Raw genomic sequence first — 72,089 nt, 5'->3', positions numbered from 1 at the left:
CCTAAGTATCTCAATAAGACATTTAAAGTTAATGATGTGAATCAATCCATAAGTTTTTTAGACTCACTAAGCCTACACAGTATTTCTCTATAAGACTCAAGAATAATGATTTATGCACATCCTGTGTCATGGAATATATTCTTAAAGGTTGAATGCTTTCCTAACAAGCTGATTTGAAGTTTATGGTACCTACATACAACTCACGATTAAAACTGCTATGAAAAAACGATAGAATTTTCATAGAGTTTCAGAAACATTAACAGCAATTGAAATACTATAAGCACTGCAAATATTAAAAGAACTAACGTTCTGTCATAGTTTTCAAATTGAGCCTAAAATAAAATTGTTGAACAGAAGCAGCTCTCAAGAACTACGATCATATCTGTGGACTAAGAGGTGGTTGTGTTTATTACAGATTTACGGATGAGAGACATTACCTCTGAAGGATTTCAGGCTTGTCACTTATTATGAGAAACCAAAGGTTTCTTCAGCATTTCTTTAATTAACATGGATTTATAAAAAAAAGCAACCAAATACAACTGCACTCAATTATCAGTTTAAGTATTTTTGAATTAATGTTTATCACTGAATATTTTAAAGAGGAATAGAAATGAGAATGAAATTGTGAGTTACTAAAATGACAACTTTTATGTAATAGCACTTGTTTATCAAAATATAAGTCTCTAGGATTTGGAAAACAAAAAAAACCCCACATTTTTATATATCACTCACTTTCTGGACCACTCTTATGGCATGAGCTCATGTTTGTATTCCAGGGTAAAAGATGATCACCTTTGGATCTCAAGATTTCCTGATGTTGAACCAGAGTCTTAAAAAAAGGAAGTCTACTTCTATTCTCATTTTCAAGGATAATCTGTATTTTCTTTTCAGATGTAGCTTAATCTACTGTACTGCTAGTGTCTTTCTTACTTTCTTTCTTTCTAGCTGTCAGATATGACCAGAAAGTTTAACCTTGGCATTGCAAACCATTATGTCTCATTATCTACAAGAAGATATTGGATTGAGAATTTAGTCAGATTGTAATTGCTTGCTTTCTGACTGTCTTTTTACAAGTTTAATCATTGTATAACTACCTTTAAAAAGAACTGCTGGAATGACCCATTTTTTATTAATGTTCAAGTTTTAGAGAATGGTACGATAATGAATTTCCTGACATTAACTTGTACACACTTTCAACCAATTTCTATAGTGCTTTTTAAAAAATCAACCCAAGGTCTATGAACTGTGTTTTCTTTGTATTCTAATAAAAATACAAAATCATTACAGCTGTGTTGAGGTTTTCTCTGCAAACTACATTTGTTTTGAGAAAGATCACTCTGTGCTCTTTTATCATACTTCATTACTTAGCTTTTGCTTACTTTTGTATACAAGCAATTTTTTCCTCTGTCTACAAGCTGGAAAGGAAAAGCTCTTTATTAAAACTTTCCTCTTTAGTACTAAAGTTATCTTAGCTTCTAGTAGGTATATATATTGATTTTTTTAAGGAAACGTATAATAATTTTTTAACAAAACTTTAAAACAAAAGGAAAGGAACAGTTGCTTGTTTGTACATAGGAAACGGATTTACAAATATAAGTAGGAGTTTGTAATAGGCAAAATTTTAAAAGGTTAAAGACTTTGATTTAAATTCACATAAATACACAGTGTTTATAACTCCAAGATTGTGGTTTTGATCCCTGCATAGGCTGTCCACTTAAGAGCTGGACTCGATGATCCTTGTGGGTTCTTTCCAACTCACAATATTCTGTGATTCTGTGACTAAGCTGAGTTATCTGAGCTGTCTAAATCTCTGAAGTCCACAAAAATTGAGTCTTGAAAACTTGAGAGGCCAGACTTTTCTTCTGATGCCAGCTGGTTTAAGACTCAATGAAAATAGGTTTTTTAATTTTTTTTTAGCACTAGTTCTCTTGGGCAGATTAGAAAGTGTAGAGGAAAGCCAAATGAATAACAATAGCAACAACAAAACAATTTATGGAGCTTGTAAAAAGATTTAGTTTGAGTCTAAAACTTGTTATCTTTCAATGCTTGATATATCCAGCCACAACTGTGTACATCCCTTCTAGGTCTATCTATAGTTATTTAAAAAAATATGGGATTTTCCAGTAATTTTTTAATCTGATGTCTGTGAAGACTTTTTCATTGACTGACAGGCAGACAGACTGAATTGTCAGAAAGTAATGTCATTTCATTTACATAATTTCATGTTTCTGACAGTTCATGTATGATCTCATTCTACAAAACAGTCAGGATTTCAATGCACAGGTATTATTGTAAATAAAAAGCATTCTCCATGATGTATTCTGTGCCAAAACACACAAGAAAGGTAACTGCCCCTTTTCAGTAACTCCACTGATTTCCTGTGTGAATAGGGAAAAACCCTGAGTATCAGATTTATTTCATTTAAGGTTATATACCTTATCCTTGGTATGTGCTTAGTCAATGATAAGGTACATGTGTCTCCAAAGCTAATCCTCTTCTTCAAATAACTAAAGCATGAGGACAAAAATCACCATTTGGATAATGATAATTGACAAAGTTAGGCTTTAGTTGAAACAAAACCTGATTTTAATTTCTCCATGTCTCAATGCCCTTTCTTTAGGGCCAGATTGTGCTCCTTTCTTCAGAAGTCCCTACTGGAAATTTTAAAGCTCTTTAGAATTCTAGTTGTATCATGACAGTTGTCATCTACTAGTTCCCATTATTACTGATGATTAATTCTAGCTTTTTAATTATACACCTTTCCTAAATATTTTTTAAAATATAAATATTTTATACATTAACACAGAAAAGTTGAAGAAGCTGTTGCATATAATAGGATCAAAAAAGAGAGAAAGCTAGAGGATAACAGCTGAGATCTGCTGCTGTGTTCCTTTGTGTGCTCGACTCAGCAAGATTATGTATCCTATTAATGCCATCTATTTTGGAATCAAACAGCATCCACATCCTTTTTGGTCAGTTTGACAAGATGTCACTATTAACTTACACCCTGTCAGATTTCACTCTATTTCCCAAATGGAAATACTTAAGATTTCTTCCCATTCTTTCCTTTCTCTTTTTTCTTTTGACCATGTTCCAATTTTGACTTCATGCTCAACTGCTTTAAACAGCTTTAACAGTCCATGTCAGTATCAGTAAATTAACTTTTTCTAAAGTCAGTTAGTTCCTCGTCTCTGTCCTACAAGTGATACTGTCAGTAAATGTAGCCCAGACCACAAAGATAACTTTTCTCTGAAAAATCTTCGCTCACTCATCATCTCCCCAGTCTAACTAAACTTCCCCCAAAAACAATAGGTCAAAAGACATTTTGTTAGGCACTCTTTGTAGACAAAACAAAATGAATTCTTGTTGAAGAAGTTCACAGTACAAGTCTGCAAACATACTTTTTCCCCCCAAGGAGTCACCTGACTTATTTTATTCAAAAACTTCTGAAGGCTTAAGGACAAGAAGTTGAGATTATGGACACAATTATGAAAATTATAAGTAAAAAAAAAAAAATACACATTTAACTCCCAGTTAATGGTTTCTAAGACTCCCTTTCTCAGTTAAAATTGATCACAGACCTCTGATCATAATCCTCTGAATTTTAACAAATCTTTTAAGAGCACATTATCTTTCTTTCATAAAAAACAAATTGTGCTTATCTCGGATCTTGGAGATTAGTCTTACAACCAGGGAGAAAGAAGAAAGATTAAATTATACATACACCTTATGTTTTATTTAGAATTTCTTGCATACTTTATTCTATGGAGATCATAGAGTACAATTGCAATTGTTTATCAACCTAAAATCACTTTCTATAGGTTTTGTCAAATTTATTAAGCATGGAAATGATCATATGTATTTTAACATTCATTTGTTGTGTAATAAGGGGATTCATATCAGTTTTATGCTTGGCTGGTGAAGAGTAATGATTCTTTTGACTTTCTCAGCTAGTTCAGGGTCTTCTGCCTTCAAAGTCTATCATAATTGAAGTAGTTTCTAACAAATAGTAGACTTGTCATCGTGCGTTAGCATTTTAAAGCTGATGTTAGGGCATTAATAAGATTTAACAGGCCTGATCAGCCTTACCTGAGGCTTCCAGCCACAGCTATGTTTCCAAAGGCTCCAGTTCAGGACCTCAATGGGCTCATCAGGCCCCTCCAGAGTTATGCTGGAAGAGCATTGAACCTCTGCTCAGACACAGGCATTCCCTTGCCTGTCCATGGAGCCCCATAATCAGCCCTCATCTGTTGCCACCATGAGGGTCTTGTGCTGAGCTAAGCCTCACTGCGCACTGCTAGGTAGGTGCTGGCTGACACTGTACTCATGTCCCCACATCGCCCTACCTGCTTAAACCAGAAACAACAGTCGGGGTTATGATGGCTCCATCCAGTTTGCTCTGGATTTTGGCGAACAGATGGCAACAGGGTAGCTGAGGGCTGTCAGGAATGATGACCCAGATGTCTTGCTAGTATGCTAATATGACTATAAATCAATCATTCTACTCCATAAATAGCAGACAGCCCAGAGCCCTTGAGCTCTCTGGCACAGCAGTGGGCTGCATGCCAGGATCTCCCCTTGGGAGGGCATCTTTGAAAGTTACTCCTCGAGGCTGAGATGTTCCTTGTTGCAACAGATCTTTGGTAATTATTAATAGTGTGCTAAACTTTGAAATATTAGCTGAATGGTACAAGGATTGATTGTGTGCATATAGTCATTTAGAAGTAAACCGTTGACCAAATGTAGGACTAGGACTGGATCCAGTTAACTTAAACTCCTCTCTGAGATGAAGTTAAGAACACAAGGAAGTCCCTTCTGGACATTGCGACTCAACAGGAGGCTCTTCCTACTTTATCCAACCCTGTCCTCTATGCAGATATCAATCCAGTCTATCTTGTCATGGAATCCTGTTAAAACACTGTCACATTTACCACTGAATTTTGATAGCTCACTGTTTTATATCTATAAAGTATATTGTTTTTCTATTAGGATTGATGCGCATCGCTCCATTCATGACACGAGGACCTGTTCTGCCAGTTCTCTTGGGCACCCTCAGGTCCTGGTGCTCTTAAGGAGCAGCAAGACATTTTTACTTCCTAACAATTAATTTTGAATGAAATATGCATTACTTTTGCACTAACATGTAGGTATATGTTCAGAATTAATACTGAAGTGCTCAGAATTTATACTGAAATAATGAAACAAGGATGGAGCTGTATCTTCAAACAATAAAGCAAATTGGTTTTTTTAGCATGTCTGAATTAAAACTTTCTTCTAATTTCTGTGTAATACCACTTCCTTCTTAGCCTAAACATATCTGAATGCAAGACTCAGGAAAATATTATAAAGTACTTTAGGCATGTTGTTCTCTTTTTAAATAAAAAAATAATAAATTAACTGTTTACTTCCATCCTGAAGTACTCAGATTTGGAAGTAAATGCATCTTGTTTATATTGGTAAATATTTTTAAAATATTTAAAATATTTTTCCTTTTCTTTTTTCCACCTTAGTGTATTTTAACTTCTAACAAATATGGTCCTGAAGTAGTCTGTATTTTAGAGAATCTAAATAAATTTTTGTCACAACCAATACAGAGAACATCATAAACTTCCATTAGAAATTGATACACTAGAATTTATATTTCTTTCCATTCTTGAGCAATATCAATATACAGGAAATTCTGCCCATTTCTTAGGGAAAACAAAAATCCAAAGAACAGTAGTTTTTCATTTGAAATCTATTATCCCTGTGGAGCTATTTGGGTTTTAAAATTTGATAAGAAAGAAATAATCTATATAAAGACTTTAGAAGTTCTTAGAACATCAAATCATCTGTTTGATAGCCATTCAGATAATTTCTTATTCCAGTGCTAATCAAAATAGGATACAGTGAATGCTATTAGATTTGGTCATAGTCTTTTGAATCAAATGTTTTTATCCTAGGAAATAGCAGTTTGTCAAAATTAAACACTATATCAGTAATGTTAAATTCTTTTCTTTAAAAAAACAAATAAAATGAGAAGGCAACAAAATAGATCCTTCACACTTATATGATGCATTTTTACAATGATTAAACATAGTCTGGGATGAAGCCAATTTTTGGGACTCATCGTATAATTCTGCAGTAGTAGCTGGAACATGGGAAATACTGATTAGATATTTAAGAAAAAAAAAACCTACTACAAGGAGGTCTTCAAATATTGGAACAGGTTACTTTGAGGAATTGTAGGATGCCTATTTTTAAAGGTATTCAAGATTCAACTACCACAGACCAGAATATTTTGATTTAATTAGGTATATTTTGAGCAGAGAGAGGGCTGAATACCTCCGAATTTTTTTCTAACCTAAGTTATTCTATGATGATTCAGTTCCAAGAGTGATGCAATTTTTGGCCAAAACCAGTGTTTCTCATCAATTACAGTAGAACTATCAGCTCTGTATTTAGGACTACTGCCTGGAACATCAAAATCAAAGTCTCTTCTCTGACTACTGAAGTTTGGCGGGTTTTTTGGAAAACTTGATTGACAATGTTTTACATCTTAATGCTGTCTAGTACCAGAATCTAGTTTTTTTGTCTGATACCATTTCATTTCATGAAGGATGGAAGCATTTTTCTAAACCTAAACATGAGATGTTTAGGTTCAGAAACATCCCAATGGTGTGATGAAACCACCATTTCTTGCTTCCATTTTTCTTTACTTTAGGAATTGTTGGCAAACGTGAAAACCAAAACATCCCCAGGGACTAATGTATTCTCAAGGTCTAAGGAAATAGGAAGCTATTTTTGTAAATCTAGTTGTAATAAATCTGTTCCATATAGTATTTTTAAACAATCATATTCTACAATTTCTCCCCCCTTTTACCTGGTAGGCTTACATTTATTGCCCTAGGGTTTGTTTTATATGCTTTAACTTCATTAAATTTATGTTTGTTCTTTCTTTAAGGATTATATTTTATCTTTGCTTCAACACTCTTTTTCTAATACCCTTTGTCCTTTTTTAATACAAAATCTGGAATTCTATCTTTGTCAACGCTCTGATCTTTCAGATAGCTTTAAATTTAACTCTTTTTTTTAAATGTTCCTAGTATATCTAATGATTCTGCAAAACTATTCTTATTTCTAGATATCACAGGCTGTCTCTCAACTACCAGATTCTTGTTAGACCAGGTTCACTGGGAGGAACTTCTCTTTTATTCTAGGATAAATATTATCAACAGACTGAAACAAAACAAGGTTTAGGAAGAAAAACAGCTCAGCTAGTTTCTTTCTGCATAGAAAAGCCCTCCCTGAGGGAACCTGCAATATGCAAACTGCTGCTGTGCTATCTCTGACTGGAAGAGCCTCAATGGATGCAAAAAAGACACCTGGGTTATCAGTTACCCATGAGTTCACTTTAAAATACAGATGGGTTTTAAAAGAAAAAAATAAAAACATTCAACTGTACAATAGAATACAGAGATCACTTTCTGATGGTAACCTTTAAAATAAGGTCAAAAAGAAATCAGAAAATACAGTCTTAACCCAATAAAATCAGAAAATGGCACTGAGACTTGACACTAATCACTTTACTGCTCATAAAAAATGCCCTGAGGTAGGAGGTAGCTCATCTTAAAAAGTTACTCAGCTGCATCTTGTCCTGACTATACTGTTATCCAGTGAGAACACCACTTACTCCTATTCTTGTTATACTGAAATCTGAGCTGTATTTTCAGAAAACTATAATTTGAAGCATATGTCCTAGGACGTCCAGTTTTCATTTCTCCTTGCCATGTGCTTGTATTTTTGATTATTCATGGTCTTTTCTGAAAATAAAAATAAAAGACTGATGAAACTTGTCTGGAACTGAAAAGCATACATTGCAATATATTATTATAATAATTTTTATTTCTAAGTTCACCTTCCTGAATATGGAATGGGTTGTATTGTATGCATTGTGAACTCTCAGGTCTTACTACAGACAGCAAGATTTTTCATAGGAATTTTTCCTTCTGGAGTGATTATCCAGTAATCCTGTGGCCACTGCTTGTAACTGGCTTGGCGATTCATTCTGCATGCAGCTTGAAGATTCCTCTGATTCTCACATCCTCTTCAATTCTAGTCAAATGATAACTTTAAAGATAATAGATCCATAGGCAATTGGTACAAATAGAGAGCTGAAGGCTCTATCAGCTATTTGTTAGTGAGAAGAAAATCAGTGCCAGTCAGTAGAGAAGTTATTGGGGAAGAGTATTTTTTCCTACCATAATATTTTAAAATTTGTCTTTAATATTTAAGATCTTGGGTCTTGGTTCATCTTTACTCAATGAAAAGTGAATTTTTAAAGGACAATGCATTTTATCACAAAATATGTGCCCAAGGACAGATGAATTTCTATTTTGATACACTTATTTCTCTTTCAAATAATAAAATAAAATTTATGTATCTAATTATAGATGATTCCCACTTACTCATGCAAGTCTATGCTTTCTCTCTGTCATACAAAGTAAAAAAAACACAGAAATAAGTCAAAAGTCTGTCTGTAGACAAAGTCTTATCAGAGAAGGATGGGGAAAAATAATATCTTGGAGCAGCTCATTCTTCCTCTTTCATTTTTCCTCCACAGATAAGGAACTACAGATGCTGCAGGATTCAAATCACTGCACGATCATAACTGTGGTAACAGTGGAAGTTTCCTAGTGAAATCAGCACAATGTAAAGAAAATTGTATGGCACTATTTGTCTTTGGAGTTTAAGACCTTCCTATACCACTGCAAGAAAATATAAAGTATTTCACGATCTGTTTAATTTAATCTCTAGACACAACCTGTGGCATACCGTCATAGCTTGTGGTATACAGGTTACCAGAGACAGTCTTGTCTACTGAACTGAAATTTCAGAAGTTTATTTATGTAAAAAAAAAAAAAATACCCTTGCTCACACATAAACACAAACTTGGACAAAAGACTGAAAATAGGATTTTTTTTTTTCCTGCAAAGCAAGATTACATAAACAGTCACACACTTTGATCCATAGCCTATTTGAGACTTATGTGAAGTGAAATGAAATGCCTATTGTTACACAAAGAAGCAAATGTTACATATTCTGCCAAACATATCCCAGCAAACATGTTTTCATGTTTCCAAAATGCCTCTCCAAGTGGCCATTCAGTCTGTTTACACAAGTATCACATCACAGTTAACATGGTCTCTTTTCTTTAAAGCACACTTTTGTCAGCTGGCATTCCAACAGTCCTTTACAGTTCCATATTCACATGTCCAGCCATCAGCTGGCACGTGAACAAAATATTAACTACAAAATATATACTTCTTAAAGTTTTATTTTTCAAGGTAATGGTTTTTGAAGGAACAAAAATACTCCAAATATTCTAAGACAAGCTTCAAACAAGCAACTGAAATGCTTTCCTCCCTTTGACAATCCACAAGTCTCCTTTATATTTTCTGTTCCTAAGGGTAAATTGAGTCACTTTAATGGAAAACATGTGTTCAGGCCCTTAGCTGAAATATCTAAGAATCTAATCAGCCTAAAGTCATTCTAAAAATGAATCAGGAAAAAAGAAAATTCTGTAATCCCTATGCTTCCATCAACTATACAGGAAGCTGTATGAGTGTTTGATATAGTTAAATAGATTTAATCTCAAAGTGTTTTAAACAGATTTAAATATTTTGGGATAAAATCAAGGCTCAATTGAAACCAATTGAAAATACCCACTAATTCCACTGTAGCACAATTTTCAGTCCTTGAGTTGCTTAGGAAAAAAAAATATTTGCTAAGAACCATATTTACCAGTGATTTAACAATATTACTTGTCCAGCTCCTCTCAGAAAAATCTACAACAAACAAAACAGAAAGAAAAAGAAAAAGAAAAAATAGCTCCAAAAGCCCAATATTGTAATTCTTCCTGACTGTGAATATTTTGTTGCTTGAGCACACTTTTTATTACAGTTTACATTAAAAATACAAACAAGAAAATCTACACTTTGACTCCATCTCCACATCTGCAGGCTTTGAAAATGAAGCATGACAATGAAAAAATGTGCAAAAGATCTTAAAACTGTTATTTTTCAAGTTCCTGCGCTTTTCCTTTTTTTTTTCAGTGCTATCATAAGTATATAAGACATCTCCACCTTAGAAAATTAAGATAATTTGCAATTTAAACTCTAAGGTATCAATCAAACCTTCAGTCTTTTAGACCATTTAATATATGAATAATATAAAAAGTCTTTAAAACTGGCTGCATTACAGGTTCCTGACTGGGATCTTTTCATTGCAGCCCTTGAGTAAGACTAAAACTCTAAAACCAAAATTATAAATCTGTGACAAATGATTGAGTGCAACTGCAAAAATCTGGTTCAGTTGCACTCATGAGTTTAATTAAAGCTATCTGGAAATTACCAAGTCCACACATATTTCAAATTTTGCATCCTGTATGGATGTGTGATTTACAATGCACAGCAAGCATTCCTTTTATGGTGGTCTTCATAGTCTTTTACTTGTGCTCAGATGCCTTCTGGGTTTCTCTGATGGTCGCAGCTAACAGGTCATAATTTCCTGCTCTCAAGAGTGTTGCTTGGCAGTGACCACTGAAATAAAATTAGTATCACTGAGAGACTGGAGGCTATATCACACAGCTAGGAGGCAATCCATACAGTGCTACCAGCTTACTTTGTGGTTTCAGACAAGTTCTTTTATTTTTCCATCTGTAAAATGAAAATAGAAGTGGTTCATCTTCTTTTCTTGGGTGCCAGAAAAAAATAGATCTGCTCTAGTTGAAGAAGTAAAGGTAAGGCAATGAATTATGTAAAGGCAGACTAAAGAATAGAAAAAAAAGATTACATATCAAACACAAGACAAAAGAGAAATGTTAAACTTGAAAACAGAATAGAATGGTGAAGTCAAGGTAATCAGTTCCATCAAGAAGAATGTGTAGCTGGGCACCGGGAATGGAACTCACCAGCCACAAGGTATATTGGTCTCACTGCTTAAAATTTAGACTCTGATTTAGTATCATACGCTGTAGTAGCACATTTCTCTCTCTCTCAGGATTTTTTTATAGACGTGTCAGAGAGAAAGAAAGACAAAACAATTTCTATTTCTGCTCCTAGTTTTTCCTACGTGGAATGTGTTTGGATAATTGTTTACCTGGGGTGATTTCTTGGTTGGGTCCTGCTGAGGATTGTTTGAGCCTGATGGCCAGTCAGATCCACCTGTTTCATAGAAGAAAAATGGTCAGCTTGACCAAATAACTCTTCACTTTGTTGTATTTCAGTGCATGTAAAAGTGGAGAGTGCTTTTAAAGGAAAGTGTTTTGCAAAGTATGTTTCTAGGTCACAGATATATAGCTTGATTCTTTTCCACCAGTTTTGTGTCTGGGTAATATAATAGAGTCAATCACAGTGAGAATTTCTGGTAAAAGGAATGGAGTATTAGTCCATGGCAACATATTTATTCTATATTGTAAATTTTTTAAAGGCTCAATTATTTTTTACAAGCTGGTACATTTGATAATTACAGCTGTTTCTAAAGGATAGAGTAGGAGCAATGGCTTAAGCATAGAAAAATCCTAACAGTATTTGTGACAAAAGATAAATATTTAAATAGTGTACTGTGTTCCTGTGTATGTATATGTACCCACCTGAAAAATACATATGTCTACACATGTCTCTGTCATAAGTAAAAGACTGCATAAAGTGAGTAGATTCCTTTAAAACAGAAAGAGATCACAAAGAAAGGCTACTTGTCTTCTGCAGGTCTTTAAATAATCCTGTGTTTCTTAGTAGACAGAAAGGCCAAACTGCCCTGCTCTGGCACTCTCTAACCTCTATCCCTGCTGTGAGAGGTCAGCACCCAGTAGAAAAGAGGATCTGCACCCTCCCTGATACCAAATCCTAGAATGTAAAATAAGTGCCATAAGTTTTTTGCTATTATACCCCTATCATTCTGGACTTCTTTACAGTCTTGACATTACTCCAGACATTCTGACTGGATAAGGAAAGAGGAAAATAACATCTCTTCCAACAATTATGATGTTTTAGATCCTCAAGGGCATCAAGGCATGATGTCAGAGGAGACCAGGGAAAGGTACATTGAATGGCAAAACAGGCTGATCTAGAAGGCAGCATCTCTAGAAAGGGTGAATGAAAAGCACAGTACCTGTCTTAGGTACTTTTATGATTTCTTCTTGAAAGCAGATGAATTCTCACAAAATGTTTCAGTTTTCAGGATACAGGCTACTTGTAAAAAGCATAAAGCCATTGAAAATTTGGTGATTAACATGAGGGGGAGCACAATTTTAACAGTCACATTTTATTGATGTTAATTCTCTTCACAAAGAAGGGGAAATGACTATCACTTGTACAGCTTTTGCTGCTGTTAAAACATTTCTTTATTGAAAATCACTCAAACAAGATCAAATTAGCTGGTGATAAAAATCTCAGAGAGCTAGTGTGCAAGAATTATACGATTTAAAGATAAGCAATATTAAATGCATTTTTCAATCAAGCCTTTTTTAAATTATCCTATCTTTGCTTTTACTTTTTCACTATTTATTTATTTATTTGTTTATATTTATTTTTACTTTTTCACTATATTTAAAGTACTTTTCTGAGTGTTTGAAATTCTGTACAATTTCTCTTGGGCAAATTAGAAGTAAAGAGGTTTTGCTGTTGTGCCTGAATCATGATTCAAAGGTAATTGCCTGATGATTTGCCATGTAGAGCAATTACATCTCAAATACGAGTTTGTCAGAAATTAGGTCAAGCCAGTTGTGTGAAGTAAATGCAGTGGAACATTACAAAAAACTTCATGTAATCTATTCAGTATATTCCAGTTTCTAAGCCTCATACAAATATATGAATTCTGGTATTTTCTTAGATTATATTAATTTATGGCAATAATGTTTAACATATCTGTTTATAATCCAATAGATTTTATTTGAAGATGTTTTCTCATCCAAGACATCAATACTAAGTTTTATACGTTGACAGGTATTTTAATTTAAGAAATTCAATAACTGAGCTTCAGATGTTCCTCAGAGACAGTAAACATATTATTTTACTTTGTACACTGTTGTAATAAGAATTTAAACAATAAATTTTGCAGTAGTTGGTATAAACTACATCCCTCCATTTCATTGTATTGTTATGTACCAAAAAGGATACCATATAGCTATAATTTCTATTCAAGACAAGTTATCTAATATTTGTTAATTTAATTTCTACTTTTGGAAAGTTGTATTAAATCATAGTTTTTTTTCTTTAAAATGCACTTTCAATCCACTTCTACAAAAAACCCAGCACAAACTTGACCATGTGATTCAGATATATTTATGATTTTCTCCAGAACCCTTGATCACTGTATTCCCTTCTGTACATAGGACCAACTTTGTGAAAGAAGTAGAAATGCTCCGTAGTTAAATTAGCTGGTAGTCTTACAGTAAATGCACCTGGTGAGATAATGTTGAAATGTTGGATCAGGAGCTGGTTTCTTTCTTCATGAATGAACACTTCATTTTCATGTAGTACATTCAAATGCCATTGTCTCCAGTGTTTACAAAGGGTGTTTATGGCTAGATCCCTTGCATCAGGTCCATTGGAAAAGCTAGGTAATACTCTTTTAGTTTCTGGAAATAGATGCTGAGTTCTTTTGGTTAGACTGACTTTGGCATGCATAGAAGATCCATGTGTATCTTGTAAACTCTCACACTGAAATAGTAAGATTCTGCTACTCACATGCTACACTGATGTTTTACACTCTTTTAATTTGGGATTTTGTTACAGATCAAATAACAGTTTATGGAATTTTCATATCTTCTGTTCAATATAACTGTGATTTAATAGGAAATATTTTCTGATTCTTCTATCCATATATTCTGTAATTAGAACAACTATTTTTAAAATAGTTTTTGTTTTTAAAAAGTTTTTGTTTTAAAAAACTCATCAGCTAAAAATATAGCTTTTTTTCCATCCAGAAATACACTACTGTACAAGAGAAGTTTTGGCTTTTTACTAGGCGGGTTTATTTTATTACTTCCCATGTGTCATTGCCATAGATTGTGTTGTTACCAAAACTGACCACAAACAAATCTCAACAAGAGTCTCTGTAAAAAGTGAATAGTTGAGAGTCATATGAGCCTGAATGATGATAGCAGTGTACAAATTTCTTTAGCTGATAAGTGCAAAATAATATATGACAATTTCAGGTGACAAAACATATTAATTAATTAAAGAAAAGGTATATCTCCTCCTTATTCATATTCCAGTTCTTTACCATAAAAAAGATAACTGAGAGGCAAAAGCTCTAGTTTATTTTCAGTGCTAAAGTCCAAGTGCAAAGTAAGGGTAATTGCAGAACTTCCTGTCAGAATGCATAATGTTTCCCATCTGAATAGATTTCAGGTCTAGATAAAAAACTGTGTTTCTGCTAGGCAACTAGAATAAAATGTAAAAAAACCCCAAACAAACCAAACCAAAACAATAAATAAACAAACAAACTCCAAAACAAACAACCCATCCCCCTAATGATTAAGGAAAGCAGTTCAAGGTTTCTGAATTGACAACAAGCAAGTTTGCTATAACCAAAATGCTTGTCATTATATGTCTGAGGTGAAACCATCTATTAAAATTGTGATTATATGTTAAGGGTTAAATTTTCATTTCCATACCCTTATGCTCCACACCATGCTCCTTAGAAGAGCCTGAAGGGAAGCCTTGCAATAGGTTAAATAAAACTTCCCTGGGGGCAGCATGTCTTCCAGAAAAAAGCCAGAGAGCTAGGACTTGCTAGATCTCCTGTCTTCAAACCTTGACACAGATGTAGTCTGTGCATGTAGTTTGACACAGAAACTGATTGCCATGATAGACCACATGGCATCTCAAAGAAACAGCTATGTTTAACAGAAATCCTTTGTCCCCTCTATCCAAAATATATGACAGGAGTGAGAAAAGAATAAGTTGCTTCAACTCACTGATCTTGCAATGATTTCTGTGCTGTGCTGTGCTGCTCTGTGTCCACAGGATCTCTGCTAGAGGATAGGCAAGGATTGCATGTTGAATAAGCAGTACATTTCAATATATAATAGGTTTTTTTTTCTTCAAATGCTTAACTTGGGACATGAGAAAACAAAGTTAATCCTTGTACCTTTACATAAAGGCTAGATAGCCTACAAGTGATGATGGAGATAGGGGGAGTAAGCAGCAGTAGCGGTCACATACAGCACTCCTGGAGTCAGGCTCTCACTCTTGGAGAAAGCAATTCTCTTCTGACCAAAGCATATAGAAGTTTTCTGTGCAAAACCAATGTAATGGACTAATTTTTTGGTAATCCATATTTATAAAGAGTTGTTCCTTAATTGAAAAACTCTAATTAGCTATGTTTGTTTTACACAGACAATATATTTTTGTTTCCTAAATCTTGGAGACAATAGTTTTCTCTTTCTTGAGGGAAGAAAGGAAAAGAGAGCAATATTTTAAAGCTGTCACACTAATTTATTTGTCTTTTTTAAAAATGTTTTCTCCTCATACAAGCTAATCTGAGCTTTACTATGAAATGCAGCTTTGAGTTGGCAGGCATGAAGTCTGATTGAACTGCTGAAGAAAAAATACAGCCCTTTATATCACAAATAATGCAAGAAAGCCAGTTTAATATTTCTGTGGTAGACTGGCATAAGGAATTATCTAACTAAAATAGGTTCCTGGATTCATTATTTCTTGACAAAGTCATCACTGCACTCAAAAGTCATTGAAATTTTATTCTTCTGTTTTATGTATTAAGCAACCAAATTACTTGCATGCCCTCATTTTCATAACTTCTAACATAATAGATGAAAGAAAGAGAGTCGTTGCAATGGTGTTGTTATTTTTCTGAAGTTGAGACAAGGTATATTATTACTCCCTTCAGGATACAGACGTGAACTTCTAAGGATTTTGACAGATGATTCATGACTTTTAAAAGACCTGTTCCCATTGTGTTTCAGAAATTAAGTATGAACAAACTTGAACAAACTGTATAAACATGTTTAGATCTCAAAGGGAATCTGAGGGATCTCTAGTACTGTGCTCAGAACTGAAGAAAAGTCTAAACATTTTCTCAGGAAACCTTTACATGTGAACACAAGGAATCAAATTATCCTGATGCTTAAGGAAACTGCATACAATGCAGCAAAACATTTTTCTCCCTAGGAAGGCAAGATAAACCTCATTTCAGTCAAGGAAGTAGAGCAGAACTTTAAGTTAAGAAACATAAATACAAGAACAGATTCAAAAAATAATTGTAAAATAAGATTTGGAGGGCTAAATCAATCTAGTATTTCTTAATGAAGTGTTAGCAAATATTTGAAGTTTTACTTACATACATAAGTAATACTTTTGTAGTTTTTGTAGTTTTTAGGAAATAACAGACTTAGTTACTGTGTGTAACTTTTCTTTTTTTGTTACTGGTAGAAGAAAAACATTGGGATTTGCATCTTACCTAGTCTTTCAAAAAATTGTATTAACCCATACAGGTAAGCCAACCTACTGGGCTAAAATCAGCCAATGAATTTAGGCAGCCAAGGAGCAATGCAAAACATTCTAGGCATGAAGGGAATAAGCTGCCAAGTAGACCAAAAGCTATGTAAAGGAGGAATGTCTTGTACATGGTAAAATCCATGTCTGTGATATGATTTTCATGCTATGGTTCAAAATCTGTCAGCACTGAGAATATGCAGAGGATTAACATTTCATTATGACTCTTCAATGGAGAACTGTCAGAGAAAGGAAATTTGATGTGGAATTTATCTAGGCAAGCATTAACTCTGTCTCTGTGGCACATATCTTAGTAATGGCATATATCAGAAGAGATGGCGACTCTTTCAGTGAAGAGCAAGAAAATGTCTAAAGCTATGATTATCTCTGTATGTGATGTCAGCTTGGATTTGAACTCAATCCAAACTTGAGTTCAAACCTCTTTGTTGTTCAAGTGATGATTTTTTCTGTGGTCTGATGCTGAACAAAGCATCTGGTTCCCAGCTGGGGAAACTCAGATCTGAGGCAAGGGGAGGAGCTGGGTTTTGTGTGACAGAATGGATGTGACTCCATGTCTTATATTCAGATTTTGGCATTGGTTTTCCAGACTCTTAGATTTACTGTGATTAATAATTAAATTAGATAAGATCCTGAATACTGTCCTCAAGCTCATTTCATGTGATACATGATACTGTGATCCCTCTGTAGTTGTGTTGTTGAGTTAATTTTGTCTATGCTTTCTTGCCTTGTTTTTTTTTTTTTTTTGTTTTTTTTTTTTTTTTTTTTTTTTGTTTTGTTTTGTTTTGTTTTTTTTTTTTTTTTTTGTTTAGGATGTGTATAGCTTTTTATTTTTGCTCTTTTATAATCATCAGGAACATTTCTTAGTAATCATGGGCCTTTGAATATAAAGAATAGTCCTGTCATGATTCTATTTACCTCCCTCAGTGTATTCAGATGCTTTGATATCTTCATAGTGACTCTAGTGTGTCAAAATTTGGTATGTGTGATTGTGATTTCTAAGTCAGTTTCTCTCTGCTGGGCTTAATTCCTACAGACTGCTGCCAGGTTTAGGGACCTGGTGAGCCTCAGAGCAGACCTTGTCAGTAAAACTGAGACAGAAGTGGCTTTAAGTCTTTTCTGCATCATTTATCACTAGATCTCTTGTCTACTGAAAAGTGAGATTACATTTTTGTCTGTCTTCCTTTTGCTGCATGTGTACCTACAGAAATCTCACTTGTTGCCTTTTGCATTCTTTTTTATTTCCAACTCCAGTTTCAACTTCTGGCTTTCACTTCAAACTTGAATACTTGAGCAATATTCTCTTTAGTTCTCTCAGGTCACTGCTTCCCACTTCTACCTTCTGTTGATTTCATTTTTGCATTTAAGCTCAGTCATATGTTCCCTGTTCATCTATGCTGGCCATCTCCCATGATTACTAGACTGTCTGCACATTGGAAAGGACTGTTGTCCTTGAAGATGAGCTAGCTTTCCTAGCCTATATAGGCTGTTTTTTTCATGTGTCCCCACCAATCAGATTCCAGAAGAAACTAAAACCTGATATGTTTGAAGTCCAGATCTGTAGCTCGGCTATTCAACTGATTTTAGTTTTTAGAAGAAGGCTTTGTAAGGCTTTAGAAGGTTTGTGCATCAGGTGGTCTGTAGCAGATGTTCACTTTGACATCACCCATGTTGTTCTGTCCTTGACCAGCTTGCTCTTTGCTCCAAGGTAAAGTTCTATGCATGTTTACTGCTCCACTGCACTAAATTCAGCCCCTTCTGCTTGTGTTCCTGTCCCATCCATGCTAAAGGGCCTGTATCCATCTGTTGTACCACTCCATTTATGAATCATACCTCGCTATATGTCTGTGATTCTAATGAGACCACAGCTCTGGAACGGTTTATAGGCAGTCTCTAATTTCTCCAGCTTGTTTCCCATGCAGTGTGCAGACACTTGCAATGAGTCGAAAGTCACGCAGCTCCCATAGCAGTAATGAGGGGGCCTCCACCTATATGGATTTCTCTGTGCACCACTTCATACCTCTCAGGTATATTTTCCCTTCACTCCTCTTCAGGTATTTTCAGTTTTCCCAACTGCTTGCTTAAAGCCCACCTCAGTGAAGCAGCAAACCACTTTTCAAAGAGGCGCTTCCCTGGTTTGTCAAATGGCTTGTGTCACTCCTCAGGCAGTCTATGGTAGCAGCAGTGTGAAGGTGGGGCAACACCAGCCTCTGAGCAGGTGGTAAAGCTGTGCCTTGGGTTGTAGGTTCTCTTTAGCTGTGAAAACTATGTTGACATGCATTCTATTGTATCTTCATTTGTCTGCACTGGTTTCTAAACTTGCTCTAGTCAAGCTAATTCAAGCTGACAAATGAATTAACTTTGTTTTTGCCAAATAGATACTCAGGGTAGCCCTATTTTGATGCTGCAAGAAGAGAAAGAAAGATTTTGTGCATTTATTAAATTGGAGGTTAGAGTTCTGGACTCTGCATAGGCTGATGGTTTCTGTCTTGCAGAAGCAAAATGCCAGCTTAGGAGCTTCTCTGTGTAAGAAAACTCAGCTGTATTTGTGAGCCAGAAAACACCATTCCTTGCTAGGGAAACTGAGTACCAAGTACTGTTGTCTCCTAAGGAGTTTAGAATTCAGTAAATGCCATAGAACCCCTGTGCGGTTCTTTAAAAGTCAGCATCTCATAAGCCATGCTGCTACCTCATGTCTTCTCTGTAGTGTTCAGTGACAGATCAAGAAGCAATAGGTGCAAGTTGAAATACAGGAAGTTCTACTTGAACATTGGAAAACATGTTTTTACTGTGAGTGTGGTCAGATAGTGGAACAGCTTACACAGAGATATTGCAAAGTTCCTGTCCTTGGTGCCATTCAAAGTCCAACTGTACACGACCTTGATCAACCTGTTGTAGCCAACTTTGCTTTGAGCAGGTGGCTTGGAATAAACAATGCCCAGAGGTCCCTCCCAGTTTCAAAGACTCTGTGATAGCCACTACTATCAGCTAAAAAATTGTAGTTGTTCAAGATGCTGGACCTTTCTGAATTCTTGCAAGTATTCCAGCCTTTGACTTAATAAGTTGTGTTATGATAACTTTGAAAACATAGATAGGTGAAATGTAGTGACACATCCCATTCCACTTAGAGTAATGACTGTTAAGATCTGTCCTGTCTTTCCATAAATCCATTGAAGAAACCACCAATCTGAATTTAAATATTCTTATCTGTTGGTTGCAGTTGAGTTTGTATTTATTTGTTTATTTCCTTTATCTGAGGTCTGGATTAAGGTCAAAAGAAGAAACGGTTACGAGGCAGAATCACTCTAGATTGAGTCATCAGTGATTTTATGGTGTTGATGCCATTCTTAGTATTTTAGACATAAACATCAATGTCAATGTTCAAAATTACTTCACTTGTTAAAACAGAGTCAGTTTTTGAGGTAAGCATTTCTTTTAGGACATTTCTGTCATGAAAATCCTATGGACCATTTAAAAAATCAACATCATTAGCATACATTTTTCTTGACCCATATTTTCTTAAACCCCTGCTTTATCTAATGACTTTTGCTACTCTTTTCCAGCATTTCTGAGCACAGAATTCTCATGTAGGAGGAAAGAATTCTCTTACTTTGGAGTATTCTTCCACTTCCTTTTTTTCCTCAACCATGCTTACATGTTAAACACGTATTTTGTGGAAGGTAGTAACTGAACAAATTGATTCTATTATTTTAATTCTTGCTTTTTTTTTTTTTTTTAATATGGAGTGCAATACCTGTGGTAGTCTGTTATTTTACAGTTTGTTCTTCTGTAGTATGTTTTGATATTCTTTCTTATAAGTTTATAATGGTTCATTCTATGTACCCCATTTGGCTTCCCTTATGGTTCAGTCCTGAGTTGTTTACCACAGTCTTCTCCAACAAAATATTTGTCAATCCACCTGTATACCCCCCTTGTTCCCTTGTCTTACCCCTGTCTGTCAAAGATAGCACACTCCTTTGGTTCTGGAGTGTTCCCTGCCTTTCATCCCTTCCTCAAAGCAGACTTGGATTGTAGGGTTTGCTTCCTCCCTGTGTTGGCTTCTACTGGGGAGCCCTTACCCTGCACCCCTCCCCTAATGCCCTCCTATTGGTCAAAGGTTGTGTCCTCCCCGTGTTCCCTCTACCCTTTAAAAGTAGCCCCTTCAGGTTCAGATTTGTCACTTGCTCTGCCCCACTTCGAGATTAAATCTTTGGAGACTCAGACAAGTGTCCTTCCCTTATTCCTGTGCCTTGGTTTCCTCATGCTCTGTGCCTCTGCTGTGCTACCCACGCCGCAGCAATCATCGCCACCCGCAACAGTCTCGGCAGAGACTCAGGGGCGGCTGCTCGCGTGTCTGCCCTGCGGCCACAAGAAGGACAGTGAGCCGGTGAGCCTCCATCCTCTGGCCACTGAGAGCCAGACACAAATTCCCAATATTGCTTTTCTGCCTGAAGTCAATCCTTTTGGAGTCTTTGCATTACACAAGACTAGGACTTTTGTCACGTCTATTTACACTTACCTTTAGTCATCTTAGAATATTTGGTCTGTCTTTTTCATCATCATCATCATCTTTACATTTCAATTCAACCTACAGTAATTAATTATTACTATTATTCTTTACCTCCTCCTTCCCTTTTTGGATGTAAGGTATGTAGAAATAAAGATGATACTCTAAAGCCAAATTGAATAGACAAAATAAACTGTGTATTAGAGAAGCAGATTATATTATAAAACAGAGCAAGTATATTGGTAGTTTGTTAACATTGTGGTAGCACCCCTTATTTTCCTTCTTGATCCCCACTGAATGGGTGTGGATGTGGTTGCTTAGTTTCTATTGCCTATAAGAAAATCAAAAAGCCAACATAAATTCTTCTGGATAGGGAAGTATTGAGTGATGGTCGTGCTTTTGATAAAGGAATTAAGGATAAGCAAGGAGATAAGCATGATTACATTCGTAAAGTGCCTCAAATGAAAATTACAAAAAGGACCATGTGAGAGAGCTGAAGGTCAGTGACAAAGAAGAAGAAAAAAATGTTCAGAATTGTACTGCAGAAAGCAGCCTGACACGATCAATTGCTGATATCCCTGGCTGAAGCCACTTCTTGTTTTTGTTTCTGTGAGTCTGAATTTCTTTTTGGCATTAATCCAGTACAAATAAAGTCAACAATAAGTCTGTTGAACTCTCAGTCTGTTTTTGTGGGTTTTTTTCTGTTCTCTTTGAGTGTTTTTCATCTCCTTTCTATCTCTGTTGAAATGTGTTTCCTTCTAGTTTGCCAATACCAGTTAGGTTATCACTGTATATTGTCTATTGGCTTAGTGGGAAAGTAAATCTTGGCAAGTTAACATGGGAGTTCTGTCAAAAAACTCAGGAGTCATTGAGTCATCTCACCAAAATCCAGTGGCTCTGTTACAAAGTTGAATAATTGTGTAACATTATGTAAACAGAAGCAATTGCTTGAATAAATTAGAGGTGCCATCAAATACATCAGATTGTCTTTCCAATGGTATTTAAAACTAAAAAATATGTGCAGAAATTTCACTCAACTGCTTTTACAATGAAACAAGTGATCTGATACTGGAACAGGGTTGCCTACGAAGCTGATACCTTTAAATTCACAATTCTCTGAAGAAATTCAGTGCTATTTTTCAGATATGTGTCTAGAACACTTTTTTTCTACATTGTTAGACTACTGGCTTCTGAAACAAGTCACAATGGTAAGGTCAAGCTCATAGTATGTACCTTAAAAAAATTTTATCCAAGAAATAAGCAGTCAACTTTAAATGTTCTTTTTGATCAACATTCTGTTTAACAAAATCACTATAAGTTCTTTATAAAAATTATTAATTGCTACACTGAAGAAATTGTAATTGTTGTGGAAAGAACCGAAAGCTATCAGAACAAGATGTCTTCTTGTTCTACAATTTGCCAAGAACCAATCTAGCTGGAATAAATACATGGCATTGTGAAATCAGTGTTTATTCATGGGCATAAAAACCCAAGGTGAGCTACACACTTTCATGCAACAGACTGGAGAAATTCCCTTTAAGGACCTGAAATTCTCAGGGAAAATCAAGGCACAACATGCCTGCAGAAGCAGGATCTTTTCTTCATAATACTTGTTTAAACTTAGGTGGGCAAAACCTGGTGGCATTCAAAGCGCCCCATCCCTCCCCGCTAACATAGAAAATATGGCAAATTGGTGCTTATTCCCTGAGTGTCTGATACTGTTGCTTAAGCTAGAGCGCAGCCATAATGAAAGCAGTGAGCAGCAGCAGCTGATCAGAACTCAGCACAAAGCTGCAACTAAATCGTCAGTGGAGCGCTGCACCATGTCATGCTGAATGAAACATTGTGGTTGTTCTGCAAATGAGGCATTTTTTTTAAACTCATATTTATTGTTTATGAACAGCGTTTTCTGACAGCCTTGGAAAAGCCTCCAAGATTTTTACTATGACCTGCTTTTATATTCCTCCCTGTAATGATAAACTGGCAAGGACATAAGCATCAGCAAAGGCACGTTGCTAAATGAGTATCAGTAGACATGGTCCTCAGCATATTATCCCTGTACTTTGTGAATATAATTCATCCTTTGTGGGAGGCGGTCCTGGGGGGGATCCACCAGGAATGCCCTGGGAAACTACAGTGGTCTAGGCATTGTCCTGGGATTCCTGCCTTCCCCATGTCTATCACTGGTTGCACCCTCCCCTGTCAATGTCAATCAAGCAGTTGTGCCATCCCTAGTTTTGGAAAGATCCTAGTTCTATGTACTGTGATTGGTTCTCTCCCTAAAACCACTCCTCCCCCTCTCTCCCATTGGATTATCCCATTCCTACTCCTCCCATAAGCCCCTATCCCATTGGTCCCTATGTACCTTGACCCCGCCTCTCCTTCCCCGGTTATAATCCCCGACCCCCCTACTCTGGAGGGGGCTCTCTGAGTCAGCTTCCCTCTGGAGAGGTTGTCTCCCTGCATCTTTCCTGCTTCCTCCTAACTTCTTCTGCCCTTACTGTACCATTAATAAACCCTCGAGAACAACAGCGCTCTGGGTGTCGTCCTCTCATTTGGTGGATTAAATCTAATCGCTATCTGGGCTCCTGTCAACCGGCCAGCAGTGGGCTTTCCTGCAGGACCAAGGTCCAGGGTGGCCTACAATCCTTATAATAAAATATTATCTCGCAGCAAACCACAGCGGGGCTGGAACACCACCACACACTAATCAGTCTGTGGTGACTGCTTATATCAGCCTGAGCCTGCTTGTTCCACAGCAGAAACAACAAATCTTTTATCATCTCTGACAATTCTGGTTTATAAGTGCAACTATGAGTGCAACTATGAGTGCAACTATGAGTGTACTAGGGCATAATGGTATTAATATAAATAAAAGTAGTAAGTTTAAACAAATCCATGCAATGGGAACTTTAATTACTCAACAGTACAAAAATTTGTTAACCTGTTAATAGTACTGTGAACTGAGAACTACATACACTGCTCATGGTATTTTTCTTCCTACCTTGATTTCTTAAGAAATAGCAAAAAGTTTAAGCAATGTTACAGCCATGGCAACTTGCTACACACAATTTATTTTGTCCGAAGATTTATAGATTTACTTATGTTAATTAGAGTTATGTTAAATTAAAGAAATAAATTTTGTTAATTTTCATAACAAATTCCTCTCCTATGCAGAGTTCTCTAATAATGATGTTGAGGACTTTAGCTTAATTAGTGATCTTTTGGTTTTATGGGTATTTAATTTTAAATTAGCTATTTTGTGAGGCACACTAATGTTATCCTGTGGTAGACTGACTCTGGCTGCCAAACACCCATATGCCACTCTCATTCCACCTCTTCAGTATGATGGGGGAAAATATAAGATTAAAAAATTGATTAATCAAGTTAAGGACAGGGAGATCACTCACCAGTTACTTTCAGAGGCAAAACAACCTTTCTTTGGAAGATTAATTTATTGCCAACCAAAAAAATATAGAATAGGATAGAAACAAAGAGCTAAAACTAAAACTGCCCTGTTTCTTCCGAAGCATAGCTTTAATTTGCCATTCATGACTCCTCTGCTTTCTCCCTTGTCCAGGCAATGCAGATGGGGAATGGGAGTTGCAGTCAGTTTATAATACTTCCTCTCTACTCATTGCTACTTACACTCTTCCTCTGCTCCCCTTCCCACAGGCTACATTTTTTCATGGACTGCTCCAGCATGCTTTCCTTCCATGGGATGCAGTCCTTGAGGAACAGATTCTCTTGTGTGGGTCCCCCACAGGATCACAGGCTCTACCAGAAAACCTATTGCAGCATGGGATCTGCTTCCCACAGGTCCACAGGTGCTGTCAAGATCCTCCTTCAGTGCTCTCAATGGCATGCAGCTTCTTTCAGGGCATATCCACCTGCTCCACTGTGGGGTTCTCCATAAGCTGTAGGATATCTGCTTTGTTGTCCTCCTCTATGGGCTGCTAGGGGACAGCCTGCCTCACTGAGGTCTTCTCTCCATGGACTGCAGGGGAATCTATCCTAATGCCTGGAGCACCTCCTCCCCTTCCTTCTTCACTGACCTTAGTGTCTGCAAAGTTGTCACTGATTGACTCAGCTTTCAATAGCAGTGGGCCCATCTTGGACCCAGCTGGAACTGTCTCTGTCCAGTACTGAGGCATTCCTTGGCTTCTTTGCACAGAAACCATCCCTGCAGTCTCTGCTGCCTCCCATCAAAATCTTGCCACATAAATCCAATATACATCCATATGAAATTTTTTAAAGGATTGAAATATTTGTAGGTTACAATATGTGCAGTGACTGAAACAGCAGGTTACAAAGAAGTACAATGTGGACACATGAATCCTGTGTCAAATACATTGAGCAATAGTAAGCATGAGAACTTACATTAGGCACAGAGCAGATGTGAGTTTTTTCTCTAGAGAAATACAGTGAGGATAAAGGATGGAAAAAAGTCATTGACACTGACATGCCTGTGGAGCACAGAGATCCTTGAGCTAATCTTCACTGAACTGAAAAATCCATGTAGAAAAGTGAAGGGCCATGTGGCTGCACCAGCTGGTGTCCACAAATGTCTTATCCGCACATACATGCCCCACATCGAAACAACCAGGATTTGCCAGCTTTCCTGGCTTACGCTGGGCCAGTTTGCTGACAGCATCACAGGATGCCTAACAGGCTGAGCACATCCAGTAGTGACTGAGAGTTGATGGTGCAGCTGAGCAAGTGTGACATGATTCATACCCTGCCTTTTGGAGGGAAAATCACACTGCTCATAGAAAAATAGAACAAGCTCATTTGGAAAATACCTTCAATTTCAAGTCCAGCTGCAAACCTAACACTTCCAGTTTTCCCAAAGTGCCACATCTACACATTTTTTTACATATCTCCAGGGCTGGTGACTCAACCACGTCCCTGGACATCTTGTTCCAATACTTGACAAATCTTCTGGTGTAGAAAATTTTCCCTAGTATCCAATCTTACCTTCCCCTGGTGCAGTTTGAGGCAACTTCTTCTCACCCTTCTGGTATTGATTTTTGAAGCTACAGTGTGCTGGACTTGCCTGACAGGATGATTGTTTTTAAGTTGTGGTGTCTACTTCCAAATACTCCTGGAATTGTGCAGCATATGCAGATACATTTTGGAATTTAAAAAATACTTTATTGAATTGCGCAAGAAAAAGACATCACTGTACTCTTGTTAAATTAGTTTGAAGAATCCCAAGTTCATTCAATGTTGTGAACTTCCCATAGCTTCAGTTTTCAGACCATTTTTACATGCAGTAATACACTTGCCTATTACATTATCATTACATTGCCCATGTTTCATTGATGAACTTTTTTTTCAGAGGAACAGCAAACTCTGGCAGATGCACACATTTTCTGTCTACTGTGTCTTGTTTGCACCAGGATTTCAGATTAATCTCCATGGGCCTCAAACTATCATTTTAATGGGAGCATCTTGGAACAGAGCTCTGTGACAAGAGGCAAATTTAGGTAAATTTAAAAGCAAATTCTGAAATAGTAACTAAATTCTGTAACAGCAAACTCACAAAATCTTCTTAGAGAGCTCTGTGTAGAATATAGTGGAGATTTTTTTTTTTCTTTTTTTTTTTTTTTGTAAGGCCATGTCTGGTGAAAGGCTCCTCATGCCTTTAACTGTGTATCTGTACTTCCCACAGAATTACAAAAGTGCTACTTCAGCCTTTTCAGCCAGATGCTTTTGGGAGTATATGGATGCAAAGATCTCAAAAAAATATCATCTGCAGCAACATATTAACTTTGAATTGGATATTGGATGTTCATAAGGAAGATGTTAAAAGTCGATTAATTAGTCACACAAACATCATTTCTTCATTATTATTTAGAATATTTCTAGTTCCTTTAATAATCAGCTTTGAGGAACATGAAAGCCTGCTTTAAAGCAGCGGATGGGAGAACATCAGGGATGGTTTTACTATACCTACTGCCTTTGTAAACATGATTCTTTGATCTAATTTTAAATTATATCACATTCCCAGAAAGTCCAGTTCCAGTGTTTTCTTCTCTTTTCTTTACATTAAATTACACTGTTTACAGATAAATCTATATGATTCACAGGATATGTATAGACTGACAGAAAAAAACACACCACAATCTTTGTCTGCTGCCTAGCTATCCTTAAATGTAGCTCAGAAACATGAGTTATAGACTATAAAATAGTTGTAGCTTCTTGAAGAAAAGGAAGATTTTGCTAGGATCAGCTCTGGAAAATGCATAATCATGGAAAAGAGAGTGTTTCCATTTCCTCCTGAACATGAGGGACACAAAGTAGTTTAACTTAATCTTCAGAAAATGGAAACATTTTTTAAAAACCAGAATAATATATAGATGTTTTTTGCTTCATTTACCATTTGAAGACTCACTCACTTTCACCTGAAGTTAGATCACATCTCATTTGATATTACCATTCCTTTGAAAAAATAGGTTGAGGAAGACGTGGTGTTCATTGTAGGAAAATTATCAATATTTTGTAGTATTAAAATGATTCAAAAGATAGATTCCTTTCCAAGCCCTCTGTTGAAAATATGTAAACTTTAGATTTCAGTTTTTTAGCCAAAACACTATTCAGCTTATTGGTGTGTCTCAGTTTTAAATCAAATTTAAGAGAAGACACTCTGCAATGAGTCGTGTTCTTTGAAGAGTTTCAGTAATCCCCCTACAAAAATAGGAACATGAATGCTAATAGAGGAAAGTGAAAAAATTCCAACCCAACAGTTTATTAACAACGGAATGCCCACAAGGCTCAGCCCTTGCCCCACGCAGATATACACACAGGGACAAAGACCCAAAAATGCCCAGAGAATGGGGCAAATGTTGAAGAAATACCCTTTCCCGACACATGGTGAAATGGTACAGACTTTAACGCTGAGGGAAGTGGAGGATCCATGAAGGAGTTCCAGCAGGAGGCAAAACCTGGTGGTTCTCTGGTGTCAACCTCTTCTCCATGGCAGACGAAGCAGCTGGGTTGGGGTCTCTTGTGTGCTTTCTCTCCCCAGCTCAGTTCTTCAAGGCTTGAGGCTGGAACAGGGTGATGCTGCACTTGCTGATGCTGCTTCTCTGGTCCTGGGACAGCAGCTGTTCAGTTCACCTCAAGGTAGATCAAAAGTTACTGCTACAGCTCCTTCAAGCCAGGGAAGGCAAAACTTTTTGCCTGGGCCAACAAAACTAAGCTAAGCCAAGCCAAGCAAAGCCAAACTGCACATCACCACAGAATGCCTGGGCAGGGAGGCTTTGAAAAATGCCCATAAAAGAGCCCAAAGCTTCCCCATTCCTGGCCCCACACACACCTGGTCCTGGGCTATAAAAATACAACAGCCATTTTTTTGGGCATAAAGGGGAGGATCAGGGAAGAGACTATCATAATAAATCACTTCAAGACATGGTGTCACTTCTGCAGGTGTGAACGTGTGGACGCAGTCAACAGATAAAGCTATCTGAACAGCAGTTAATGTGGAGAGCTACAAAGATGAGTACAACACCCCATCTAAGAACACCTTAGATGTGGTGGGTTGACCTTGGCTGCATGCCAGGTGTGTACCAAGCCATTATATTATTTTTATCACTTCCCTCCACAGCTGTACAGGGGAGGGAAATAAGATGGAAAACACCAAAACAAAACAAGAAAGCAAAAAATCATGATGGGCTGAGATATAGGCAGTTTACTAAAGCAAAAGTGAAGGTTGTGCACATGAAAGCAAAGGATGAAAAAAAAAATCCCCAGCAATGAGAATTTTTATCTCCACTTCCCATCAACAGGTAATGTCCAGCCACTTCCTGGGAAGGAGGGCTTTGGCAGACACAGCAGTTGCTTGAGAAGGCAAACATTATAAATAATGAATGCCTCCCTTTCTCCTCCTCCTTTTTCTTAGCTTTTATGTCTGATCAGATGTAATATTGTATGGAATATCCTTTGTATCCTTTGTTGGGGTCAGCTGTCCTGTCTGTGTCTCCTCCCAAGATCTTGCCCACCCCAGCTTGTTGGTGAGGGTGGAAGCCTGCTGGTTGGAGGGACAGCTGTGCCATCTCTGCTCAGCAGGAGCCAAAAGAGTGGTGTGCTAAACACCTTTCCAGCTACCAGTGTAGAGCACAGCACTGCAACAGCTGCTGTGGGGAAAGTGAACTCATCTCAGCCAGACTAAATATAGCCCCACACACATCTTCAGCTGTGGTGATGACATAAGGCATGATCCCCAGCAGCCAGTGGAGCAACAGTTCCTGAGATGTTCAAGACCTTGACCCAGTTGAAGCTTTAGAAGGAGGCTGCAGCCCTGCAAGGCTCAAGCTGCAGGAAGCTGTGGTGTCTCTCTGAGGCTAGGGAAGATTCATTTGCCTCCAGGAGGTCTGCAGCTGTTGAGGAGTTGACATGCCTAGTGAAGGAGCTCCAGGTGGAGAGCAGCAGTCTATCTCATCAGGGAAGATGAGAGTGAGATCACCCAGTTCTTCTCTGAGATCCTACTGTTTCAAGAATCCAAACTGCCCACTATTGCAGAAGAGTCTGTGCCTATCAGATTGGAAAGAAGAAACTCCTTTAATAGCAAAGACTGAAAAGACAGGAGGAAGAAGACTCCTGCTAGAGCTTAAAATTTGCAGTTACACAGTAGATTGACTGCTCTCTGAGCTGATGAGGAGCAAGTAGTGTTAACCAATGAAGCACTCATGCTAGTTGGCCCTGAGCCATGCAGCAGAACCAAGAGAAAATGGTGAATGACAGCAGTGGGAGACTCCCTGGGGAGAACAGCAGAGGTCCCCATCTGCTGACCTTATCTGTCATCTAGGAAAGTTTACTGCTTTCCCCATCTGTCTTTCAGACAGATTTGTGGAGGTGCTCCTGAGGTTTGTCTGTCACTCAGACCTGCTGCTCTTTTGTGTGGGCACTGACAGAACTGTCAGGGGAACCCTGGATATTTTGGAGCATGACTCCATGGCTCTGGAGAGGGTGATCATAGACATTAGGGACCAGGTCTCCTTCATCCTTTTAGAGGGGGAGAAGGAACCCTCGTTCTGAGGACTTACAACTGCTTGGAGTTGTCAGTCCTCAGAAACCAAGACAACAAGATTTTCACCTGGAAAGGAATAACCCCAAGTCCCAGTATAGGCCAGGGCCAGACTACATTGGAAATAGCTTTTCCAAGATATTCTACGGTTTGGTGACTAACAAGCTGACCACATGTCAAAGCACCCTTGAAGCAAAGAAGGTCAACAGCATTTTGGGAATACATGAGGAAGAGTGCCAGCAGGTCGAGGGACATGATCCTTCATCTCTAATTAGCATTGGTGAAATCACATCTGGAGTGCTGTGTCCGGTTCCGGGCTCCCCATTATCAAAAAGATAAAGAGGAGCAAGTCCAGTGAAAGGCAACAAAGATTATTAAAGAACTGGAGAATCTGTCATATTGGGAGGGGTAGAGAGCTCTTGACTGTTGAGCCTGGAGAATAGCAAAGTCAGAATATTTTAGCAATGTGTATAAACCCCTGATGGAAGAAATTTTTTTTAAAAAAAAGAAGAGATGGAATCTTCTCACTAGTTCTCAAGAAAAGAATATGAGACAATAGACACAATGTAAATGTGGGAAATTCCATCTACACATGAGAATTTTTTTTTTCTGTGAAAAAATGATTAAAATGATGATTTTTTTAGAGATGAGTGAATAATACAAGTTGTGCTGGAATCTGTTTGTAATGTAGAATGGACCAAGCAAGAGACAATTTAATAAAAAATTCTTACACCAGAAAAATTCCCTTTCAACAACTTAATTTTGGTACTTTTCTCTTCCCAATGAGTACAATAGAAATCTGGAGGGAGCATAATGAAGATAAAAATATTATTTCATATTGATGTGTGCGTAAGGGAAAATGCAATGCCGCCAGTATGCAACATTTGATTCTGGTTTCCTTACTTGGTTGTAAAGTACAGTGTGGATCTGAAAGGTTGCTGCCCCTGGGTTGTCTGGCTCCTCTAAGCAGAACTTTTTGTCCTTTCATCCTTTTACACTATAACTCTTTGTGAAAAGAATGAGTTGAGAATGTCAGGGGTGTAAATGGTAACTCAGAAAGAAGTGTAAATATTGATCTGATCCTTGGCATATGAATGTGGATCAGAGATACAGAATTTATTTTTATGCTTTTTCACACAGTTCTTGTTCACACTGGCCAGATCTGCAAGCAATCCAGTGGAATTTAATGTGTAGTATAAGGACTGTAGGATATAGCCTGTCGTATCTCATGAAATTTCCTTCAGATTTTGATATTAGGGCTTTATACAGTTGATTAAACTTCTTGAAATATTTGTCAGTACTGCTTGATGGCATCAACAGTGACACTTGCAACTTAGTTGGACCTGGCTGATTTTAATAACTCCAAAAAAAAAATAGTATGTTTTTCCTACCAATGCATTTTGGACTCTACTCTAGCAGCATTCACAGTCAGGTATAAAATACAATGGTGTATAATAACAGGAAAATAACAGATGTTGAGTCATTGACACATCAGTCAGTCACCAGACGTGTCCCTTATAGAAAACTAAATTTCTTTGACTCAGTTTCTCATTGTACTACCCTCATATTCCTAGATCATCTGCAGTGTTTTTTTCCTGAGAGATTGTTCCACTGGACATTTGCATAGATGTACATTCACATTCTATGGTGAACTATATTGTAACATTGGAGAATGTTCATTCCATCAGTATTCAAAAAATAGATTTCTGATGGCAAAACCTATAGGACTTGTGACTATTGCAGGTTGGCTGACTGTTTAAGGAGTCATTTTGGTTCCTTGAAGACTCACAAAATGCCGACACTAACTGCATCCAACCATAAAGCAAATAATTTTTTTTCACTCAAACACATATGTGAAATCAGTTGTTGTTTTCATTGAAGATTCATTTAGACTGTCAACCAAACAACATGATGTTCTAAGACTGGAAGAAGGACAAGTCAGAGAAGAAGAATATAAATAGGCATTTAGGAAAAAACTGAATACGATAAAAAAAAGGTTAAAATAAAAAATTAGAGCCATTGACAAATATTTCAGGGTGATAACACAACAGAGGGAAGTGAACATCCATTTATTAGTCAGGATTGGAAATATTAGCAAAATCTGGAAGTTGCAGAACAACATTAGAATATATTCTTGAAGATGTCCCTCAGCAAAGCCTTAGGGACTCTTTCTTGCTGAGGATGTCAATGAAATATCTGATGATAAATTCCCTATTGTTCATTCCATTCCCACTGTATTACAAACACATAGGTATGGAAAGATACACACATGTAGGTATTTATGTACTTTTATAGATATTTACACACAGACATACACACAGAAACACAGACACACAGACACAGACACACACACTAGCAACAACTGCCAAACAAGCAAACAAGAATTTATTACCTAATTTTGATGACAAGCGGAGGCCTAGCTTCCTTAACTTCATTTGAATAAAATCTCATATAGCATTATCATGTTGGCAAAATACAAAATAATTGTGACATCTCTCAGCATAAAAGTATTTTGACTATTTTTTTTAAGCAAAAAAAGAGATTTTGGCAATTCACAATTCCACTTAACTCACGTAGTTTTTCTATAGGAAATGTGTCAAATTAAATGTAGTTTCTAAAGTCAGCAGTCTGTACATTTACCCCCATATTTTCTTGTGTCATTACTTTAAATGAAGTTCATCTGTTACTTCTGTAAGATAAAACATAATACATGTGACACAATTTAAAATATCAGGTTGGAAGTTATTGTTACATTGATACGCTTTTTACTGTTTATGACCAAACCTGCTGTGTGAGAACAGTTTTTGAAGATGCTGTTTCTAATTTGTCATTACTTTTGAGCAGATTCACAGGACAGCAGATCCCAGGGGCTGAGGGATAGACTTAATAATAAATCTTACAAGCATTTAGACAAATATTCTTTCTGAGCTGGATTGTCTGTGTAGCTCATTGGCAGAAAATTCATGCAATTTGCTATTTACAAGGTAATGTGGTCTTCCATCACTGCTCAGCATCTGCTCTTTTATGGATCCTTGAAGTCATGATGTGAAAGCTGCATTAGGTAAAAGAACATTTTACAACTGAATGTTGCAAAAAATGTTTTTGTCAGACTTAATTGTGAACTGCTGCCTCACAGAGTAGGCAGTTATAAATGACAGCAGTAAATAAATGGAGTAAAATGCAACACATGTATAAGTGTTTAGCACTTAGAAATATGATCAGTTTCCTACTACTGAAGAAATAAAACAAGTGTTTGACAGATCATTTCTTGAGAAAGAAGAATCATATTATAGAATAGCTCTGTACCACAAATACATTCTGGAATATCTTTAATTTTTTTTTTTTTTTTTTTTTTTATGAAAGGTTGCAAGTCTTTCAGTATTTTCTTCTGTCCACTGAATGTGTAGTGAATATTGAATATACAATACTGGATGAGATTTCTTACTTTTGTATGCCTATGTTTAAACCTTAGATATCTGAAGTGAGATAGAAAGACCCCCTATTATCAAATCAGAAGTTATGGACATGCCTAACAAAGATCCATTTAACTGGAATCCTTGCCCTCCTTCACAAGAATAGAACTGTGTTTTAGAGGGCATTTCCATCCATTAACTTAAGGACAGGATATGATGAAAAGTTCTGACTTTCAATCATCTACAATAAAGGCAGGCAAATCTGACATGTTATTTCCAAAACTAGGTGATTTAAAAGACCAATTCTTAAGAGTATTATGTGTGATTCAGCAAGAGTCTTAATATATTCTGGAATTCTGAAACTTCCGGAAAAATAAAAAACCTTATGCATAAGAAGTTTTTGAAGTTTTTTTTTTGTATTTTTTTTTGTTTGTTTGGGTTTTTTTGGTTTGTTTTTTTTTTTTTTTTTTTTTGCTTGTTTTTTTTAGGTTTTTGAGGGTTTGGTTAATGTTTATGTACCAAAGAAATTAATGTTGATGGATTGGATGGAGATGGTGAGTGGATACAAGATCTTACTTTAGTTTGTTGTCTTCAAAAATAAATCCAGATTTTTAACTAAAAAAAAAAAAAAAACAATTTTTAAAATGCATGAGGGGGAATAACATTTTCATCAAATACTTTGAGAAACTTTGTAATTCCTTGCTGCAAGATATGAGCAGATCAGAAAGATGAAATACTAATAGTTTGTCCTTTTACTCAACTAGAACAGGATCAGGCAGACGTTTTTGCTAAATAGATTTCAGCTGAGAAAGACTAATATATTTTCCTTAATCCTTTCAAGATAAATTATAAAAATATTGGGGTCCTCTCAGGCTACAGGCTCTACTAACATCAGTATTGTTTCAAAAGAAGGTGTTTTGTAAATTTAAATTTACAGGCTATTTGGTCAAGATTCAAGTAAGTGAGATTTCTTCATCTCTTTTTGCAGCTATGAATACAGATGTGTTTGTGCAGACAGACCTTAGACACTATCATTTTCCATAGAGAGGGGTTATTTTGCATAATAGGAACTGTTGTTTATTCACTGGCAGTTGTTTTTTTGCAATAGAAAATTATTTGAAAGAAAAGAGAGATTCTAAGTCTCTTCAGACAGATAACTATTTCTTGGTTTTGTCCTTATGTCAACCTTTTTCTCCTGTTTGCTTCTTCTTTCTGTTTTAGTTTGTTTGTTTGTTTGTTTTTCTTTTTCACCTCTTGTTCAGTGTCAGAAAAAGGAGCTGGACAATTCAACAAAGCACAGCACAATTGAATACTTACAGGGCAAGAAGGAGTGGAAACACTGATGAGGATGTTTAGGCAGCATCTTTGACAACATTAGTTACAAAACCTGAATATTAAATTGCTCTGAGAAATTGGAAATGTTTTATTTTCAAAGCATGAACTTTTGATATCTAATTGCTAGCTGCATAATTGCCAAGGTTACAAGACAACATTGTTAAGTTAAAAATATTTTCTTTACATATAAGGTGTTTCATTTCTGATCTCTGTGGAATTTGTAATTCCATTATATCCATAGTTATTATGATTTTGCTTATGAGCCTTAAAGCCTCACAACATTGCCTCTATTTTGCAAGCAGTGTCTTTAAGTAGGTTGTGTTAATTGTGTATTGAGGGCTGATAAACAGATGTGTCTTTCATTACAGCCAGTGAAGAGAATTTTGCATTTTTACCCAACAGTGTTTGGTTCATACTAAAGCAAAATTACCAAAAGCTGTATTTCCAACAGGTGCATGTACTTCCTGTGCTGGGGGCCTCAGAGCTGGATGCAGTACTCCAGGTGGGGTCCCATGAAAACAGAGTAGATGAGCAGAACTACATTCCATAACCTGTTGGCCACTGTTTGCATGCAGTCCAGGATGTGATTTGTTTTCTGGGCTGCAAGTACATATTGCTGGCTCATGTCCAGTTTTTCATCCACCAAAACCTCCAAGTCCTTCTCATTAGGGTTGTTCTCAATCTGTTTATTTGTTGTACAGGCAACAGGGGTTGCTCTGATACAGGTGCAGCACTTGCACTTGGCCTTGTTGAACCTCATGAATTTCCCATGGGCCTCATTCTCCAGGCTTTTCCAGGTCCCTCTGGTTGGCATTCCATCCTTGAGGTGTGTCAGCTGCACTACTCAGCTTGGTGTTGTCTGAAATTTGCTAAGGGTCCTCCACTGCGTGTTACACCAAGGAATGTAATAAACAGAGCAGGTCCTAGTACTGAAACTTCTGATACCACTTGTCACTGATTTCCATTCAGACATGGACCATAACCCTTTGCATGTGACCATCCAACCAATTTCTTATCCACCCATCCAAAGCAACTCCCTTCAGTTTGGGAGAAGGCTCTTGTGGGGGACCATATCAAAGGCTTTAGAGATGTCCAGAAAAATGACTCCTGTGGCCCTTCCCTCATCCACTGATGCAGTCATTCCATCATAGAAGACCACTGGGTTGGTCAGGCAGGATGTAACCTCTTGAATCATAGCAAAGCTTCTAGAAGGCTTTAATGAAGGTTCCATGATCTTACCTGGCACGAAGGTGAGGCAGAAAGGTCAGTAGTTCTCAGTTCGTCTACGTATAGTGAAAAAGAAATTTGGATCCCATCTATGCATTTCTAGTTTTCCTTCCTTTTAATATGGCCCCTGTAAAATCTGGTTTTCAGATGGTTTTCTGTGTTTAGTAGTTTTGTCAATTAATTTAACAGTAAATGCTTCTTTATTTGTGTTTATTATCTTTTTACTTTATAATGCACAGTCAGATAAATTAATTTGTAGCAATATACTGTCCTTTTCTTTACTTAAAAGATACACTACAGACTGAATGTAATGATTTCACTTGACTCTAATGCTTGAACTACTTTATGCTCATGTGCTTAATACAGCTCTTGATTTGTATGATTCCTTTCAGAATTTTGTGGCAGCTTGACTTTGAATGTGGCTGAGAAGTCAGATTTATTTTCACTGCAACAATCTGCCACAGCATTTTGTGTATGTTTTTCTTTTGCCAAGTTCACAGCTTTCATGTTTCCTCCCCCCCCCACCCCCCCCCTTAAAGGAATGGCTTTGAAAACAACTGGCAGTTTGCAGCCCTGCTATTCAATGCTTCAGTTCTGGATTTTTAAGCTGGTTATATATCAGAATATTCTCTTTTATCCTTAGAGCTACTGCACATTTTTAAACATAAGCTGTAGCAGTCAGTGAGCTCTTTTCAGTAGATAAAAATTAAAAACAGAGGAGAAACAGGAAGAATGAAATGTAAAATTCTAGTTGCCTCTGTTACTTTTACTACTGGTTTCACATTACTAGGTCTCTTTTTTGAGGACAATGATCTTTAAGATTTAAAAAACCACACAAACCCTGAAAGAATTTATTTGTTTTTAATTCTGAAAGGGGATTACAGGGAAATTGGCCTGTTAATGGAAAAGCAGAGAAGCAATAGCATGTAACAAGAAATTTTTGAAAATGCTTGTTGCTTGTACATGATTTTTCTTAAGCAGCTGGAAGATAAGATTGACACCTCCATTCATCACTGTGCAAGTATGTGATAGCAGTTATGGGGATTAAAGCATTCCTTATTTTGTTCTATCATGCTGTCAGATCCAGGGATCCTTTCCTTCTTTTCTTTTTTTTTTTTTTTTTTTTTCCTCTTTTACTTAAAGCAAAGAACAGTAAATATCTCATTCTCACTGGTTTTACACCAAATCTATGTGAAAGTCAATATTTCTATATAATTAAACATTTATATAATTTTCAAGTCAACACTTTTAATGCAGGCAATTTAAATGTGAACAGCTAAACATATCTGGTAATAGCATGGGAATGTTTCTGTGATTGAGACTAGTGTTCTGTGCTGCAAATTCTTCCTGCCTCTCTTTTAGCAGCAGCATGATAAGCTTCCAAAAGCAAAGATGTTAATTGAAGCTGTTGCTCATGGAAGACCTCAGCCCTTGGAAAGGTCATTTTTTAGAATCGTATGAATGGTTTTGTTAAACTAATAGGGAAACAGAAAATTCAGATATATAATTCATCAATTTCAGTTATAATATAGTTAGTTTTCAAGACTAGTCCTTTTTATCAACTAAATTCTAGACATAATAATATGAGTAGGAGTGTGGCCCTAATTTCCAGTGTCCTTTATTTGCTTTGTAAAGGCAAATGTGGGTGAAACCAGATGATGACGACAGCTGTGAAATATTATAAATCATCTCATCCTTCAAGTGTACTGTCAGGAAAAAAAGAGAAAATAAATATTCTCAAGTTTCAAGGGACAAGGAATACGGTTTGATGTGAGCCTTCCCACTGAAACTGTAGATGACTTGATATAAAATATGTTTACTGAATGCAGTAATGGAAATCCTTATCAACCCAATTCAGAGGATTAAAGATTAATCATCTCACACTAGAATAAGAGTAGCTTTAATTTCCCTCTCATTTTAGTCTTGAGTTTTCAAAGTGTCTTAGGCGAACAAAACCAAATAGTATATATAATCTAGACTACAATTTCTGTTTCTTCCACCTATAAAGAAATTAACGGAAAACTAGAAAAAAATAAAAATCCAAACAGTAAAATATTCAGTCAGTCAATCAAAAACCTAGTGAAATAAGAATAAAGGACAAGCTTTTTTTTTTTTTTTAGGAAAAAAATTCAAAACATTTTGGTATTTTTTTCTTTGAATATCCCTTTTGATAAAAATAAGCTAATTAAATTTGGATATGTTATTTAAAAGCAAAATATAGGGAGAAAAATAAACTTAATTTTTTCATTATTATAATGTATAGACTTCCTTATGACTCAATTATAGACAGAAATAGCTAGGTTCTACTTCTAGTTATTTCAACAATTTACTTTACTTTAAGTGTGGGATTTGAATATTTTTCTTACTTGCCTTTTCCAAAAGAGCTGTCAGTTTAAAAAAAGTTATGAAAAGTTTTCTTCGAGGATCTTTGGCTCCACCTTGTGTCCTTTGTGTTTTCCTAAAGAAGCTGATCTGTTATGACAAAATGTGAAATAAAAATATGGATGAAATTTTTACTTAAACTTAGAGGGAAGCTTTACCACTGGCATGTGTCATGATGGATTTGACCTCATTTTCCACTAAGAACTCAGAAAGCAGTGTATTTTCCATTTTTTAGTAATGATAGTATTTAAAAGACAGTAACGTTTCAAATTGAGAGATACATAAACCACTCAGAAATGTTTTCTATGTATACCGGTAAACACATTATTTACTGGAATAAATCTTCAATTGATGTAAGTGAGTTGTTGAATTTAAGTGGACTTTGACTAGGGAGGTAGGAAAAGTAAAGCAATGTGCTCTGCTCGTTGTGCCTAAGGAACCCAGTTTTACAAATTACCATTTCAGATTCAGCTAGGCTGAAGTCAGTTTTATGAAAACCCATCTCTGTTTTTTATGTTCTATTGTACAGAGATTCATTCTCCACAAAATGATCATATGAAGGAGAAGTGTCTGGCCTAATATTAGGCAAATGTTTTTCAGATAAGTCACACAAAGAATTTCATGTATCCTAACATGAAATCTATATCCTAACTTTTTATGTCTTTCTGCTTCTCTTTAAAGTTATACTGACAATTATGTGCTGAATAACAACTGCTAGAACAGCAAGTGGTATGTAATGAATGGGAATATTTCATAGAGTTATCTTTCTAAAATCAGTTTTTCCTTCTTCCCTTTTAGGTACTAACACTGGGAACCAGTTGTGGGTGGTGGGGGGAGGGTTACCCTGTTAGAAGTGAATGTTACACTTCGCTGTTTCATCTGTGTGCCTTGTCTTATGGTGCACATCATATCATCCAGAGTTCACCAATGAATATCAGAGATACCAAATAAGAGTTTGGGCTTTTGGGAATTTCCCTCATTAAGTTTTTAGAAGCCTCACTATATGAAATGTGTGTCCCAAAGCAGCCAGTAATGATCTCAGGATAGAGGAGTATCTCAGTTCTTCTAACTTACCCAGTATATCCTAAGTGTAATAGATTGCACGGAACAAACATATAGGAAAAGAACATTTTAGTTTACACCCTAGGATGAAATTGAACGTGTTTGCAATAAACAAAGTCATCTCTATGTTTTGTCAGCTTTCTCTAATAAATTCATTCCTTGCAGTATTTGCTCAGCTATTTCCATTTACTCAACTTTTATTCTTCAGTTACTTCTAAGATATTATTGAGTTGGTATTTTGGGTTTTTTTGGTTGGTTGATTTGGGGTTTTTCTGCCCTCTTTGTTTTCTATGGGAATTTTTCTTGGGCAAGAGATGCTACTGATAATTTATATTAGTTTTTCTTCCTAAAAAATTGAGATGTCAGATTTGGCTCCATGATTTGTACAAACATCTACCTGTTTTTTCTTGCTGTTTTGTTTATTTGGTTTAGGATTTTAATGCATGATTACTGGTCTACACCACTGAAGAGAAGAATTTTCCCATCTGAACTTTTATCAACCAAACTATGCCATAATTTTTAATTCAAAGGTTTTTTTACACCCTTGTCAAGGAAGGACATAGTGAAAATAATTGCATTTACTAGAGTACTACAGAACCATTACAAAATTAGGCTCAACCAGAGAGAAAAAATAAGTTAATACTCTGTAAAGCAAGAAAGGAAAGAATGAAAACTCTCTACTAATTTTACTATATTTTCCTCCAAATGACATATATTTCTTCCCCCAGACCACTGCCTCCCTCTATTTTTCTTGCCCTAGACCTCCTCTTCCCTGGGATCATACCAATTCTTGTCTTCTCTGAAGCAGGGGAAAAAGGACTCAGCAAACTGCCATGCAGGCCAGAACATGGGACCTTATTATTGATATTGCTGCTTTCTTTGGCTTCTGTTAAAGAGCTGTCATATCCTGATACACAAGCCACAGATTGAATGCTGATCACTGTGGTAGCTACAGACAGATGTCTATGAGATTAATCAGTCTGGTATACAGTTTTTCAGTAACTTTCAAGGGCTCAAATGTTCAACATTGCTGGTTTAAGGCCAATGGAATTTGTCCTAACTGTTCTTTTTCTCTTCTAACCGCACAGCTTCTTTTCTAGCTTACACAACTTCAGAATTGCTCTCAGTCATAAGAAGGAAAGTTACAATATAGCTGGTAAGGCATTTCGAGCTTGATTTTATTAAGAGCTGATTACTACAAGGTACTTTAGCAAAGAGACTTTGCTAGTAAAGTGCCACTCTTTCTCATGGGCATATTGATAACACCAAGACTATTCACATCCTGCCTAGATGTATACAGACACAGACACCACACTGAATGCAGCTAGTCACAGGTCTGTTGTTCAAATCAGGAAGAAGTCAGGAGAAGTCAGAACTAGATAAAGCAATGAACCAAAGCAAACCTCATAAAAAAATGAAGGACTGCATTATGACAGAATCACAGAATGAACTGAATTGGAATGGACCCACAAGGATCATCAAGTCCTACTCTTGGCCCTGCACAGGACCATCCCCAAGAATCACACCATCTGTCCAAGAGAGTTGTCAAAATGTCACTTAAACTCTCTCAGGCTTGGTGCTGTGACCACTTCCCTGGGAAGCCTGTTCCAGTGCTCAGCCACCCTCTGGTTGAAGAACCAAAACCTTTTCCTAATATCCAATCTAAACCTTCCCTGACACAACTTCAGGCCACTCCCTTGGGTTCTCTCACTGGCCACCACAGAGAAGAGATCAGTGTTTGTCTCTCCTCTTTCCCCCAGGAAGAATTTGTAACTGCAATGAGGTGTCCCCTCAGTCTCCTCCAGGCTGAAGAGACCAAGTGACATCAGATGCTCTTCATACAGCTTCCCCTCAAGGCCTTTCACCATCTTCGCAGCATTCCTTTTGACACTCTCTAGTAGCTTTATAACTTTCTTACATTGTGGTACCCAAAACTGCACACAATACTCAAGGTGAGGCTGCCCCAGCTCAGAGCAGAGCAGAACTATCCCCTCCCTTGCCTGCTGGTAATGCTGTGCCTGATGCCCCCAGGACAGGGTTGGCCCTCCTGGCTGCCAGGACCCTGCTGACTCATGTTCATCTTTCAGTCAACCAGGACCCCCAGGTCCCTTTCCATGGTGTTGCTCTCCAGCATCTCATTCCCCAGTCTGTCCGCATACCCAGGGACAAAGCAAATCAATTCAGACTTGAAGTCCATCTAATTTAAGTTAGGTTGTTCGCAATATTCAATGACAACACTTTAAATACTCAGTTTAATTCACTGAAACAATTTTATTGTGAATGAAGGCTATTCAGTTAGGAAAAGAAATAGATTTTGATTATACTCAGTTAAGGATCAAGCTGAGACATGATCAAAGAGTGTCAGTTACCTTACATATATTTTCTTGGTAAAATTCAAGAAAATCATTAGAGACTACTTCTATGTCTCTTCTAATAAGCTATAGAAAAATTGTCAATTAATTAACAATGTAATATTCATATTCTTCTAGCATGAAGTAAAAGCAGAGCTCAAGGAAGTGATTTCTAAGTGTATGAATACTATGATTGCAAATATCTTATCTGAGATTGTCACTAGTGATCATTTTTTGAGATCCTGTTGAAATATTTAGTAGTCTTTGTATGGCTGTCATAGATCCCTGAGTCTCCCAGGGCCTTGAAACAGAATATTTCCTACCTTTTTCTTGATGTTTCTGAAGGACACTGGCAACTTCTACCCTCTAAAGTGAAGTCCTACTAATACACGTACGCATGAAAGAATCTAGAGAACTGTATCTCTAAATAAAGTAATGTTGATTTTGTCGATGAAATATCCAAAATATAAGTCTTTAAAGTAAATCTCCCTTTTGCCCACCATGTTGTCCCCTCCTCTCAAATACTTCTTTCCAGCCCAGGCACTTTCAGAGGTTTTTGTAGTTGAAACAACTTAAATGCAGACATCTAAGGTTTGGTTTCTCGTCCTGCAGGCAGGTCTCTGTCTTCCTAAGCACTTCCAAATTGCTGAACTATAAAGTCCTCATCAGCTATATATGTTCATCTATATGTATATCCCCAACAATATCCAGGTCTTCCTGAGAAGACCTGGATGCCCACCAAACTGGTTTACGTGGTAAAGTCTTCAGGAAAAAAAATCCAGCCATAAGCAGCAAAATGGTGTCTTGACCTGCTATAGACATGTCCCCCTTCAGCAGAAGTGTCCCAGAGTACAGAAGTGTTTGAAATGTCTCTGTAATGTTGCTTGTCCTGCCCATTCCAATCTGTATTTCATAAATGTTTTAAAGGAGAAAATATTTCAAAGATTAAAATATTTCAAAGTTCTTTCCCAAAAGGCTATTAAAAGGCTCTTAAAAAACAACAGCAAGTAATGGGATACAGGGAAAGGTCATCAAATTAAGGGGAAACTCTTGGGAAGAGAATAAATGAGGGGTAGGAATAAATTCTCGTTTTTCACAGGGCTGGGAGGTCACAGCAACAAAGGACTGTGGCCGGGAGTTGTGTTGTGTCCTGTGCTCTAAGCTGTTCATATGTCATATTGTAAAGAGACTGAGCAGTACAAAAAAGCTTCACTAGTAAATTATTCAAGAAAATAAAGCCAGGAGCAAGAACTGCAAAGGGATCTTTCAATAGTCATCAAGAAAATGGCATAGTAAGTTCAATTTAGGTAAAAGTAATGGTCTGCACTTGAAAATGGACAGTCCAAAATGTACACATATAATGATGTACTCTGAACTAATTATAAGAACACAGGAATGAGATCTTTGGGGAATGAAACAAAAAGCTTATGCTACCTTCTGTGAAACAAATAATTTGTGTTAAAACAGACAACATTCCCTAGCAAAAAAAAAGAGTAAAAATTTTTAGTTTCTGAGGAAGATATCTTAAAGTTGTTCTGCAGATCCACAACTTTGATTATAATTATGCCTCATCTCTGACACCTTTTGAATGGTTAGCTTCAAAAGGTTAATATCATTCAGGTTACTGGCCAGTCAATGGCAAGAAAAGCTTAGCCATCTTTTGTTCAAGCTCATTTAACTTTTTGGAGTCTGAGATTTCCCTCAGAAAACTGCAAAATAAGCAATGGCAACCAGTTATTCAAGTTAAGTGGGCAGTATGAATGCATCATGTACTTTTTAGTCTTCATTAAGTCTGGGCCAGCTGTCTCTCAGAGGTGGTACAAAGGGTGTTGCCTAGCAAAGGATAGCAAGAAAGGAGGAGAAGGTAAAGACAGACCCAGTAATCCTATGGCCAGCATGGAAACAGAATCTATTCATATATGGGAAGATTTTAATAATTTCAGAGGATATTTAGGTAACCAATTGCTGTTGACTTTCAGAAAGGGGTGGCCTAATTTCAGATGATGAATGTAATGTTTTAGAGCTTTTTATTTAGAGCTTTGAATTTAGCCTCTATGACCATATTGCTTTATTGCAAGAGACTGGGCAAATTAGAAAAAAAAAAAAAGGCATTAAACCTGTTAATGTGGTTTTGTAAATATTTTTAAAATTATTTTTATTTTTGTAATGAAAACAATTTTGGCTGAAAAATGTAGCCAAATTTTATCAACACAAGATTTCAACTTTTGAAATATTGCTTTGAGAAGTAGTCATGTACAGAAATTTAAAAAAAAAAAAAAAAAGACTACAAATTAGTTTCAGTTGGTTTTCAAAATTATTTAAGTGCTTTAAAGGCTCACAAATTCTACAAAACCCCCCCATTTTACTAGGAATGAAAAAAACAAGCACAATATTGTAATTAAATAAACAGAAACTGTATAACTAATGTTTTGTCTTCAAATATACTTCAGTCTGTTAAATTCTTTGAGTGGTTATAAATGCAGCTTCAAATTTCTTTTATGGTAGTTATACTTGATTTGATATATTGATAACGAGGGCTCTCTGGTCTGAGATGCCCATAAATAGGAATGGTACCTGGGACTTCTGCAGGTTTACATGATCACAAAACTGGAATCAAATCCAGAAAATTACACCAAAGAAACAAAATTTCTTTACATTGTCTTGCTGTTTGGCTTACAGCAAAATGTTCATCTGTTTTGCCACTTATACATACCATAATCAGTCAAATATTTTTTTTTTTTGCAATCAAATTAATTTCTGAGAATAGTCACAATGGCCACTGGAAAATAAGGGATGCCAAATGCTTGAATACTTGTCTTGTACCTGTAAAAGTTAATGTTCTTCCACATGTTAATAACAGGAAAAATATATGGAGGGTAATGTAATTAAAGAGTAAAACAGATGGTGTCTTCAGTGAGAAAATTATCTGTAGCTGTTGAATCCTAGAGCATAGAATAACTCTTGTTCATACAGAGGACACTATTCCAGCAAACTCGGATGTGAAAAATTAAATACTGCACATGTTGACTCAGCTGCTCAGCCAGAAACAGGGGCAAGAGCTTTCTAATGAAACCAGGTCCAGGTCAGGAAATGCTTGCAAGAATAATTCCTGGGCACTTCAGGCAAGAATATGAATTTGTGGCTTTGCCTTGCAGATCTCTGGCCATTCAGTGCTGTGATATCTTTGATCTTTTGCAGGTCCAGGATATTTTTAGGTTGTTGCACTATCTTTCCTGTCTGTAGAGGTTGGTCACTGTTGTGGTCCCGCTATGAGAGTGGAGGCTTGGCATATTCTAGTTGTCTTTAGGACAAAATCTACCATTGGAGGCTGGAAGTTGTAGAATTCAGTTTATGTATTGGTAGGATAGCCTGGGTACTGTGCAGTATATTTTTTTCTTACAAAGATGACAGCTTGCATTTGTTTGCAATTTTGAGGTCTGGGTCAGGTGGGTCGCAAAGTCTGACCCTGCCCTTGCTGCATCTAAAGACACTTAAAAAAGATTATGTAGTACAATGTAGGGTAGCCAGCAGTGGGATAAAGCTATAAATGAGGCAACATGCAGCATGAGTGAGGAAATAGTGTGGGCAAAAACACATGAATGATTTTTCTTTTGAAGTGGAACAAAATCATGGCCCAAAGCTCAGCTTTCCCTGTCCCTCTACTGCCACTTGTTTTTGTAAAAAAGCATAGCTACTGCTGCATCCTCTGTATACAAAATACATTCAGTAATCTGACTCCATTGCTAGGAAATTAAGATTGTCAGTTATTAATGAACTGTGTGCTTGGCCTCTTGCAAGCTCACTTGATCTCTCCTCACACTGAAGGGGAAGCTGTATAGCTGTGGATAGAACAGAGCTAAGCCTAAAATAGGAATGAGCTGGGAGCACAAACAAAGCATCTGTGTCCAAAATTAACTTGTGTTTGCCTGCCAAGGAAATTGTGAACAGTATGATACCACAGAAAGGAAGAAACAGTTTGGTTTTGGCATTAAAAAGACAAAACAAAACAAGATGCTTAACAGACCTGTTATAATTTTCATAGGACATGATGTTTTTTATGCCTGTGGCTCCTGTATTCTCTGCCATGCTTGACAGTTGTCTACTTACAGTTATCAAAGCCATGCCTTGAGACTATTAAAAATCCTGTTATTGAATCACACAGTTACAGGGCAATGGGTTTCTCTCTTGCTTCCTTGTTATTAATGAAGATGGTGCTGCTGAGATGAAAGGCAGTTCTTTGCTGATATACAGATGTTTTGTGCAATTAGTGTCTGGATAGTTCTGGGATGAGCAGCATCCAAACCATTCATGTTATGAAGAAACAAGAACTTTATTTTCTTGCTTGTCATCATGTGTAATGGTGAGAGTCAACTGATACAATTAGCACTGGATTGTTTTTCATAATTTAAATCCAAGCAAATCCTATTCCAGAAGCCTGTCTCCAATTAGGAAACAGTGAATAAAAATATAAGAATTTCTACACTGCAATGATGCCTCTTGGGCTATTTTGTAATTTAATCTGCTTTTGTGATGGATCATAGGCTTCCAGCTCTCTTTCATTTTAATGAGAGAATAATTTCACATGGTCAAGGCTTTATCTCCCTTTGTCTGTTACCCACTTTGTGCTTTAGAAGCTTTTCTAAACCCAACAAGGTTTCAGATCTATTCTGTGATGATATACAGACTCTGTACACAAGCACCCTCACTATTCCGTTTGATACTGGGGATTATATGAAACTAAAAATTTTCTTATGAGCCTGAGGCTAGATTACTTCCTCTACTTTTTTTTTTTTTTTTCTTTTCTTTTTTTTTTTTTTTTTCCTTTCTTTTTCAGGTGCAGTTCCAGGAAAGAGACACACGTGTGATCCGTAAATCAGCAGGATTGAACTTTGGCAATCCTCTGTTTGAAAAGAAATGCTTTGGGTAAAGTATGCAATCAAGCCAAGGAAAACAGCCCATCCAGGCAGGTTGTCAGCAAACAAAATTGTTGTGGATGTCGGGATCTGTGATATTTAAATGCTCCCGAGACTGTAGAAAGTCAGCCCCGCTGCCAAAGAAGGAGTTGTAATTCATCTGTGCTGGTTTTCAAGGTTGTTTGTTCTTTCTTATCTAAAATATTTTCTCTCTGACCTGCTGCAGGTCTGTCTTGCAGGACAGCGTGCAGGGCTCTGCCCCTCAGTGGGATGTTACAAACATTATATACTAGAAACTACATGTGCTATATTTACAATAATGTGCCAATATCTATCACCCATGTTGAACAGTGTGTCCCCAGCCTAAACCAACAGAAAAATGCCAACACCACAGTGAAACATAGAGGGCATGAAGAAGAAGAAAAAGGACAAGGCATGCCCAATTTCCTCCATCTTGCCTCCTTTGAACCCCTTATCTAGAATCTTAAAATTCTACTTTTGCACCCATGCCATACTAATTACTACTTATATCAAACACTCAGAGCTTGTAACTCATCCTGTAAGATTGAAAACTCTTTTCCATGGATAGAGATCAGAGACAGTGTCTCTTGGGGCTCTGTACAGGGGGGTTTCTGACCCCCTGCCAGGATCCCAGACCCTCCAGGGCAGCCAGAGAGGGATGCCCTGGATTCCCACAGTCATATGCTAAGGCTGATAAAGACTTAACTAACAAAGTGATCTACAAACTGAGCAGGAGGACCACTCTCTTATCCATCATTTTAAAGAGAGTGAGAAAGTTCATGTTCTATGGAAGAAGGTAGATGGAGGCAGGAAGAGATAGATAGAGGGAGGAAGAGGAAATATTCAGGACTGGAGAGAAGACTAGAGCAAGATATGAGACTGTTTTATTATTATTGGCTGGATATGTGTATTGGGTTGTACAACAGAATGAATTTATTTTAAATTCTGAAAGTTGTCATGAAATCTGTGTATCATGTCTTGTTCTGCAGAAAAAGTCATGGAACCCACTGGTTTAGACATTTGAGAGTGTGAATTATTTTATTTTTAATAAGACATACAGTTGTCAAAAAAAAAGTATCAAAGGAAGAGACGCTGCTGTAGTCTACTGTATTACAAAGTCTTTAACCATACAAGTCCAGCATAAAGGATCAAAATGCTGCAGGCAGAAAAGCCATTGAATCCTCTGGCCAGGGCTTTGGGAGTTGCTAATCTGGAAGCAGGAATAGGAAACCTGGACTATCAGAAGTACTGAGTGCTCACCATTCCTGTAAGGTGAATGGGAGTTAAAATAGCTGGTATCTTTTAAAACCCTGAATTGTTAAAAAGGGTCTCTAGAAAGTGCTACAAAAGCATGAGTAAATGGGAAAAGAAATTATTAAAACTATGAGAAATAATTTTATAAGAGCTAGGTATAGCTCAACTATCAGTCTTTCAACTCCAGACTTGTTGGATTATTTTGGTGTAAATCACTGTGCAGCTCAACTCAACCTATAGCTTTATACCACATGAAGAAGCAGTCCAATCTTGAAATCAGTGTTTTCTATTTAATTTATGTGGATCTTTAAATATAAAGGCTCTCTGCTCATGCTTGTGTTTTCCTTTGGGCAGAGAAATTACAATACTTACGTGAAAGACAATTATTCTGCTCTGGTGAGTTCTTCCCTTTCATCACCCTCCTCCCAAAGCACTTACTGTCTGGAAGTAGAAAGCATGCTCCCACCCAATTTCTTACCCCTGAATGAGGAAAGAAATGTGAATATGCTGTAATTCTGTTTTGACCTACCACGCATGGACTAAATTGTCAGTTAACATTAGCCTTGGATGGAGTTTTGCACAAACTTTCAACTGAAAATAAGAAATGCTTCCAATCAGTGATTCCCTTAGAGTGGAGAAGGTGGAAAATTGGTTTTATAAGCATAAAAGAAACTGAAATGAGTATTTTGGTGTTTTCTCTGTTAAGTGAGTATGTGAAGAGCCTGCTGCTGATGAAAAATTTTCCCATTATTTTTTAATTACTCATATTCTGTTTGTATTCATTAGATCACACTCCACAAAGCCTGAAAATGACTACCAGTAATTTATTGGCATGTAGGCAATATTAATGAAATTTTCACAATGTGTTTTGGTGTTTTAAGTGTCTCTTTCAGAAAGAAGTAGAACCCCATACATATCTGCTTGCATTCAACTTTATCTGAGATATTCACAAGTCCTAAGGAAATGAGTTGGCTTGCAAAAACAGGATAAGAAACTTGACAAGGGCATTCAGAGAGAGCATTTCCCTAGACTACTTCCGGAGCTCTTCACACATTTTATTTATTTTAGGATGTAGAAGTTTGTTTATTTTCCTCCCTAGAAAGAAAAAAAATAAAAAACCCAAAAAAAAAAAACCAAAAAAAAACAAAACAAAACAAAACAAAAAAAAAAAAAAACAAAAAAAAAAAAAAAAAAAACAACCAAACAAAAAAAAAACAACTCAGTAAAGGAAGTAAGAATTGACCCCCACCAATTCACAATTCACTTTAATTTGAAATAAAACACTACTAATTATGGGCAAAATGTGGCTGTTGAGCAGGGAGGAAAAAAACCTACCACAAAACCATCAGTGATGAGGGTCTGCTCCCAGACCATTCTCATAGAGCAAAAGAAAATTGTAGTTTATCATGGTAATAATATAAAGATTTATTCCAAGTTTGGCAGGCTGATGTAACCCACCGTTAAGTAGTCCAGGCTCACTAGTTATTGAATGTCTAGAAAATTGAGTAAATTCTGTCTTCTCCTGGCAGCTACGGTTGCACTCATTAATTTTCAGGATGAGCCTTTCAGCAGGCAACTTGATAATGGCTCCATCAAGTGGTACAACTGCTTCATTGCGGGCGTTTGGCAAATCCAGCCAGGTAAACCGGCATCCTGATTTTGGCTAAGAGATGTATTTGGCTCATCTTGTGGACAATGAACTCTGCCAATGGCTTTCACAGAACAGTTGTTCAGAGATAAAAGATTCATTACCGCTAAAAGGCCAACATTCATCGTATGAATCCAAAGGATTTAGAGGATCTCAGATATATCTCGGACAGTGCCAGAGCTTATATTAGAGATAGATGTTCATGACATGTCTCATGTTGCTTTTTCCTGGAAGTAAGAGAAACAGTTCAGTTTTAAGTTAGTACTGGATTTATTTCCTCATGCAGTGGAATAACTCTAGAAGTTCTAAAAATTCTCTTTTGACTGAAAAATGAGGAAACAATAAATTTTGAGGTGTTATGGGGAAAAATGCCTTTATGTTGCCTAGGAATTGGCCTCAAAGGCTTTTGCTTTTTTTTGCATTTTTCTTCTGCAGCTATAAACCTGTACATAACTGAATATACTGGATATGTTTTTTGGTTACCTTGCACAGTGATTTCATAATACTTTATTAATTAAATGCCTACCATGTCAAGAAAATATTGTTCTGCATCTGATGGGGAGATAGAATCAAATATAGCTTATGGAAAACTAGGATTTTTAGACTTCAGGTTAAAAAGCTTCATGGCACTATTATCTCTGTAGATAAATGTGCTGAGGAATGTGAACAATCTCTTCAACCAACAAGATAATTCTCTTTAGAGTATAAACCATCTGCTAAGCTTAGGGTATATTTTTGAGGAAAACTAACAATGAAACCAACCAATGAAACCCTCCTCTCTCCCCACCCTATCCCCCCAAAACAGCCAAACAACAAACCAAATTAAAACTATGATAAAATTAAAAGGACTATCTAGGTGAAAAGGAAAAAAAAAAAAATCCTTGAATGTCTTATCCATTCTTTATGATAGAGAAAATCAGAAATTACAGATTTTGCATTATTTTCATGTGAATTCATCTGCAGTTTCAGACTTTATTACCTATTTCCATCCCTACTTGGTCATGCTAAGATTGGTGGTAAGACTGAGTTTTAACCTTGACATTTGTTCTGTTCTTTTTCTAGGCATTACATGGCATTATGAAGTAGATAACTATGATCTGTCACATATGAATTTTTTTCACTAAATCCTGTAAAGAATGTTCTTTAGTAACTAATAAAACTTCACTCATATATAAAAGTGATAAAACATTTTTCAAAATATATAATCACTGCAACAGAAAAAGAGAAATCCATTCTAGGCTATCTCATAGTTTAAATAACTCAGAAAAGCAGAAATAAATGGATGGAGCAATATTGGAGTCCATATGCTCCTTTCTTAGTGGCAGTTTTAAGGATTCAAGCATGCAACTTCATAGTTACTGTGAAATTATCTTGTCAAACTGCTAAATAACAAAGTGAGCTTCATGGATATTTCATCTTGTTTAAGGAAAAAAAAAATATGCACAGTATTTCTTGGCTTTGTATAGTACCAGTTCATTTCACACAAATTATTAACCAGAAAAAATCTGTGTCCTCAGTTTCCTCTGAACTATTTTTTTTCTCCTTCAACTATTAAAATAGAATAGGATGCTATACATAATTTCATACATTATCTATGTCAGTAAGATTCATGAATCCAGTTGAGAAGTTACTCTTGGGAACAATCCTGCATCACTTACGTGGTGCAGCATTCCACAGCGAGGAACATTCCTAACATACCACAATGGAATCATTCAGAAATCTAAGGTGGAGAGGGTTTCAAGAGACTCTGGTTGATTTCTTTCTCTGAAACCAACTTATCCAGTCCTCTAGACTGGATTCTACAGTCCTCTAGATTTACAAATCTGTCCTCTTGTCTACAGCTAATCTCCAGAAGATCAGGTTGACATTTTCTGTGGAGTACAAGCCCTCCCCTTTTACTTTTTTTTGTCTGTCTTGAACAGCCTGCAACTGTCCTTTGCAGTACTTGAGTCATATGAGTTATCCCACCAAATATCTGTACTTCCAAAAGGTGTAATTCTGAGACTGCACATGGAGACTGCAAATTTCTTCTATTTCATTTACTAGTATATGAGGGTTAGCATAAAGGCACTTGAGTAATTTGTCATCTGACTCTTTGCTCCTATTCCCAAGGTACTCTCCGCTTGTCCCTGTGTCTTTGTTCATCTCTAAACTTTGGGCGTCACTCCCCAAATAACCTAGCTGAAAGCCACTTCTGTAACTTAGTTAACCTATTAAAAAGATGTCATTGCACATTTTTGATAGGTGGGTGTCATCTCTTGGCAGTAACCCACAGACTTAAAAGAGTATCTGAATAGTCATGGAGGGCAAAACCCTGCTGGAAACAATAGCTGTGCAGCCAGATGTGATATGTGTGATATGTCTGCTTCTGCTTGTCCTTCCTTCTGACTGGAAGGTTGTATTTACTATTTATAGCAGAAAATAACCTAAGGGACTTTTCCCTTGGCTTCATCCTCTATATTCCTGAAGCCCTGTTTGATTATATATGTGTATTTTTTGTTCACTACATTACTGGATCCAATGTAATTATAATATTTTTTTTTTTTTACAATGTCAAAATAAACAGTCTGAGGATTTTCTGCATATTCATGTGAATCAGCCCACAACTGGTTTTTTAAATTGCAATTTTTTTATTGAATATCTCTAATGAAAATCTGTTCTGTCAGAATTTCTAAATACTACATAAAGAGACAATAATTGGTTAAAAAAAAAAAAAAAAAAGTTAGGAAGTTCCATAAAATAAAATTCTCAGAATCAAACAAAAGGCCAAAAAGATTTCTTGGCATAGTTGCACTGTGTTGTTATTGTGACTACATCAAAGACATGAATCTGAGATACTGCCTTTATGAAACACATGTGCTTTTTTTTTTTTTTTTTTGAAAATAAGAAACAATAGGGTTTTTTTGTCTTTTCTGTCAAAAAGAAAAACAACAAGCTGTCCATGAAACTTTGAATATGTCAACACAAGGATTTGGTAGCCTAAATATAAGTATTTGTTGTTATTTTAGACATTGGGTGCATGTCCTCCAGAAGGATGAATGTATCTCATAAATCTTGTGCTGTACCTGCAGGTTTGACATAGACGTCATGGATAACTGGGTCGTTCTCACACTCTAGTACTGAAACCTTATGTGCTTCAAGATTTCCAAATTCAGCTGCATTAATGGGGAATAAATACAACTGAGGAATTAAATGTGCATATATGATAAAGTTTGAAAGAATGTCCTGCTCCTAACTTTAACCTCTACACATTTTAAAAACAAATCAGAGATTTTGCTGTAATCCCTGGCCTTCAATAGATGGGCTTGTATAAATAGCATCAAATATAGACATTAGCAGCAGCAATATAGGCTGTTTTTTCCCCTGAAACTAGATTATCTAAATCCAGAGATATTCTCTTTATTATATTTTCCTGATTGCTTTGTGATTTTGATATTTCAAAATCAGTGAAAACTAAGAATGTAAAAGATATGCTGACATTTGTGTTTTGGGATATGTGGTAGCATCAGAATTTTTTTTAATTGACTCCATCATTACCACTACACAAGTCAACTGTAAAGGCAAAAATAGTGTTGTATTCCAGAAGGTGTCAGTAGAGTATTAGAAAATAAAAATGAGAATGCTGTGTAAGCTCTACAGTATTAAGACATTACAGTGGTAGAAATGTCTGTTTTGCATGGTGATTTGTACAAAGAAAACATTTTCTATAACTATGACATGCTACTCATTTATGATAATTTTAAGGAAGACCTGTTTTTCTGCACTTTCAACTAGTGAGTTAGCTATAAGATACTGAAATATATTCTGCTGAGGAAAAGGCCTCAGATCTATTAATGTGAAACAAGGAAGGAACAGCATCCTCTGCAAAGATGGCAACAACACTTCCACTGGGCTAAGGGAGTAACCTGACAAGTTTAGGCTAGAGCATGAGAAACTCTGTGCACAGTTATATGTCACTGACAAGGTCTTTTATTGATCCCAGGGCTGTATCACAGCTTCAAAAGGAGTATAGAAATGTGGATCTTTTGATTTATATTCCTCTGTGTCTACTCCTTTGTTAGTGGTAGCCTTCCCTCTCAAGTCAGTGAAACAATTCTGAAGGATTCACTAATATGAAGTGAATTCACATGACACAATGCTACATTTATACACACATTTTCATAAATGAAATTGCAGAGCAGATAACTAGAATGTTCAATAATTATAGCAATTTAGGAGTGAAATGTGTAATTATCACTAGCCAATGCAACAACTGCATTAAAAATGAGAACTAGAGAAAGATACAAGCAGCTTAGGGTGACACCACAAAATTTTTGAGAGGCTTTTAATCTACATGATTGTGAAAGAAATGAGGCTAAACAGAAGATGGAACCTAGCTGTTTGTCACAGTTGGGATTTGCACACTGACAAAACTGATTCATTTTGTTTGTCTCTTTTCTTTTCTTCTTAGTCGAGAATATGATTAGAGCTCGGTCTGTCATGATCAACAACACTAATGACAACTAATTGTACTTCCCTTAAGTAAAGAGGGAGTGGTTGCACTGATATTTTTAGGGATAAAATTATAGAAAATGTACATATGAAGTACACTCTCGTACACTACTGAGATTGTATAACTTAACATTACCAACATTAATTTGAACTTCAAGTCTACACTGGGGAAAAAGTAGCTTATAATGCCTTTTCAAAGGCTACCACATATTCACCCCATTGGAACCTACTTATTCTGCACACCAACTTCTCATCAATTTCCCAAGAGAAAAAACAATGCAAACAAACTGCCAAACAAATTGCCAGGTGTAATGTGTGGTGCATTCCTTCCCAGACTCTTTTATAGTACTTGAAGAAAAATGGGACTAATAAGTGTCTTACAGGCAGGCTTCCGGCTCCTCAAGGCTGGTTACGGTGGCTATCCCTTAAGCAGGCTGTGCAAGAAGGGAGGGCTCTCATTCTCTTCCAGGACCACTGTGAAGCCAGTTGATATTGATGGGCATTAGGAACCATCTCACAGCTACGGCAGTGTTAATCCTGGGCAAGGGCATCCTAACTATTGGCAATTTTTTTACCATTTTAGACTGGAGACAGTTTTATTTGTTAAGGTACCCTATGATTCAATTTTTCAGCTTTTCTAAGTTATGAAGAAGGATTAATCAAATAATTTAAATGCAATGAAAATTAAATTCTTGTCTCAATGTGATTTCAGAACCTCCTAATTAATCATAAAATATAGGGGTTTTTATTTAAATACCTTATGTCACTTTTATATTTTGCTAGTGAAAATGGTGTGTGACAAGACAGGATAAGCATGGAATAAATTTAAAGTAAATAATGGACTGTAAAAGACACAGCAGAATAAGGCTATGCAATTAGCCTTATACTTTTTTATCTTAGAAATAAGCCAAATATAAGGAGTATAATTCTTATACTCCTTATACTTTTTAATCTTAGAATTAAGCCAAAAATAATTCATCCAGGCATGATGAACCATGTCACTGTTTTGCCTTTCATGCTCATGTTATGAATTTGGCCACTGAAGACAGTGCTTGTATATGATCATGCTGTAAAAAAAATAACCGTAGTCCAAATGCATTCAACATGATAAATATCTGCTTTTAAGGTTAAAATTAAAATGTTATGAGAGTATTTCCATGTTTAAAGTGCATCATGCTCTTCCATACGATTGATCTTAACATGACTTCATTCAAATATCAGAGATTTTCTTCATTATTCATTTCTAGAAAATTTTACAATAAAGAAAGATCACATTATGTGATGTTTTATTGGTTGTCATGTATCTTAAGCAACTTCAGAGCACTTGTTTAAATCATTTGAATGGGTCAGGACTTTGAAGTTTGAATAAGCTCTGAAGGGATGAAAGGATCAAGGACAAATTGCAGTTAATGATGTTTTCAAGTTTCCTCTTTAAGTGACTTTTATGAACAAAAAGTACTACAAAGATTTGCCTTTGAGTGAGTACTTTCAAGGTCTGTAATTGAAAAGAAATGTACAAAACACTTTAGAATTACGTTGGGCATGTATGAATATATTAAAGTATGATTTCTTGAAACAGAACATCTGTACTTATCAAGTATATCTACACTGTAAGTAAATTACTATTTCTTATTCCATTTCTATTTTGTGTTCATATTCTTTAAGTGAACCAAGGGGAATTTTTTGGGTTGCAAAGCACATTGCTCCCCTTACCAGTGAGTAGGGTGTTCATTCTTGGCACCTACTAATGAAGTCCTTTCCCCAAGGACTCTGTAACAAAAAGGCCTCCTCTCAGGGTGTTTGCAGGAGAAGTCAATTGAATTAGCTAAATATTGCTTTCATGCTGGTTACAAAACATTTTTTATATAAACTAAAAGCTCTTAAATTTTAACACTGAGAGATTATACATTTATACTTGGAACTGTAATAAGAAAAGAACTAGATTGTGGGGTCAGTATGAGTCTGCTTCATGTGCAATCCTCAGATCAAGGTGGAGGAGCTTTACTTAGAGGCATTGCTAAATGAAGTTTTATTACCTTCAGTGCCAAAGTTATAGAATCTTTCCTAATACAATCTCTTTTCCAAAGTAGAGAAAGTGTGCTAAATGCCATCTCATGAGGTGATCTGTCAGAGATGGATCTGTAAAATAGACCAGTGGTGAGATAAAGCAGAACTGAAATAATATTGATAGATTGTTGAGAACCTTCCTTACAGCTATTGGGTTATCATCAACTCAGCCACGATATCTAATAAAGTACAACAATATTTTATATTCCTCAATTTGAAGTCATAGTATCTCAAGAAGAAAAATTTTCTGACTCTGACGACTTGTGAAGGAGGTAGTGGGGGCTAAGTACTCCAGTAACTTGAGCTTAAAATGTTCATTTTATGTAAGTATGGTTGTGGGTAATTCACTATTTGTCAGTGTAGAGTTATATTTAACTCATCACTGGGTGATCCATGGGCATGATTAAGCTTACCATATTTTCAGAGAAAAACTTGAGCTAGTGTGATCAGATGTTCTTTGACAGTTTGTTGTCAGTTTGTTCTAAGTAAGAATTTTTAGAAACCTCATCTGACTTTTGTGGCTCACTGAAAGGACTGGGCAGAAGGAGTCAATTACTGGTGTGTATACAGAACTTTCTTAATCTGTAATAGAATTTTGCTGTGCAAAGAGAAGCAGGTGATAGGCAGGATGCAGAGTATTAGAATATAATTTTGTAGAGTACACGGTTTAGCTTTGATCAATTTTAAGAAGCTGCAGCTGTAAGGCTGACATTCTTAGTTTGGCTATTTTAGTAACTGATCATTAAGAAGTTTCAGAAAGAATTTTACACTTCTATGATTTACATTCCTGAATGACAAAATTGACTTATTTTTCTAAATCTTCTGCATTTTGTCCTCCTTGTAACAGATTACACTTACTAGCAAGATAGGCAATTTTGCAATCTGCTTTTTACTTCAGATAGACCTAAAATTGCCGTGTCTCATCCCTAATTCACAAGAGCAGATCCCTTGCTAGCCCCGGCTAGCTCTTTTCAGGGTGATAAGGCAGCGAGAGGCACTTCCTGCTGAACCCAGCTGGGCTTTAGAGAGTGCCTTCATGGGTCCGAGGACACTGCTGATCCCACCGGCAAGGAAGGAGGCGACACTCTTCTGGGGATAGGTCCAAGATTTATTGTGACTCCGAGGAGAGCCCCAGAGGCCAACAGCACTAGAACAGGTCCCAGAAAAGAGTGACCTCTGGGCCTCGAGCAGGCCCTGATATAGGGTGGGCGGGGAAACTAGATCAGCCAATGGGAGAAGACATGGGAGTGGCCCTCCGAGGGAAGGACACCTGGGGTATCCACTTAGCAGGGAGGAGGGGAGGGACCCCAGGCCATTGTCCAGTCACCCAGCGACCCCAGCAGAAGCCTCCGGACAAAGGGGAAGGATGGACAAGTCACCTGGGAGGGGTCAGGGGCATGAGTCATGGTTTTTGGGATTGATGGATACACAGGTACTGATGGGAAAACCTGGGATGAACCAAAAAGGCACAAGGGGGGTACGGAGGGATTAACCATTTTGAATATACATACAGTGGAACCTAAAAACACAACTCCACATAAAAATGAGCAGTTATTTTAGAATTAAGTCACATGAAGGACAGCTCAGAGCAGAAATTATGTATCAAACTCTAAGCATTTAATATGCTATCACGATACATATATTTTTAAAATTACTCTGCACAGATGTACATGAGCTAAAAGAGGAAGTTCAGAAGTTCACCTGAGTGTAAGAGGTTAAGAGGTCTATGGAATTAGTGAATATATATTATATATATTTATATATATATATATATATATATATATATATATATATATATATATATATATGATGACATGCATTTTGACAACTTCTCTGTCTGACTACATTTTGTCAAAACTTTTTGGTCATCCACTGCACAAAATACAAGAAGGAATATTTAAATTTTCAGTATACAAACTGTAATGAAGTAGGAGGCCCTTGTAAATTAACTTTGTAAACTAAACAGCTTAAAAAATTGTTTTCAATACAATTTATTTTCTGGGAATATTTTTTTGAACAGTTCTGCTGCATGTCTGGCAAAACTGTCAGTCAATCCTTGGCATGGGTACAGAGCATAAGATATTTCCAGGTGGCAGTATAGGTGAAGCTATCCCATTTTAAGGAGGTGTCAGATTTTAATGACATGGTAGAGAGCAACATTACACCAGATTATTTGTGCACAGACAAATAACAGAAAGAGCTCATGACCAAGCAACATGGCCCATCTCACACAAGCACTGATTTAAATAAGCTCTCTTCATGTCATAATTTCCCTGGAAAGAACTTGCTGGAATAATCCAAAAGCATGAGAGGTACTGAGGCAATAGTTAAGTAGTTAAGAATCTCAATCTCTGCTTGGTTTATTACCTTTGTTTAAAGAAAGAGCCCTTTTTATAGGTATAGCCCATGACACAAGTGAAGAATACCATCTGTATTACATCTATCATTAAACCAAACTAACAAGAGTGTACATAAATCTTTTGAGAGCTTGGAATCCCACTGGCACCCAAAAATAATTTGTAAGATGAATGTTATTCAGTGTGTTAAAATGGTGGAAGCTTGGCAGAAAAATGGATTATTTTCTTCCTTCTTCTTTTGAAAACAACTGGCAAATACTTTTTTTTTCAATACCATGAAAAAACTGAAACAGATAGATTAATTTTCTCTATTCTCCTGAAGGAGACTGCTGCTTTAAATATAAGCAATCAGACTACAAGCACTATGTAAAATTAGTAGTTGGATTGCTAAAAGCTGCAGATGGAGAACAGAATGGTCTTATTCTGCTCCACAGGGCTCCTGTCAGTCTAATCTTTGCCCTCTTCAGGCATTAACACCTCCTCATGATTATCTTCCAGGCTAGAAATGGGTCAAGCATTTTACTATGTTATATTTTTAAATTTATTTGCTTCTTCCAACAGATCTTTGGCTACATTTTCTCTCTTCATCCCTTTGAACAGCTGAGAGACAATGCTCACTACCAGATAATGTTGCTGTTATCATTAATTAGGGAGCAATCGTTATTTTTTAAATTCTTTTTTAAAGTCCTTTGACCAAATAAAAGTTCTGTTTCTAATGACATAATTTAATTAACTCTTTGGTCAGTGGGCTTAATTTGGCATCTGATGCCAAAGAGATGCGCAGACAGAGGTACACATGGAGTTAGCAACTAGATACCTTTCTCAGCTTCAAATATCTGAGATAAAACATTGCTTTTACTCTCATTCTTTAAGACTGAAAAACACATCAGGCATTTGATGTGCACTATTTTACTTCCATTGACTTGCATATTTGCTTCCATTATATGTTTGACTGTTCAATATTTGTAGCACAATACAAAGTTTTATTGTTTTGGGTTTTTTTAAATTGTTTTGTCTTTGAAAACTCAGTGGTTTGCAAGGAAAATGTAGTGTGAACTCTGTAATCTGTTGCAGAATATTTTGGTTTTGTTCATTCTCTACTAGCATTCAAAAGAAATCAGAAATATTTATTTTATTTCTGTTGGTGCAATGTTTTTCCTCTATTTTGAAACAGGCATGCTTAGAGTATTTTTTTTTTTTTTTAATTTTGGTAGTATCTTATGCAATCAGATGCCCTGAACCTGCATTGTATGCTTCTTTTGCAAGATGAGATTGACGGCAGAAGATTCCCTACGGGTCCTATCAGTATATTAGGGATAAGAATACCAATGTGGAAAACTCATCATTAAAAATTCAGCTCAGCACTCACAATCAGATTTTGTTAAAATGCAAAGCTGGCTATTCAGAATTTCTCCACAGACTGCAGGACATTTGGTCCCTATTGGTGTTTGGGACAAATGCTCCAAAAATACATGAGCATGAGATTAATTGATATGAGTCTAATGTGTACAGAATTAATTAATATGAGAGACTGAGAGATAGTCAATATGAGCATAGAGATCTATAAAATAAATTAACTCATATTTTGGGAAAATCCAGAATCTCCTTTTACTATCATCTGCACTCCATGGAAAATACATATCATACTATGGGAAAAAAATAAATAAATTTACTTTTAACTGCCTTTTAACTCTACTGGGCTAATTCTACCAGTAAACTGGATAATATTAAAATGGCAGCTTTCTCCAAGCCTCAAAACAGAAAGAAGATTTAAAGAAATAAATAAATTTCAATATTTACCTGCTACATGGGATAAATTATTTATATTTTGAACTAAAACACTTGGCTTGTGAGTTGAAACAAATATAATTTAAGTAGATAGGATTCATCACTGCTTACAGTGCTTGAAATTAGTATTACAACTAATTAGTATGAGGGCAAATGTTTTGAGGAGAAAAGACTGAAAGTATGTTTGTTAACTTTTCAGACTAATAAAACATCTTTCATACTGGCTGTATAACAAAAACATTCTGACGTCAAAAATTTACATATTATTGGGTACATAGATGTTTGGTAGGTAACTGCTCAACAGGAGAAAGAAAACAAGTCAGATAGTTAAATTTATTCTATTCGCTTTGCATTTAATTTTTTTAATATTATTTTGATAAAACTATACATGCTTTCAGAAATTAAGATATGTGAAAAACATCTACTTTTGATCATATTGATACATCCATACATCTAAACAGTTCTTTGGAAATACTCAAATAATACTGCATCAAAAGACTGAAACTAACCTCCCAGATGAGTTTAATGAGATTAATGAGTCTGAGATGCCATAGGTGTCCTGAGTAATGGATCCAAAGTAGTAAAACAGACCCACAGAAGCATGAAATTAATTTATCTAAGCATGAAAAATGATAAGATTTTGTTAATACCTAGTATTTTGTCAAGTTGAGAATCATTACAGACTCCTTATTCTCTATCATAAAGATTGATGGAGCATAGGCATCAAAACAAATACTGTGGTTTTATAAGATTTGCAAACTGTTTCTTTACCCATAGCTTACTGTTACTGAGGGTGGAACACTGGAGTAATAAAATGTCATAGGAAGAATACCATAAAAAAAGGAGATAATGTCCTTCTCTTTCTATGACACATTCTTTAAGCTGTTGACCACTCTACCCTGGCCCAAGAAAACATCTTGGACATTTTGTTAGCTTTAAGCATGTTGTCCTAAACCAGACATATGAATTTTACATAAGTGGAAGGTCTACTGCGTTTAAATTACTGCCAGCTCCTACTGGAAGGATGAGATCAGAGGAGATAATGTAGGGAGTTTTGAGTTTGTGAAGGCTGTGCGGTTTGTCTCACCATGAAGCACTGATTCTCTGCATCATTAATTTAAACTTCAGAGAAAGTCAATTTGCTATTTGCCATTACTTTTTCTTCTTTGCAATATCCCATTTATTTAAGTAAAATCAATGTTGTAAGAGCTGTACTCCATATTGTGTGTGAAGGCTGTCTTTGTAAAACCCTTTTCTAAGTAATATTTCCTGCTTATTTTATCCCTCTCATTTAGCCCTAGTCAGTAGACATATGCAACAAAGCATCTGCCCAAAAAGTTCTCTGTTCCAGAGAACACAGTTTACCTCGGGAAAAAAAAAAAAAACAAAAAAAAAAAAAACCCAAACAAACAAACAAAAAAACCCCAAACCTACAAACCCAATAAAAATAACATTTAAACTCATTCCTAGAAGTCTACATTTAAGTTATTGCTGTCTCATTTTTAAATGAGCAGTGCCCAACGAGACTTTACAGGTGTCATTCAGTGAAGGCAGTTTCACTAGAACTTGAAAATTTCTGACCATAAAGGTATGGGAAAAAAATGAACAAATATTATCTGATGATGACTTGTTCAGCAGTAGTGGCTAATTTCAATACATTTAAGATTTACACACAGAAATGCTAAAATTCAGCACCATTGGTTTAAGACATCCTGTTGCATCCTGGGTTGGTTTAGTTAGGGGTTCTAATAACTGTTATTTAGCCGGTTTATGTACCTCCATATCCCTTGTGATGGTTCGCTCCGGGTCACTTACCATTGGGGCCTTCCCATGCCAGTTTTGTGGCCACCCTCCTGTCCATTCCTGAGAGTTCTGTGTCTGTTACCCCCTCCCTGCATTCCCATTCATCCCGGAACCCTGTACACACCCCTGTCATGTCCCCGTTGGTTGCCATAGTCCACGTCACCCCTGTTGCCTGTCCCCATTGGGTGAGGGGGCTTCCACCCGTGTCTTCCTGCCCCCTATAAAACCCCATGCACCCCTATGTTCTGTCACCATCTTGTCTACGCGGGTGCTGGGACGGGTCGATGCTCTCCACCGCAGCACCACATGGCAATAGACCTTCTCCAGCCAACCGCAAGGATGGGGTGTGCCTCCTTCGCCCCTTCATCTCCTCTCAGCGTTGGTTACAGAATGTGGCAGCCCACGCCGGTGCGCTAAGCACTAGAGCCTCCGAACCAGCGGCAGCCCTGGACTCCCAGAAAATATGCAGAGCCTAGCCGGGCTCCCCAAGCCACCTGGGACTGGGAAGAATGCAACGCCGCAAGTGATGCCCAACAGTTGGGCCACAGCCGCAAGTAGCCAATGCAGGTGGAGTTTCACCGTAAGGCACCCCAGAGCCCCGTGGAGAGCGCACCGCCGCCAGCGCTGAGCCGCGCCGCCGAGCAGCAAGCACCACCGACTCCAGGCGGAGTTGCAGTTTCCACCGGAACAGTGCCTCAGCTGGACTGAAAACTGGGGCGTAGGCTTCACGAATTAGGTTAGTGAATCCATCACCCCCAAGGAAAGCACGTAGTGCTGTTCCCGCGTGGGAAGGAAGCGCAACTTTTCATGGTCGCGAAAGGTGAATAAAAGCCTTTTTCCCAGGAGCAAGGACTCTGGCTGCAGTTTTTGTTTGCAAAGATGCCAGTTTGGTGAATATCAACGACAGGGACAGACCCGGCTAATATTCTCCTTCACTAGTGTGGGCTTAGCTGTGCTCCTGAGCAAGGGGACGTGCTGTGCACAGTGCGAGCAGCGGCTGCCGGCGCCTTTTGCCTTTTTTGCTTTTTTTTCTGCTTTTCCTGCAGCCAGGGGTGGGGTCGCGTGGGCAGATTAGCATAGGGACCGTGCTAACCACCCACCAGAAGGAATTTTACCTCCAGGTTAAAGAACTCCTAAAGGTGAAGGGTAGTTTCCCCAAAAATTCTGTTAAAAGTTTTTGTTCAAACAAAGTTTTGTTGTAGTTGTGCTACTCTTTCCCCCGTGTATCCGTGGAGGATGCTCGCAAAAAAGAGTTTTGGGCGAGTGTGGGGCAAAATTAGCAGAGGTAATTGAGCGCAGAGATTCCTCCATTAATGATTGCTTTCCTAAGCTCCATTTGCTGATTTCAGAGGTTGTAAAAATGGAAAGCGCACGGGACACATGTTGGGAAGGAGAGAAGCCACCGAACGAAACTGCTGTTCCCCCGAACCCATTTCCCTACCCTCCTCTCCTTCCCCTACCTCCCCTAAACCGGGTGGGAAGGGGGGAGTACTTCACCGCTCAGAGCTACAGGACAGCCCCCAGAATAGGGACCATGCTTCTGGCTCCCCTGAGCCCCCCCCAGCATCCCCGCCTTAGCGACCTTGGCCCCATCACTGAGGACCTGACCCCAAACCCTCCTTCCAATCCCTTTTTCCCAGTTAAAAATCCCAGTTTTGGCACTACCCCGCGCAGTTCTGTTTCCCTAAACCCTTTTCTTTGTCCCCCTGAGGAAGCCGCACCGACCACATGGCGGGCGCCATTGTCTTCCCAAAATGGAAGCCAGGCACCTGAGGGGGCTTCTTCTTCTCATAACCCCTTTCTCCCCTTTGTTCCCTCCGTCCCAGCCTTTGACCCAACCCCCTCCTGCTTCCCTGTTGGCGTGGGCACCGCCCCCTACAGGGATCGTGTTGCTCCCCCTCCCACTGTTCCTCCTCGTATGGGTGTTCCCTCCAGTCCCTTGCATGTTCTCCCAGCCACATCATCAGCCCCGCCCTCTCTCACCAGGGAGGGCTCTGCTGTCTCCACCCCACTGCCTCAGGAAGGGGACAGCCCCCATCCTGTCCCCCACGCCCTGCCTCCACATTCCCATGGTCCCCGGAGACCTGGGGGGGAGGGAAGGGGGGGGGTGGAGCAAGACCCCTGCCTCCAAGTTCCCATGGTTACCAGGGATCTGGCGGGGGGGGAGGGGGAAGAGGGAATCCCCACCTCCGCATTCCCATGGTCACCGGAGATCTGGCCGGGGGAGAAGAAGGGGGAGGGGGGAGCAGGAACAAGTTTCTGAGCCTTTTGCAGATTTCATGGATTGGGTCAAAGCAACAGTTGAGAGGCATGTGGAGGGATCAGAGATCCAGGACGAGTTTGTCCCAGAAATAACATCCATGAACACTAAAACACCACTCGAGATAAAAGAGATCCCAGAAAAGCCCAGAAGCAACGTGGTTGCCTCGGCTGCTGTGCCTCCAAAGGACGCTGTTCCAAGGCAGTCTCCATCAAAACACCGGTGCTTCCACTGTGATCAGAAGGGACATTTTCTAATCCAATGTCCGTTTTTGAGGAGGGCACCACCAGGGGCAGTGGAGGTGGTGGGGGGGAAGGGGGACCCCACTTTCCAAAAAAACTGAAAGTAGAGCGCGAATCTGCCTTGTGTGAGGATAAAAATGAGGCAGGTAGCGGCACCTCAAGGGGAGCCGTGATTTATCAAGTAGTGCAGGTGGTGAGTCAAAACATCAGGGCGCCTGTGAGTGCAACAGATGACCCCACCAACCAGGGGGTAGCATCAGACCACAGGCGCTGCAAGGAGAAAAAAGATTCTACATATCTTTAATTTTTTTTTTCCCCAGAGCCAAAAAAAAAAAAAAAACAACAAAAACCTCAGCTACCTAAGTCTGTTTGTGTTCCCAGTCCACCTGTATGTAATGAAGTTGTTTTCCCAGCTCCCCCTATCCCAAACACCCAGGGAAGAACCAGCTCCAGGACCATCGCAGCAAGCCCTCTTCATCTGCAAAGGGCAGCCGTCGCAGCAGCAGAAGAGAAGAAGCGACCACATGAGCAGCAAAGTCCAAACAGCCGTCTTTTTTATATATTAAAAAACAGGGATATATGTTGCATCCTGGGTTGGTTTAGTTAGGGGTTCTAATAACTGTTATTTAGCCGGTTTATGTACCCCCATATCCCTTGCGATGGTTTGCTCCGGGTCACTTACCATTGGAGGCTTCCCATGCCAGTTTTGTGGCCACCCTCCTGTCCATTCCTGAGAGTTCTGTGTCTGTTACCCCATCCCTGCATTCCCATTCATCCTGGAACCCTGTACACACCCCTGTCATGTCCCCGTTGGTTGCCATAGTCCATGTCACCCCTCGTTGCCTGTCCCCATTGGGTGAGGGGGCTTCCCCCCATGTCTTCCTGCCCCCTATAAAACCCCATGCACCCCTATGTTCTGTCACCATCTTGTCTACGCGGGTGCTGGGAGCGGTCGCTGCTCTCCACTGCAGCACCACATGGCAATAGACCTTCTCCAGCCAACCGCAAGGATGGGGTGTGCCTCCTTCGCCCCTTCATCTCCTCTCAGCGTCGGTTACAGAATGTGGCAGCCCACGCCGGTGCGCTAAGCACTAGAGCCTCCGAACCAGCGGCAGCCCTGGACTCCCAGAAAATATGCAGAGCCTAGCCGGGCTCCCCGAGCTACCCGGGACCGGGAAGAACGCAACGCTGCAACATTCGGCAGTGGACTTACACACAGAAACTGACACAGCTTTCACAGACCATAATACAGTCAAGCTAGATTTTTATATCAGTCTATAGCCTGGAAATGTAGGTATGGAAAGAACTCCAAGAGATTAGCACCTTCAGGGAGGCATGCACATACAAGTTGTCCCTTACAAGCAAATGTATAATCTTTTTTCTTTTTTCTTGAATACTCTCAGTAAATGGTATACTTCATGCTTCATATATTTTTCCCTTTAAAGCATCTTCTCCAAATATTAGAGTTTGAGCGGTCTTCTTTCTTGATGTGTAGGGGTTACATGGAGCACTGTGTTCATCAGTTACTAAATTCACATTCCTCTGCCCCAGAGCCTGTGATCTCCCTCCACTCTGGCTTCTATTCCTACTGATTTTAGATTACTCACAGTGACCCTCCTGCCTCTCTAATCCATCCCATGCTTTTCACCTCTACTGGTTCTGCCTTACTCCATTTCCTCTTCTCATCCCCTCACTCTCAGGTGCGGCTTTTTGGTCTTATCTGCTTGGCTTGTAATTCCTACCTCAATCTACCATGCAGATACCAGTGAGTAAATACCAAGGGCATAACATGTATAAGGGAAACTGCAATTATGGCTAAGATCTAGCATATGCTGCTTTTGCAGCCATAAGGGTTTGTTGGAATTCTATGACAGGAATGTTAAATTGGAGAAGAAGTGAGCAATCACAGGAGACATCATGAAGGCAAGAAAGAGAAGATAATAGAAATGGGATTGTATGTGCCCCAGATGCAAATTATCTTTTTAGAGTGCTGGGAATTACTGAATATAAGAATAATTTCAGGGACAGTCTCACTGAGCTTCTGCTACCCTGTGATAGAGCAGGTCTAGCACAGATGAAACCTGCAGAAAACAGAGGTGATAACTCACAAGATCCTAATTAAGTGTGAACTCTGCTTCTTTTAAAGCTTAATGATTTTTTAGTTTATAGATGAATATACTGATACATATCTAGGGCAATTAAAGGACCATATTTCCTTTCCTATTTACCATATAACAAGTATGTTCTTTGTCAGCTTAGGGCAAGTAGATTTTTTTTCCGTAAAAGACATTAGATTTTTTTTTTTTTTTGTGAAAGCAAAACTAATTATTTTCCACCTATCTCCCACCAAGAGCTTCCTCATTCTACTCCATTAAAGTTAACTTAAAATAGATAAATTTTGGAATAGTCACAGGCAGTAGAACAGGATTTTTAAAAATGCATGAATACTGGCAATCCTGAAATATAACTACCATGCATATGAAGTAAATTCTTTTTGCTTTTCCCTTTCTAAAATAAAGAAATAATTTATATTGAGGCTCGTCTTGAGTATAATTTAATCACTGACTCTTGGAGAAGGTACCTAGAGCATGACTACGAGGCAAATTAGCACAGAATAATTATCTAAATTGATTATCCAAACAGCAATTATTCTGAGCTTGAATAGTTCTGATTTATATGAAGAACCTAAAAACATATTGCACAGCAGCAAACAACACTATTTCAGATGCCCATTCCTCTTGAAGATAATTTTTCATGCAGTGAAGTTAGAATGTAGGAGCAATGTTTTGTAGAAGGCATGATTAAAAATGAGATACTCTATCCGTCATTTGACATATGGATTATATTCTGATGAATTTAGCATCTGAATATATGCCATCATTGTTGGAAATTGCTGGCATGGATACAAATGAACTTATTTTTGTTCCTCTAAAAGTGAACCAAAGCAGATTTTGATGTTTCATTAATTAGGAATTTATTTATTGAATTTGAAAGTCTGACCTCAAATTAGAAATTTGACTTCAAATCCCTGGCACATCATAACCAGGGTGTACAGTGAAAATCACACTGAATGCATAAGAAAAATCATTGCCTCCCGGATGCTGAACCCTGCTTAATCATTTGAGAACACCAGGTCAGTTTCCCCTGTTCAGTACAAGGCAACACCAGCTGAAATACTTTAATTTGCATTTAACCATGAACAAACTGATCATGAACAAACAAATGAGATACTGCAAAATTTTATCCAACTGTTGTTAAGCATGGTCCTCAGATACAAATAAAATATTCTCAATGGAACATTAGTAACAGACATTTTACCCACAATACTTTTCATTTTTTCAATAATGCCTAGAATTTTCCATGTCGACTAAATACGGTGAAGAAGTTTTGATGCCATACAGTTTACAGAACCATCTGTGTACTCCAAGGACTGCCTTGATGTGCACTCAAATGCAAACTTGTTTTGTGAAAGGTTAAAGTGGCAGAAATATATATCAGAAACTATCTACTGGTATTTCCAAAATGAATCCTGCAGCTGTTCATGTCAAATTCTTTTTGTTATTATTGGAGAAGACCATTAACTTTAGAGGAAAGCTGTAAGTGCTGTGATAATAACGTGCTGTAGGCAACCAGAGAGAATCTGTCTTACTATGAAACAGAAGTAATTCTTTTCAGCTAACAGTATACATTTTTTGGGGTTCTTTGCATAAAAAAAGATTCATCTTGCAATAGTAACAAAAGTCACAACATGTCAGAAAATATTTGCAAAAAGAAATATTATTTTAAAAATTAAATTCAAGAGGATCTGGTTCTAAAAATCCAGTCTGCTGCTGTATAATGAACTCACCCTTCCCTCACAGGAACATCATTGGAACCATGTACTTTTTATAGACTTGTTGCTGGTTTTCTTTTTATTCTTGTGAATTTTTATTATTTCCTGCACAGAGCCTCATCTGCAGGAGCTGCAGATCCTCTCTTCCATTTGCTCCATACTTGACTATGGGTGTAAAACATGAGGATTAAGCTTTCCTGCTTCAGGATGAAAACTTGTAACTCCTGATTCTATCTGAAATGGTAGAAATGCAAAACTAATTCTAGCTCTTTAAAGGAATGATTGAGATTCACTTAATTTTTTCTTTCTTGTTTTAACCTCATAGATTCTTAGTGTGTTTACAGTTCATGGAGACAAGCCGTTCCAGAAGGCAGTAGTTCCTGGCTACCGTAGAGAACAACTGGATGTGGAGGAATCCAGAAGGCTGTCTTAGATTAGGCTTAATTTTTAGAGATCTACATTTGGCTATGATGAATTCCATCCTTGTTCCCAGAAAGATAATTACAGGCTGTGGATCTCAGGTAGATGAATAGAATTTTTGAGATGTATTTGGTACAATGGTTTAGTTGCAGCTAGAAATTACTGCGTGTTAATTGCTGTTGTCAGGTGTTGTTTGAAATGCATATTTGAGTCATCTATACACAACTGGAAATATGGCACAGAACCTACAAGAAATCCGCTTCTGTTTGAAGTGGCAGCTGCAGTCTTGATGAGTTATATGAGTCATCTCAAATGACACACTAGGTGAGTAGTCTTGAATATCTCCTAGTTTATAAATAAACACTTAGGGAGAAGTGATTTTCAGTCTTTTTATCTCTGTGGGCTAATTCATTTTAATTACAGATGAAGAGGACTTCTATAGAAAGGAATGAGAATGTCAGTTTTTATCTTCCCTGTATAGCAGTGCAATCTGAGAGTTCTTGGATCTAAGTTTGAATCTCTTGAAGAAAGAATTGGAGCTATGTCTCTTTTTCTCTATATAAGTGTTGAAATGGCTAACTTAGTCTATCATAAATAGGAAGGAAGAAAATAAATGAGCTTGATTACCACTGTCTCTGAATTTGGAAAGAAATATGCTGTGGTCTCTCCTCTGACTTTGAAATTACTACATATGAAACTACAAATTGCTCAATACAGAGAGACCGTAAGGACTGAAGTGAGGAAAAATTTAGAAAGCAGGATATACTCAACACTTTTTAATGGGCAGCCTAGACAACTTGGCACTCAGTCTGAAAATTGAAATCTGAGACTTGTATTTTTCCCTGCGCTTTACATAGGGATGTTGAATATGCATGGAGGTCAGATGCCTCAGTCTTATTTTGTACCTAACCCTATTTCTTTCTTCTCCAGTGATTTTCTGCTTTTTGGATGAAAAAATTCCTTTTGCACAACTTTGGCGAAAGTGAAGAAGATGCAAACAATTGGATCTGACATCAGAATTACCTTAGTGTAATGTAATTTTTGCATTTAGTTGATTTCAGTGAAAGTTTGCTAAAGTAAAACAGGAAGGAAAATTTCTCAGTTGTAATTGGCTATTCCTTAAACTTTATACATTTTCAAAATAGTTTAATTCATTTAAAGTTAAAATGCAAGGGTAAAATTATTTGCATTTAAAGAAGATATTCTTCTATTCTCAATTTGTCATACATTTGATGCAAGATTATATCTTGAAATGGTAGTATCTTACCCATTATCATGGCAATAAGCAATGTTGATACACCAGTAGCCATGACCATTCTTCCACCCTCATGAATGCCAACAGTCGTTATTACTAACAAATTATTTTTCAGCTGTTCATATCATGAAAATATTTATTTATTTCTCCCTTCTACTAAATGCCTAGCCTCTCTTCCCCACCTTTCAATTTGCTTCCAATTGAAATATAATGAATGAAATAATTTGAATCAATTAAAAGTAATATAGCTGTCCTAAGACTGTGTTGATTTTATGCCTTCCATTTCTCTTCTTTTAATGTTTCCTTATATCTTCTGATTTCTTTTTCTTTTATTTCTGTATCTTTCTCTTTTATGGCAGGGAAAAAGCATCTCTCTTTCTTTTATCCCTTTACTTCAGCAGTGATTTTTCATTGCCTTCCTAGCTGTTCTGTGAGGATTTGCAGCTGCATTCCCATGACTCCTCTTCACCCTGGCAGCAACTCACATTTTTTCGTCTTACAATTCTTGCCTGCTTGTTGTAAGGGTGGGTGTCTCATTACTAGTCTGTTGGTGTTTTTGTTAATTAGTAGAGACAATGTTAATTGAGGAGTAATTTTGTTAATAAGCGTGTTAAACCTCTTAATACATCCCATATGAAGTCAGCATTTTCTGCAATTAGAACATTTTCCCACTGAGCTGGCTCATGCAATTCATAAAAGTTTGGTGCCTTCTAGCTTGCACTCTAACAGCCTACCAAGCACTACAGTTTGGGTTTAGTGGCAAACTTGAGGGTAAAATCAGAGCAATTTCTGAAGTCTGAATGAAGAGTCAAGAAAATCTGGGTGAGCCTGACTCATTTTTAAGTGAAAGTGGTCTGCTTCGTGTCTGTTGTTGCAAATCACTTAAAATTCAGTAGTTGTCCAGAGATAGCTCAAACTAAGACAAAAAGCACTTTATTCAGTTTTGTATTGATAACTCTCACTATACTACACTATTAAGGCATTACACTGTTACTACTACCCTATTAGGGTATCCTTTAATTGGACCACAATTTCCTGTTACCATGGAGAGCATCCTGGCACAGAGGAGCTCAGAATAAAGTTGAATGCTTTTTAGCATTTAAAATAGATAGCCTCAGTTTTAGAGTCTGTGTTTAAAATATTGCATAATCTTCTCTGGTTCATTTCTAGAGTGCAGTCAGCCACACACTAGAGCTTGTAGGACAGTAAAGGCTGAGAATAGGAGGTTATATGATGATAAAGGCTTTTGCCCAAGAGAAAAACACATGTGAGAAAGGCAAAGCATCTTACCTGGCTGCTTCTTATACTTAACAAAGCAAACAACATCCCCAGAATGTGATTTATCCCACTCCTAGCTAGAGATCCAAACACTCAATGACCCTTAACCAACTAACTATGGAATATGCCGTATATTCCAACTCTAACTATGGAATATGCCAGATATTAACTATTAGCTATTAATTAACTAAGAGAGGGGCAGGGGCTCATTGGGGACCTTATTGCTTTCTACAGCTTCTTAAAAAGGGCTCAAAACAAAGTGGAGGTCGGTATCTTCTCCATGGTAACGAGACAGGACAAGAGGAAATGGCCTTAAGTTGTGCCAGGGGAGGTTTAGCCTGGATATGAGGAAAAATTTCTTCATGGAAAGGGTGAATTTCTTTTGCAAAAATGTAGCAGGGTCTTCCTATCTGTCTGACACTACATGTGGTTCCTTTAAACACCTTTCAAAGCAAATTATTTTAGTTCTTATAATAAATTTTATAACGTTTTTCTTTATCAAGTGTAATTAAAATATTTATAATGTGTGCAAATCTTGAAAGAAAATATAATATATATTTTATATTAGAATAAAAATGTTTGTGACTCTTGCTAGTTAAATACTGATATATTAAATATCAATATGATGCAAGTGAACT

The sequence above is a fragment of the Vidua macroura genome, chromosome 2, assembly GCF_024509145.1.
Source record: "Vidua macroura isolate BioBank_ID:100142 chromosome 2, ASM2450914v1, whole genome shotgun sequence".
Classification (NCBI taxonomy): Eukaryota; Metazoa; Chordata; class Aves; order Passeriformes; family Viduidae; genus Vidua; species Vidua macroura.
Note: the sequence above shows the minus strand (reverse complement) of the source record.